Below are 70,518 nucleotides of genomic sequence, written 5' to 3' on the forward strand. Positions count from 1 at the left end.
GTGTGCTGTGAAAGTGAACACCTCTACAGCTGATAGGAATTCATCCTCTCAGTTTTATGTCCACACCTCACTGTATAAATAGAATATACGAGGTGTCCTGTTAAAGAGCTAAAGCCACAGTTCTGATTAAAAAGTAGTTGTCTGTTTTATTGCTACACAAGCACAATTCGACTTTATGTTTCTCTAAAGTTTAAAAAGTAGTTTCTTATAATTTCAGAAGTGAATATAAACTGTCCAAACCATACTTTCCTTGGGGAACATTCAATTTGAATGAGATTAGTTTTAATTTTTTAATAAAAAAAGTGTTTTAATAACATCCGTCCCATGTGTTATGGACATGCAGTGGTTGTTGAATTAAATCTTAATATTCAGTTTGTGCTTGTAGCCAAAAATTACAACTCAAATTCAATTTGGTTAAAAAAAGACGATTAAGCTTAACTTTGACACAAAAGCTACTTTCCCCCAGGCACCACTAGAAAAACTAGCCTATGAAGACTAACAAGATTATGGCAATAGTTTGTTCTAAATTGTATAAATACCTCTTCAAGCACATTACAAAGGAACATGAACATTTTGGTCTGTTAATTTGACTTTCCTTTGCCACAGCATTAAAATTTACCGGTGGCAGTTTGGAGTTGGTCCAGCTGAATAGAGTCCATAAACTAATACCACTTTTTCAAACTTGCAGCAAAAGCAAAAAATAAAAATCAAATCATTCTGTATCTCACATGTTTGCCAAGTAAACCCTCCTCCCAAACAAAACAATAAAGGATGTTTCCGTTCTGTTCAGTAAAACAACCGGTCGTAAAAGAGCTCATGCACAATATATTTATACAGCTCATCAAAACCTCATTATACATTCTCAATGTGTTTGTGTTACAATTTAACACGTCCGGATTCACAATTACATGCACAAAAGAAAATGCGATATGTAACTGCAGGCCGTGAAATTGTGAATTCCCAAAGTTTAAAATGTCACTGACCCTTATTTGACACCAGGCGCTGTTTACAGAACTGTTTACACTCAGATTTTTACTCTTCGTATGACTCCAACTGCTTTTTTATACAAGCTAGCGTTCAGTTTAACTTCAGCTTGTTTCCAGAAGCAAGCAATCTAAACTAAGTTTCTTCAAAACTGGCATTTTCTAGTTGCAGTTTCTTGTTATTTTATCCTGCATGTCCGACAAACCGCCCGTGTTTAGTGCTCGGCTCGTCTCTCTAAACTTCAGGCCCACTCGGCAGCAGACCTGCATTTAGCGTCTGAAAGGTGTTTGTGATAACCATCATTTTCTGCCATTGCCTGCGTGTTAAAACAGCCCCCGCAGTGTAGACCTGTAATATCTTCCCCCCTCAGATGTCGCAGCGTTTTCATTAGGGCCCGGTGCTCGGCTGGCTGGGGCTCATTATGGCCCGAGATAACCCTTTAAAGACACAACCCAAAAGTCTGGCCTCGGTGCTCGGGCTTACCTGAAAGGCTTGCTTTAATGCCTATGGGGAGCTTTGCTGCTCCACACCCAGTCTTCAGCAGGCAAGGACCAGGTCAACTACAAAGAGAAGCATTCCTCTCTGCTTGTTGCAAGTGGTTCAACTCAAATCCTGACATGAGCCAACAGTGGAGATGTGCTCATATTGGATGTAAAAATGTCTCAGAATTAAAAAGTGTGCCTGCCTGCCGCCTTGCACACACTCCCCTGATGAATATGTCACACTTTTCTGTTAATGACAGACCAAAGGCTTGTGGCAGCCCACCCCTCCCACCCAGACTGATTTATCTGGGTAATACGATGCTACGTGTCTGAAGATTAAACACAAGCGTGATGTACACGGCAATCTCACCATTCTTTTCCCCCTTTGTTGACTGGGCAGCTCTTTACCTGAGTTCAAAACATGCCATTAGATCCTTCCTGACGCCCTACCCTTGTTTGTTTTTCAGCAAAGCAAACACACACACACACACACACACACACCAGCGTTTTGTCTCCAAGACCGAACCCATCTTAATGACTGCATGCACGGGACTCGTATAAGTGCAGCTCTCTACCGGAGAGAACTGTAATACCACACACTTCTGTGGAGGAGCCACAGGGCGTCCGTCTGACCAGGTCACTGTCAAAGTGCAGCCCACATATCAGTCGCAGCAACGGGTCATCAGGGGGCGAGGTCGTGACCCTGGCGGGGGCTTCATTAGGCGGACTGGGAGCCAATTAGTCCCCAGCTGCCCAGCAGAGCAGCATTAGAGTGAGAGGAAGAACACTCAGTCATCCCATCGGCTGGAGCAGCAGGAGGCCGCATGACAAATTGTCGTTCGAATGTTTCTCTTGGTTCTGCTGTCATGAGATCGAATGCTGCGAGCAGATCCTGATGGTGTCTGAGGGTTTGAAGGCACTTCTCCATCCCTCAGCAGTTTGACTTTACGTTCGCCCCTTCCTGCTTCTCTACACGGGGGCATGTGGTTCCTTGTGCAGGGATTACCGGTGAGATAGTTCCCGGAGCAGGTCAGCGGATGTGAAGAATCATATACACTGATTTAGAAGTGCCTAGAGACACGCTGGAGCGGTGCGGGGTTTTTTTTGGGGGGGGGGGGTTGGGTTCAGAGTCGAGAGGACCCCCTGGAGATGCTTTCAAAAAAGTGCTCCATGCTTTATTGTGAGGGACAGGATGGGTGTCTGGACCGGGGACGGCCAGCCCCGTCTGAGAGAGGACTAACGAAAACAAATGATCTGCCGGGGGTCAAAAGGTTGAGATCAAGGCTGAAGGATTCCCCCCCGCCCCTCTCAATTTCCAACATGGGAGATTAATGAGGGCAGAGAACAGCCTTTTCTCTGTATCATTTACCCCCTGAGGCCTCTGAACCCTGTGGCGGTGGTGCACAGCCCACCTGTTGGCCTATCACGGCCCTCCTGACAGCACCGACAGGGGACATCACTCCTGTCTGAGGGCTGTGATGGCTCTTTCCTGTTCACAGCAGCATGTTGCATTCATGGATCTGCCTAAAGCCTCCAGCAGATTCCTGAAAAAAGTTACTCTTCACTCCACAAAACACAAGATAGCTGCAATCGCCATTTTACGAGTGTTCGCCATATACCCTCAATGTTAAATATGTGACTTTTCTCTCAGTAAAGATAACAGAGCAATATTACTTTTGCTTGGGGGGTGATGCATATGAATTAAAGCTGTGAAATAAACATGTGGGTAACGTTGTGATTGTGGTTTAATCTGATTGGATGGTTTGGAGCGTTGGGATTGGTTAGTCAACCCGTACATGGCCAAAATTCATGTTAATTCAGTTCAAGACATTTTGGCGTCCATGGTCCATCTCTCAATTTATGCAAAATGTCAGTGCTGAAAATAGACCTGCATAAAGTTAAATTACAAAGGACAGAGAATAATTCTAAAGCTGCAAAAGTCTATTACACTTTCACCAATTTGTTGGCCAACAATTATTTTCTTGTGCTCACTCTAACATTATTTACTACATGAGTAATGATCGCGCCTTTGATGAAGAAATTTGATGAACTAGATAGAACAGATAATGATCCAAGACAAACACAGCAAGTCATAGCAAGTTATGTGTCACGTCATCTGTGTTTGAAGACTTCCTGAACGCACTGCCCAGTCATGATGCTGCAGGCGATGCTCCACACTGTGCTGCTGCAGACTGAAGTTGTTTACACGGTAACACTGCCCCCTCCTGGACAGGCACTCTAAAAGCACCACAGAGTCTAAAGTACATTAGAGAGCACAGTCACAACTCTCAGTACTGTCACAGAAAAATAACAGATGTATTATCCTGCATATTCTCACTTATATGAAAGCACCATTATGAATTGCTGTAATCTGGATTTGTACACCTCATCTATTGTTTTTAATTAAAAGATTTGTTGTAGTCATTTGTCTTTAGTTGCATTGGCACATGCCAGACACTAGATGGTAGTATTGGCCAGGCTGACTAATGTACGTGGTACCTTATACACTGAAAGGCTTCAACCTTTAATAGGAGAGGGCAAATTAGGGTAGTTACTGGAATCGTGTAAAAACAAAAATGCCTCTTTATAATAAAATATAGGAACTTTAAGAAAATATAAAAACAATAAATAACAATTTTCCTTTACTTGTGTGTATATCTTCTCCTATATATTCTCCACGTTAACAAAATAATAATTGAACAAGATATGTGTGTTTTTAAATTAGGGGTGTATGTGTATGTGTGAATGTGTATGTGTATGTGTATGTGTATGTGTATGTGTATGTGTATGTGTATGTGTATGTGTATGTGTATGTGTATGTGTATGTGTATGTGTATGTATATGTGTGTGTATGTATGTACCTATCAAGGTATTTACGTATAAACATTTTTATAACAATGCAACTCATCAAATTTTGAAATCAATCAGTTTTCATATAAATTCTTGTAATAAGTGGTTCAAGATAATAGCAACAATATACTGTATATACTGTAATAGCAAAGTGCTGAAACCCAGACTAATTAAAAGCTTTTTAAAAACAAATGAACACAAAGACAATTGCTGTTTGATCACTTACAACAACCTTCTGTGAATAGTGAACAATTTCCACCTTATCTCAACCTGCGGGAAACACACGTCGGGGTTGAACCAGCTCAGTTTGGCTTCTTCTCCTCCGTCGAGGCTCTGCGTTGATTTACTACATTTCCCAGTTTGCAGCAGTGCGCAGGCGCGGGTGCTGCTCGTCGCTGCTGTCGCTCCCTGCCTGTGCGTGTCCGCGGCTCCAGCATCACTGCGCAGGCGATGGAGCGAATGTAGAGGAAAAATATCATCTGGAGATACAAAAAAAAAAAAAAAAAAAAAGGAAAAACTTACTAGTAATCGCGGGGACAAGTTTTTCTGCGTCGGCACTTTGCTGAGATGATGAGGGAAGGACGACGTGACGGCGTGGATTCTGCTTTGCGCCGCGGTGGAGCACGGACCGTCACACTGAGAGAAATAATGCGGAATATTTCCCCCATGTAGGTGTTAACGCAGAAAAAAGCCAAGATGAAGAAGCAGTTCAATCGGATGCGACAGCTCGCCAACCAGACGGTGGGGAGGTGAGTAGAGCCCGCGGTCCGTGCGCAATCCCGGGGCAAGGAGGGAGACACCCCCCTCATTGGCCCCAATTTGGATGGGAATCATAATGCATGTAATTATGATTTTTTTTTCTGTGATATGAAATTGGACAGAATACAGTGAATGGACAATGGTGGGTGACGAGGGACAAAAGGAAGGGGCTACCCCCGGGTTGGAAACACCTTTAGTGCTCCTATGCGTAATGACCATGGAAGAAGCAGCTACCGCATAGGCACCGTGTAGGCGCATTGCCCCATTACAACCTGCCCACGGATACACAATATACCAGAGACAATCGCAGTATCTCCCACCATCACACACACACACACACACACACACACAAACACACATACACACACGAGCACGCACACACGCACAGGACCCTCCTCTGTAGACGCCACTAATGAAGCATTAAAGAAATGCCTCAGTGAAGTTGTGCTGTGGTTAAATGCGCCTCCTGTCATCGAACCTGTCATGGGGGGGGGGGACGTGATGCAGAGAGGAGATGAAAAACCGGGAGAGGAAGAAAAAAAAAAAAAGCGCAATGTTTTCATTACGCAGTTGTGTCAGCTGTGAGGAGGGAAACACCTCTTCTAGGCGTCGGTCATCAAGTCAGTGCCCCTGAAGGTCGTGTTCCTCATCCTGCGTTTATGTTATAGACTTTTATTCTTTTTTGTAATGTCATCAGATTTGTTTTCATTTAAAATTAAAAAAATGCCTCTTTTCTTCCTGCACCTTAAATCCATTAAACTCAATAAAAACGAGACCCCGCATGTGAAACATCTTTTCCATTCCTCCTCTCCTCAGGATCTGGGTGGTTCCTGCAAATTCCCAATTCCCACCCCCCTCAGAAATAGGTGTGTTGTGACCTTTCACTCAGGTCCTCTGGGGTTATCGCTCTCCCCCCCCCCCTCACCCACACACCACCCACCCTGTTCATTCACCTCACAGGGAGGCCGAGCAGGATATTGTCAAGCAGAGAAGGTGTTCTCTGGGATTGGGTCCAGGAGGAGGTGTGGGTCTACATCGTTACAAGGCAGTGTGAGTGAGTGAGTGGCATGGGGGGTGTTTACACCTTGGGTTTCGGGCGGATTCCTTCCATCTCCAGTCTTTTTATAATCACTTCCTCGTGACTCAGTGGAGTGTGCGTGGGTGTGATCCAGTTCTCGTACGTGTGTGGGTGGGCAGGTTGAGGGCCTTCTTCTGAGCAGAAAGGACAGTTCTTAAGTGTGTGTGTGTGTGTTTAGATGCACTCCCTTCATGTAGTGCGTGCCAGTGCTTCTCACATTCTGCAGTTTTGTGCGTCTGTCTGTCTGAAGAGAAGCAGTGGTAACCTGCTGAGGTGGTCTGCCTGCACCACAGAGCTGTAATGAGCAACACTCTTCTCCCTGATCAGTGCTGTCCCCTGACTAATGGTGCCCACTGTTCACAGCCAGCACTGCCAATCTCAAACCCTCAATTCAAAGCAGAATCAGAAATCTCCAGCTAGGTGCAGAATACTTCAGGCCAATGGCAGCTTCCGCGAAAGACACTTGATTTAAGTTTTGGATCGGAGCAAGAAGTAACAGGTTTGACCCTGTGGTGACCTTGAACAGTGTCAATCATCGGCTCTGTAATTGAAGCATGAAAGGAAAAGAAAGGAATGGACAAAGCTGGGACATCTAATGTAACCTTAGCTGTGGTAAAGTAGTGAGGCAAGACTATACAACAAGTTGTACAAAAAGGGTCGAATGATCTTACCTTGAGGAAAATTTAGGGACGCGACCAGAGTAAGGATGGGACCCTCAACGCTGACATTTCAAAGTTGTTTCGAGATTCCGAAGCAATTTAGTGTACAGACTTTTCAAGACACAAGACTCTTATTATGAGAAACGTAGGACTCACGAGACGCGAGTCAAGTTCATCATCAAAGCATGGTTCGCTGGAAAGACTTCACATGAGAAGAGATGCATAAACACATGTGATACATATTTTACCATCAAGATTACAACCGATAATACTAAGTGTCACAAAATGATACAAATTATCGTACATGATGCATTAAAAATCTTGATCTCATGAATTTAAATGTGGATTCACCAGGGGACCGTTGTGACACCAGAGATATGCATGCCCTCTTCTGAGTGTAATTCTAGTTTGTTATTTTTTTTACTAGCACGATTATGCAAAATCTATTCAAACCATTACATTTCGGTGTGGATGCAGAGTAAGGGGATGGATCCAGGCCTTTTTTTCAACTTCTTTGTAACGCTCCAACATAGGGCAATTTTCAACTTTGTCTTAATCTTGATTTCACAGTGTTTAGGACTATGTTTTATGACAATTAAATAAGAGTCAGTCAGACCACTTCCTAATTTCTTCTATATTTGCATTATACGTGTATTATATATGTCTTCGCCACCTTCTCCCCCACTGAGAGTTTGAAGGAGTCAAGGAGGTGTTGTGTTGAGCCATGGGTCATGTACAGCAAACAGCTCTTCCTTATTTATGCAATGAAGGGGGGATGATGATGATAGCACCGCCCACAGCAGAGAAATGTGTGTAGAATGGCATCCCACTGATGTGTAGCTGAACACAGAGATGTGTCACCGTGCTATGTCGACTACAGTGAACATGCTTCGGGTTTAAACTGGAAATGTCTTTCCACTGATTTACCACATGAGCTGAATTAAAAGGCTCCTCGTAGCAGTACACGTGTTACCCACCATTAGCATATCTATTAGCATATGCTCCATCTTGTACTCACTTGGGCTTTGCAATTCTGCTGACTCGAGCCTCCGCCATCCACAGAGTGGATGGAGGTTACTCGTGTTGGTTTGTGCCTTTGACCTTCCTGAACCTCAGGAGTCTCCACGGAGCTGCTGATAGTGCTGACCAATCCTCAGTCACGTCCCACTCACTCAACAAATCCAGGAGAAGCAAGAGGCCATGCAGGAAACAAGAACGTTTGATGTAGGTGGACGTGTGTATTAGCAGGAGTGTTTCTTTATTTAGAGATGACGAGTGGGGGTGTTTGTAAGTGCAGACCTTTAATCTACTCCTCTGTTTCTGGGGTGTGTTCCATGTCTGAATGTACTAGTGTTACTGCTGGTCCTTGATGTGTCTTATGTGAGAGGGAGATTGAAGGTCTTCTTTCAGTGGGGGGTTGGCGATCAGGTGTGCTGTGTCAGCACTCCTCTGCCTCTCCAAGTCTGCAGCTGCTGCTGCCGCTGCCCGGGAGAGATCCCAGTCACGTGATCCTCAGCTCGACCAATAGCCTCCGTGGAGCAAGACCTCATACTGGAGGATGTGCAGCCATGCATACTCTATATGGCTTGAATATAATATGTTGTGGTACAGTGGGAGAGACAAGAGTGTCACATTTCTGTGAGGTCGGAGAATTAACGTCTGAATTTGTGTTTTGTGCTTCTATTTTCTTATGTTTTTCTTAACCTGTTGTAGTTCTGCCGCGATCGGGGCTTCAGCGGTTTTTCAAACCATTTTTCAAGGACGATAAAATGAATTAGCAAGGTTAATGAACTCCACTCGATTATTTGCATTTCTCTAGATAACACACTTGTAATCGTTGTGATGCCCTCATGCACACGGAGGAAGTCAGGAAGAGACTACTTTGGCTCAGCCGGCTCCCACCCTCCATTTGTCTTGACCTATTTCTCTATTCCCAGCTCACTACCCTATCTAGGTCTGGGGCGGTCTGGTTAAAACAATTCCCTGATAAAGTCCGTAAGAATATGTTATGCTGCAGGGAATGAATTTGTACATGAAAGACAGGGTGGGAAATAGATTTGTCCATTTTATGCATGTGAAGGAAACCCTGTCTCTACCCCTATCCTCCGATAGCCTCTCGCCTCCCACCCTCCTTCTCACTCTGCCTCGCCGACCTGTGTGATGACAGGCGATACAAGGAGTGTATGGTCAGAGCGTTATTTCTCCTCGTGCCTTCAGGGTATAGGCTTTTGCTCACCACTCCACAATGCAATTATCTTAAAATGGCAGCCACTGGTGAGCTGGTGGATTCGTTGTGGACGCTTTCTCTTTCCCACATTGTCTCACTCTTACTCTGTTTCTCCTTCTCTTCCTACCAACAGTGCGATGATGCAGTAGAAGCATGCATTCGAGCCTCAGCGCTGAAGAGAGAGTTTAAATAAGCGGGACATAAGGACACAAGGAAATGCATCTAAATGCATCTATGCATGAATCCCTGAACATGTTTGTCTTGTAAACAATTACTTGCCTGTTTTACATCCTGCACATGTGCACCTCTCGCTAACAATATGTGTGGGACTCTACAAGAGCATATGGTAGCTGACAGGTAACATGAGATGTAGGAGGAGACCCTGTTGCATGCCAATGCAGCATCTCCTCCTCCTCCTCCTCCTCCTCCTCCTCCTCCTCCTCCGCCCCCTCCACCACCTCTGATTCGCTGGCCTGGCAGATGAGACCAACGCTGTGAAGATCTCAGAGCGACTGGCCTTCATAGGAACATTTTTATTCATTGCTTTTGTGTAGCTTCTGGCCGTGTTGTTAACTCTCGTCTGAAAAGTGCACCCACTGGCAGCACATTCTTTAAGAGTTTTATTAGTCATCATGCAGTGATCAGACACCATGAGTCATTCTTGATTGGGCATCTTTATTCAAAGCCAGAGCCCTTGGAGTAATTGTGATACTCTCAGAGATCAGTGTTGATAACCCTCCCGTAACCCCATCAGTGCCTCTCGGAGACAGCATGCAGGGTAGAGTCAGCGATAAAGAGCCTTTGTCAAGGGACCTTTTTTGGCCATCAAAAGATAGATGATGTAATATCGGACAGAAAGCGCCGCTTCTCTCTTGTCCATGTCGCTGATTCCCTCCCGAGACTAACCTCTTAAAGAGCCCATGTACCAGTGGTCCAGGAAGAACTCAGCCCCAGTGTATTATAAAAGCACATAAACAGTTAAAAAACAACATGGATGACAACAGTGTTTGGGACAGCTGCTTGATCTCAACACATTAAAGTGGGTTCAATGTGTCACGGGTGTCAGGGTCGACCTGGTCCGCTGCTCGGAATCTCATCTCCAACAGGAAGTGACCCCCGGGCCGGACTGAAATGCAGCACATGACTCAGATGCAATTCATGGCGCAAGACATTCAAGAGCGAGATAAGGGTCTAAGGAAGATTTCATATTAAGAGGCAATTATTAGTAATATTAAGGCCCTCCAGTTCAAATATTTATCTCTGGCTAAATTTAATAGATAGTGGAAATTCACTCTGCTGTGTGAGTCATATCAGTGTTCTTCCTTGAGATGAACATTTGCATAAATTAAACTGTTGTGTAATGTTACTGCTATGAAAAGAGTTTGAAAGCTAATTTTCTTTCTCACTTACTGCTCGTAAGTACCGTGAGTATTTGGTGGCCGACAGCCCGAAGCCTTTCTACTACACATACAATTATCTGCTGCATAAATCTGAGTAATAAACAGCTATAAATGAGGGCAGCTGAGTGGAGTGCCGCTGCTGTTAGAAATAACCACATTGTCCCGGAGACAGGTTACTCCTTATCAACATGCCCACTTCCTTCCATTCAGGAATGCCAACGGGCTCAAAACAGGAAGCACTAATCCACTAATAACAATTTTCCTGGTTTGTTTACCCCTCATTTCCTTTTAGTTTCTCATTTTCCAATTTTCTAAAGAGTGTTTGCTCTTAATTTATAACAGATGATTCTCCACCAGCCTTGTCTATACAGTGGATGTACAATCCTACATTTGCCTTGGTTGCCTTGGAAACGCTCATTTGGTATTGGCTGCTTTTATCACATCCGTGTGGCTTTGCCGGGCCAACTGTTAAATATTCAAAAATGGCTGTGTGTGTGTGTGTGTGTGTGTGTGTGTGTGTGTGTGTGCGTGTGTCTGCACAGATGCATAGTGTAAAAGAACAGTTATTCAAAGAGCCAAGATGGAGATATTCACCACAAATAAAGTTATTAGAGATAACTCACTGTTTCCAGTGAAACGCTGCTGAATGCCACAGTGTCTCTCTCTCTTTCTCTCTCTCTCTCTCTCTCTCTCTCTCCCTGTCTCTTTCATTCACTCCATCTCTGGACACGTGTGTACTCTGTGCATGTTGTGTGTGTGTGTGTGTGTGTGCACTCCGCTCACAGTTATTCTTGCATACTTAACAGAACTGTGACCTAGTTTACTGGACAACTACAGTAAGTGTGTTTTTCTGTTTTACCAACCCGGCGTCCCATCAGCCCCTTGTCTTGTCATTCGGGAAGAAACTGAGTGCCCCCCCCCCCCCATCTAGATGCAAAGGTCTGAATAAAGAAATTTAAAAAAATCATTCATTGGAGAAATATTCAGAGAGAATATCTAGCATGAAGACCACAGTGTGTTTCTGTAGCTATGTCTGTTTGGTCGTGTGTGTGTGTGTGTGTGTGTGTGTGTGTGTGTGTGTGTGTGTGTGTGTGTGTGGTTGACTCTCATGCCAACGCTCCAGGCCGTGTGGTGCCCTGCTGAGGCCCAGGGCCACCATTCTGCTCCAGTACCCTCCCCTAGCAGCACAGACAGGACCTATAGCATCTAGCACACTCGGCCCTTCCAGGCCTGGGAGTCAGAGCAAACCAGAGCATGATCACTTTTTCCTTTTTGGTTGAATAAGACCTGAACACTTTGCATTTGACAGTTGGCGAGCGACCGAGGCAACCTGTTCAAGAATTGCGATTTTATTTTCTTCGCACTTTGATTTAGTTTCCCATTGATTATTCATGCTTTCATAAACCATGCACAGTGCTGGAGGGAAGGGGGGCGGTGCTGAACATGCGGCTCTCCAACATTAATATATCTCCAGATAGAAATATATATTACATGAGACACATTTGTATGGAATGTGCAGCTGAACTGGTCAGCTGGGTATTTGGTGCATTTATGCTATGGAATTGCAATGACTGAGGATATCTCAGATCAGATCCCTGAGGAAAACATGCACAGAAAAATGACATCTCCCTCTTTGACCGAGTGTAAATACAAACGCTCAGATGTGCTCAGCAGATTCGGGGCTTTCCTTCACATCATCACTTTGTTCATGTTACTGTCAGAGGTGCAGAGGGAGTTATTCAAACTAATTCATCTTCCTCAGGTGTCTGCTGTCGTCCATATTTTGCACAGGTTTGCATTCTCGTCAAGCAAGATTCAGGAATCATTTTGTCAGCTTGAATATGATCAATTTTCAGCGTTTTGACTTGAGCTAATCAACCTGCATATTTAAAGATGTGTGTGTTTGTGTGTGTGCATGCTTGTGTGTGTGTATGTGTGTGTGTATTGAGTCATCAGCAGCTCCAGGTAAAGGGATGCATGCGAGGTGGCAGATGGTTGGCATAAACCTGGCAGAGTCTTCTTCCTCCTCCATGAGCACGCCGCCCACGTGGCTGCCAGCGTTTACTTTCAGCCCTGCACAATTTTTGCTGATAAGATTCTCTCTTCTCATCTCCGAGATCTTCTGCTTCTTTGTAATTGAGTTTGGGCGAGTACACTTCCCTGCTGCCCTGCACAAAACCTTGATCCTCCAGAAGTGTTTTGTTAGGATAGCAACCCGATCAGAGTCACACACCCCATCTGCTCTTCTATTTCAGATTTCAGATTCTTACTGTTAATGATATCAATATATTCCCTCTGCTTTTATTTTTAAGATGCCACTAAAGGTCAAATTCTTGATCAATTCAATATTTACTCCAAACCAAATATTCCCGACAATTTTCATTTAACTTGACAATCATCAGATCTTCATCCTCCTAGAATCCTCAATAGCAGAGGTGAATTTTCAATTAGATTTAGAGGAGCTAAATCATGGAATGGCTTTTCACAGGTGGCAAAGAACTGTTCTTCTATAAAATGTTTTTAAAAAGATGCTTAAAAGACCATTTACTGTATACAATCATACCCCTCAACGCACCCTCATTTGAATGCATCTTGTCCACATCAAATACACACATCTTTTCAGTTTTTAATTGATAATCGTGTTACCTTTATTTGGGTAGAGGCTTCAAAATAAGCCCACTGGCTTTTCTGCCTCCGCTTACACTGTCTTTGTCGTTTTCTATATCATTTTTTTCTGTACAAAACAAACCATTAACCTTCATATCAGGGTGAAGCTACTCCAATAACCCTTGTGTTCCCTGTGTCCTATCGCTGTGTCCTCGCCGGCTGATGATGTGCAGTGTTGCTTTCCTAAGAGGAAATACCAGTGTCTGAAAACAAACAAGCTCAGAGAGCAAGACAGTTTGCTGCGTTTGAAGATAGTCTCCGGTCCGTTTGACGTCCGGGTCATAATCAGCTGCCGTCTCCGAGGGCACTAGATGTCTGTGTGTTAAATTCACATCCCTTCGTTTTAAACATGAGTTGTTTTTTTCTATTTTAACCGACTGTCGGGAGTGTTGTGTTCCCTCAGTCACAAGCCTGCAGAACAAAACACCCCCACACTCACACAAACACACAGTGAGAAGGTGTGAAGGCTTTGCTGTTCAGCGGAGCTCCCTGACGCAGACAGCCAGGGCACAGAGCCTCACAGGTTGTCCGTCCACCGCAGCCAAACATCACTCTCAGAGTCGCTCCTCCACGTCCTCCTTACTGCTGGACCCCCTGTCCCATCGGTCCTGTGCCGACGCTGGTCCCCTGTCAGGGTCCCTCAGCTGCCGGGGTCCGAGGCCGGAGAGGCAGTGACGAGCCTCACAGCTGCAGTGCAGGGCTCCGGGCTCCACAGCTCACACGTGTCACAGTCTTGTCTGCAAGGTCTTTTTATAGAAGTGAAGTTTTAGAGATTTTGTTAGAGGCCGTTGGGGTGTTGCGGCAAAATTGTGCCAAACTTTAGTGCTGGCTCGGGTTATTTTTGTCCCACTTTGTCATGTAATCGGCAATCTGTTACCACACTTCTCCTGCAAATCACGCCAGAAATCTCTTGCTCCTCTGTCGTTCTTTCTCTTTCTCTTTCTTATGCATGCACTACACACACACACACACACACTCACACAGACACACATTTCCTGTACTTTCCTCCTAGCCCAGTGGGCAGAGCAGTTTTCCAGGAGGCTGGCTGTGATTAGCTCCATCGGTTCCTACGTGGTTTGACCCAGTTCCCATGGCTCGACGATCACATCTTGGCAATGACAACCAGGGATGCTAACAACTGACATAACTAAAGCTCAGCTCTCTGTCGTTGGCAACAATGTATGGAATATGTGTACACGAATGCATGTCAACATTAAACAAAAGCAGATTCTCTCCAACATGGGAGCCACAGGACAACACAGAGCTGCTACGCTGTGGTCGACAGGTTTTTATTTGACGGACCTGAAAAGAGCATTTTACATGAACAAAAACATGGAAAGAGCATTTTTAGTTCTGTGCTGCTGATGTTTTTTTGTCTGACTGATGAATAATGGAGCTCAAACCAAGGTCTATTCCCCCCTTTGTCTTGGTCAATGGAGAGACACATTCAGACGCTGTTTTTGAATAAATTATACCAAAAAAAAGCTATTTGCGATTGGCATTGGCACGGCTAGGGCACAATAGCAGGAAGTGGTTGTGCAGACAGGAAGAGGAAGTGATGAGAGAGTATGTGCACCACTGGGTGGTTGTCGGGGGTCTGCAGGTCGGGATTGGACTCCCTCTCAGAGGTCAGACTGTCTGACAAAGCGGCCCCTCCCCTGTCAGACTACAGGCCCTTTTTTTCCAGACAGGAAGTACATGTTCTCCTCCGCTCTGATTAGATGCTCCTGATAGGTCCTGGATTGTTGCTTTAGATATATCTACTGTTGTGTGTCCAAATTCGTTCCTGGAAAACAAATCCAACAGGAATTCACTTGTATAAGAGCCAGTCCAAAGAGAAAATGGGCCCTTTTTGATTTATTTTATGGGATTATAGAAGGCTGTAATTTCAAACAAAGAACTAAAATCTTTAAATGTAAGCTTTCTGGACTGAGCCGACACCTTATTTTATATATATATGTATAGATATAGCTTATAGCTATCACTACCCTGCATGAGTAGTTTAATCTGCTGCATCGGCAGTGCAGCTCTGGCCTTTTTTTCAGACTTTGGCAAAGTCCCCAGTCTGGATTCACAGTGGGACGTGAGGCTCCTCGTGTGGCCTTCGCCGCTGTTCCTGCCTGTTTCACTCACGCTCATGGGTTGGACCTCTTCAGCGGGTTTACAGCATGAACTGTTTGCCAGATAATTAATATGCTGTTACTATGTATTGTCTTATAGATAATTAGCAACACGACCATTCAAACACAGGCACTCACACACTCTCATGCTCCAAAGGGATGGATGAGCATGGAGAGTGCAGCTTCTCTGGAGCACTGCTCAACATCACAGTGAATGAGACCTGTGCAAAACACCTTGGACCTTGTTTCACAACAAGAAACATTTTTTACGAAACAATATAATGAAATGTTTTGGATAAGAGATTTGCGTGCCTCAAACCAAAGTGACAAACAGCAATTAACACGTCAAGGTAAACCCAAAGGGTGTTTTATTATGTGAGATGCAACTTTTCTGTGTGATTCATTAAAAAAAAGAAAATTGTTTTTTTTATTTTGTATATTAGAGCCGAACTGACACGGACCAAAATATCAGAAGGTGTTATGATGTTGTTATCAAACCCTCATGACAAAGAAATTGAGGCTTACCGTTTAACCATAAACTTTATAATACATACATATGAATGAAGAGAAAACTCAAATGCAACCAAATATATAGAAATTGAAAACATAACATTTTCATATAAACATAAATGCACACATTTTTTGCATTGTTTTTTCTGTAATAAGGTACAACTTTTCATATCTGCAAACATAAATGCTACTTTTAATACGAAAAGCTCATATCAGCTAATTTTGAACCAATAATTTGACTAATAAATCGGTCGGGCTCTGATATGTTATGATCTGTCACATTCACACTTACTGGCTGTGTTATGTGACCTGAAAGCAGATGTATTAGAACTCACTCACTTTGACAGCTTTTGGTTTCCCTGACCTTATCAATACTCTGAGCTGCCTGAAGGTGAATATCTGACGAATCCATTGCACCAGATATTTATCAGGGATCTGCCTTGCTGCTTATTTACAGTATGAAAATGTATCCATCAGCTGAATTCTCTGTTGTCCTCTCATGTGGATCTTCTAACTGTTGCACACTGTTGTCTTTACAGGGCAGAAAAAACAGAGGTGTTGAGCGAGGACCTTCTGCAGGTAAGATTTGTTCTTTTTGTGTGTGTGAATGTGTACATGTGTTTATTAAGATGGGGACGACACCTGCAGACCAGATGCTGCTGTCATTAGTCATGCTGTGTTTCCTTCACTGGTGGGATTCATGTTATAGTAATGATGATGATGATGATGGCCGTGTTTGACCACAATAGAAATCCATGGTTACAACTTGTCTTGCACTGAGAACAGAGTGATTCTTCCCTCTCTGATTGTCTCATTCGGACAGTTTTTAGTGGAAGAGAGATGTATTCTCCAGTATTTCACAAGAAAAAGCAAATATTCTGTAAAAGTAAACAGCTTGTCTTCTGCCCTATAGACCACCCATCATCTCACGCTGTCTGTTGCCGATACTCAGTCAGTTTGGGCTGCCACCAAAAGATATTTTAATTTCATACTTTTTTATCACGTTTATCAATCGTTGCACTCAATGATACATTTCCAGGATTAGTTACTAAAACCCTGAGCAATGGTTTGAAGTTGCTCATTTCAAGTGACTATACATCCCTCCAGCTCTGGCGCAGCTTTTTATATAAGCCCTCACTTATTAGCATCCATAATGCATTACTGACCTTTTAATTCCATATTCTTATAGTTCATCTTCACAAAGTTGTTTCCTTTTGGTCGCCCTCTAACGCGTTAAAAGCAAAGTCGACTAAGCTCTCTCTGTTGCTACCCACCCACACTCTGGAATAGTTTTCCGGCCCACATTAAATCATGTCAACTTCCATCTCTGATAATTTGAAATAACACTTTCAGAAGTACACATCTTCTAGTTTTGATCTTAAGTCTTTTCTACATTTTCTATTCAGACTCGTTTTTGCTAATAAAATGTTGTAGAGTTGTAACTTTAGTGTTTATACTTATGCATGTGTGTGTGTTTGTGTGTGTTCTTGCAGGTGGAGAAGCGTCTGGATCTGGTCAAGCAGGTGACCCACAGCACTCACAAGAAGCTCACTGCCTGCCTGCAGGGTCAGCAGGGCGCCGACGTGGAGAAGAGGTCCGTCAAGTCCCCGTCTGTGAGTACCTGCATCCATCTTTCCCTCAGACTCCCTCAGAACTAATGCAACCTGATGCGATGTGTGGTGATGTGACATCTGCTTGTGGATAATGTTTAATAGTTCTTACAGAAGCTCTAATAACATCGTTGTTTTCTCTGCTAACAGAAGAAACTTCCACTGACGATCCTGGCACAGTGTTTGGTAGAGGGGGCTGCAGTGTTGGGAGATGACTCTCTCCTGGGGTAAGTCAGTGTAGTTAACAAGCCAACAACCCCCCCCCCCTTACACACACACACACATGGTCATCTTTAATTATTGATTTGGCTATTGAATTCGTTGGTGTCCTCATTACCCTCGTCTGCATTTGAATTGGATCTGATGGCGTCCGACTTTGTGTTTGTCTGTCACCAAACAGGAAGATGCTGAAGATGTGTGGGGAGACCGAGGAGAAGTTGGCCCTGGAGCTCATCCAGTTTGAGTTCCAGATAGAGAGAGACGTGGTGGAGCCTCTCTACGTGCTCGCCGAGGTGAGGGGGGGGGGGCACCGCTGCTGCTTAATGCACCAATTTAGCTACAGCACCCTCCCGATTCCGCTGAATTACCGAGCCGTGCTTTTTGCAAGCCGAGTGCGGTCGTGATTTACATAAAAGGGCTGTTGCTTTGATCTGAGCTGACTGTAATCCTACGCTTCATTTCCTTTTGTAGGTGGACATCCCCAACATCCAGAAACAGAGGAAGCACTTAGCGAAACTCGTCCTGGACATGGACTCCTCCCGGACAAGGTGAGGGCCCCTGCTCTTGTTCATTACATTTTAAGATCACGGCTTATAATAACAAGCTTTTTAAACGTGCGTGCGGGAAGTGTGTCCTATTCAATGCAGTGGCCTTTGTTTCTTTTGAATTCCCATAGATTTCACCAGTCGTCCAAGTCCTCCAGTCACCCGAGCACGCTGCAGCCGGGCGCCAAGGCCGAGTCCCTCAGAGAGGAGATGGAAGAGGCAGCCAATCGGATGGAGATTTGCAGGGTGAGTCACCAATCAGAGTCCATTGTATTATTGCTTCCTCCAGGTCCCTTTGCTCTACATTTGCGTTTTAACCCCACTGCACGTATAGACACGAATAGATCGCATAGCCAGGAGGATGTTTCCGTGCTATATGGGACTTGAAGTCATCGCTTATATGGTCTCATCTTCTCTCTGTTTCAGGATCAGCTGTCAGCAGATATGTACAATTTTGTGGCCAAAGAAATAGACTATGCAAATTATTTCCAGACAGTAAGTATAGTATATCTTATTATGTGATTAGATCATAATTATTATGGAATCAAGTAATGATCCCAGTGGATCAGATATTGGTTCTCTGTGATCTAAAAGCATAAGTTGCATTATATTGTATGACACACACTGGCCATGGATTGTTTGTTATTGTTTCCTGCTGTCTCCTTCTGCAGCTGATAGAAACACAGGCAGAATATCACAGGAAGTCATTAGAAATTCTTCACAGCATCCTGCCCCAGATTAAAGCTCACCAAGGTGAGTCATGCACGGTGTGTGTGTGGGTGTGTGTGTGTGGGTGTGTGTGTGGGTGTGTGTGTATGTGCGTGATCGCTGAGAGATCTGTTCCATTTCTGCTCTTGAAGCAATATCAAAATGAGAAGTAATGGAATTAATAGCCCTGAAGTGTCACATAACAACCCCATTAACCTTTAATTACCCACCTTCATATTTCAGTTATGGCTGCCTTACAAGCACTAAACCAAACTGAGGGCTTATTTGTTGTGTGTGTGTTTTGTGTTGCAGAGGCGTGGGTGGAGAAGCCGTCTTACGGCAAGTCTCTGGAGGATCACCTGAACATTAGTGGTAGAGAGATTGCCTTCCCCATCGAAGCCTGTGTCACCATGTTGCTGGAGTGTGGCATGGAGGAGGAGGTAGAGTGCAATACACACACACACACACACACACACACACACACACACACACACACACACACATACATGTAGAGATACACATAACTTTTACTTTAAAAGTAGGCAAATATACATAAATTGCATTGCATTGTTGCATTTTGTTGTGCATTGCCAAATACACACCTGGTTATCTTTACTACAACCAACCACACTCAGGCAGGCATAAGTGTACCAACATAATTTTACCATATAAATCGTATATATCATTAGAAGAATTGACATTGAAATAAAGCCTTAGATACTAAAGGTCCCAGAATTAAAGTTTTCCGTGTGTTTTACCTGAAGTTTCTTTGTTTATAAGATGAGATATTTGTGTTATGGGGCAAATACTGAACAGTCCTGGTGTATCTTCAAATTTATATATATATATATATATATAATTAAAAACAACTTAAGAACAACTGAAAACCAAATGAAGTGTGTACAGTATATAGTGGCTTGATCTCACTGTATCCTTGTCATACTTAAAGACCTATTCTTAAGCTTATATTGGTTCTAATGAAATTATATCGCGGAAATAGAGAAATAGTGCAAGGACTTTATAGCAACATCTTTAGAACAGGAAATAAGACTGTTTGTGGGATTAAAATTGTGAGATATTTAAGCATTACCAGTACAAAGGCTGTGGGATTGTGGTTATTTATCACCTTGACAAAGTTCCTGTTTGTTTGTGGTAATTAGACCAATCAAAATCCCCTGATAGGCGTTGCATAATGGATGACAGTGATAAAGTCTAAGTATGGCCTTCATGTTTCTCCTGCACCAACCTGTGTCATTCATCATCTGTCAAGTGCACAACGATAGAGGCTGTTACTCCGGTACATCATTTGAGCGCAGGTCACGTTAGATGTGATAATTACACACGATGATGTGTTTTCCTTGTGTGGGCGGCAGGGCCTCTTCAGAGTGGCTCCATCAAACTCCAAGCTGAAGAAGCTGAAAGCCTCGCTGGACTGTGGAGTTCTGGATGTGCAGGAGTACTCCTGTGACCCGCACGCCATCGCAGGTGAACTACACCCACACAGACGCTTTGAACAAAACCCATTCCCATAACAACAACAACCCTGATACTCTGTTACGCTAAGTCAGGAAGAAAGAATACACTCATAGATTTAAGTCAGTAAATGAGCGTATATATATATATATATATATATATATATATATATATATATATATATATTTTTTTTTTTTTTTTTTTTTTTTTTTATCAAGATCCATGAATTATTACAATAATGGAAAAAAGTCCAATCTAAAGACAATGAGAAAACATTCCTGGATCTGCCTCCTCATCCGGCTTCTCCACTTATTCTGTTCTCGATCAAAATTAAATGGGTTCTTCCCCGACCCACGACACATCTTTTTGCTATTATATTGGTATAATTACAATCATATATAAATATATATTATGTTATATTATATACTATATATACTGTACTATTTGTATATACTCTCTAATAATAACATTACCATCATATCATCAGTACTATTACCATCATCTTGCCACTGCACCTTATCTACCTATTTATCTTGTGTTTTCTGTTTTTATTCTTTCTACCTCAATATTTTTTATTTTATTCTATTGTATTGTATTTTATTGTATTCAAATGAACCGGCTGCTATGACAACTTAATTTCCCTTCGGGGATGAATAAAGTAATCTATCTATCTATCTATCTATCTATCTATCTATCTATCTATCTATCTATCTATCTATCTATCTATCTATCTATCTATCTATCTATCTATCTATCTATCTATCTATCTATCTATCTATCTATCTATCTATCTATCTATCTATCTATCTATCTATCTATCTATCTATCTATCTATCTATCTATCTATCTATCTATCTATCTATCTATCTATCTATCTATCTATCTATCTATCTATCTATCTATCTATCTATCTATCTATCTATCTATCTATCTATCTATCTATCTATCTATCTATCTATCTATCTATCTATCTATCTATCTATCTATCTATCTATCTATCTATCTATCTATCTATCTATCTATCACCGTCTTCTACCTTTTATGTTATCTATTTCCAAACAAACCGATAAACAAAAGCACAGGGGTTCAACACGACCAGTCTTCACCAGCTCTGCCCTCAGTGTTACTTTCCCGTTGCTTTCCATTTCACACATTAACATGAAATCTGTGTTTGGCAGCCAGGGGAGTGGCAATTCCTGGCCTCACCCGTGCTTTGAAGATAGAAAACATTTCTTCTCTCTCTCTATTCGCACAAAGCTGACCAGTTGTTTCCTTTACGCTCACCCGGTTATCTGCACCCACAGGGGCTCTGAAGTCTTACCTCCGTGAGCTCCCCGAGCCACTGATGACCACTGAACTTTATGATGAATGGATTCAGGCGTCCAAGTGAGTTGCAGTTTGTGTTCTTCATTAAAAGTTATACCGCTGGCCACAATGAAAAAAAACACAACTCCAAACTGACAAAATGAAAAATGGGGACATTTGTTTGAAAGTAGAGCAACTCTAGAAACTAAAATGATTTCTGTTTTTTTATTTCCCCAGCATTCAAGATATGGACAAGAGGCTCCAAGCATTAAATGCAGCGTGCGAGAAACTCCCCACAGACAACTCCAACAATTTCAGGTCAGATGCTTTCCCTGATTTCCTGTATTTGCAAATGATCCCACTGCGGTAATAAAAAGGACAGACACACAATGTAGTTTCAGTCCAAACTGTACCACCTGCAGGTAAGAGAAGTAACAGCAGCCGCAGGTCAGACATGCAGATATTCACCTGTCACCAGCAGAAGGCAGTAGAACTGGTTTCTTGCAATATCAATGAATGTAAATAATTACCCGTGTTATTCATTGTCTGCATGTATTAAATCTGACATCAAGATACCTGCAGGATTAAACCACTGCTGCACATGTCTATCCCAAACAGTAGGTTGCAGTTTGGGAGGTGTCGCAAAATGATGATCTAATTGAGCAGTTGAGGAAAATGACTTGTAGTCCAGGCAAAGTAGCCCATTTTGGAGCCAAAAATAGAAGTAATTGTAAAAGAATTTTTTTCAGCATAGATTATTTCTATGAGGTGTCCAGAACAACATACTAAAAGTCCTAAGAAATCGTAGTTGAGGAAATATGTTTAATTCTCATCAATGTGTGCCAATAAGGCAACAATACACCCCAAAAAGACAATTTTTTTCCTTTACTCCTATCAAAATGAAACTTTACACAATGAAAGTAGCCATGAAACGTAAAATTTTTTGTATTACAAGTTTCTTTTGAAATGAATTTGACAAGCACATGAGCTCCACACTTATTGAATATGTCCTAATTTGCATAGGCAAACACCATTCATATGTATTACAAATACATACATAAATTCATTTTCAAAGAAACTTGTAATACAAAAAATGTTACGTTTCATGGCTACTTTCATTGTGTAAAGTTTCATTTTGATAGGAGTAAATGAAAAAAATAGCCCATTTGGGGTGTATTGTTGCCGGGCCTTATTGGCACATTGATGAGAATTAAACATTTTTCCTCAACTACGATTTCTTAGGACTTTTAGTATGTTGTTCTGGACACCTCATAGAAATGATCTATGCTGAAAAAAATTCTTTTACAATTAGTCGGTCGTAAAACGCTACTTTGCCTGGAGTATTGAGCAGGATTTTGAGATGCAACAATTCATTTGAATCCTACAGATATCTAGTGAAATTCTTATCCAAGCTGAGTGAGTATCAAGACTCGAACAAGATGACTCCCGGTAACATGGCGATCGTCCTCGGTCCTAACCTGCTGTGGACACACACCGAACCGTATGTTTTCTTTTTGTAGTTCTACCTGAACTTGTTGGATGATGTTCGTACTGTAGCTGAGTTCTTTCTCTTCTCCACCAGGAACATCACGGAGATGATGACCACCGTGTCCCTGCAGATTGTTAGCATCATCGAGCCCATTATCCAGCATGCTGACTGGTTCTTCCCTGGAGGTGGGGATTACATAATATGTATGTAATATTGTAGCCGGGCTGGGCCACATATAAATTAGCATTATTTATCTAAAATCACAGACGTTTAATTATTGAATTTAAAAATTAATATTTTTGAGATTATGACCTACTTTATCTCAAATTAACACATCAAGCAATTTAGACTTCATCAACAATATTTATTGAAGAGAGAATGCCCATTGAAAATCACTTTAAATATTAATGTTAATGATTTGTTATAATATGAATTTACTTGTTTGATATCAAAACTAGAAGAAAGCGTATTATTATTGTGTCATCTACATGATGACCTAAACTAAAACACACAACAAAGACACACATGATGAGACAGTAAAACACAGAAGTTGATACATTAGAATCTTGTCAAAAATAACTAAGTCCTTAATCTTTTGGCACATCAACGACACATTGATTGTGTTAGAAACTGTGTCTATTGTGAAGACTGATCCAGTGGCCGTGGGTAGTGGTTGACTTCTGTTGTTGGTTACATGTGAGTGATATTCAAAGGGATGCATAGTTTCTGAAGAAAAATGAGAATGGGAGCTAATACAATTTTGGATCCAGACAGAGTGTCTTTTTTTTATCATTGATATTTAACACTTTTGATATCATTGAATTACGACTTTATTTAATTAACATTATTCTACAAGAAATCTAGTAATCTCAAGAATTGTTTTTCTTCACTACGGCCCTAATAATATATTTTATATATTTTAGGAACCATACAATATTCTTTAACTTGGTAAATTAGATTATTCCAGAGTTGCATACACACTCATAAACACTGCTGAAGCTACATCTTCGTCTGCTTCTCCCTCAGAGATCGAGTTCAACCTGACCGGCTGCTACGGCAGCCCCATCCACACCAACCACAACTCCAACTACAGCTCCATGCCCTCCCCGGACATGGAGCAGTCTGAGCGCAAGCAGCAGCACGACCAGAGCCGACGCCCACTCAGCGTCGCCACTGACAACATGATGCTGGAATTTTACAAGAAGGATGGGTATGATGCCAAGCGCATCCTGCTGCTGCCCACCTCTCACTCTCTCCCTCACTCGCCGCCCACGCCTCCTCTCACGCATCTGATACTGAATTCTTATATTTGATGAGAGCGATGCCTGCACATTAAGAATCCGTTACCGTGGCAAAGTATTTACACATCCTGTAATCTAAAGTTTTTCCGCTCCAGTGAATCAGAAGCCTCTGGAGGCCGCAGAGAGCTGTGGGGTGTCACCGGTCAATAACTCCAGCAGATACAACTACATTCCCTGTTGTAAAGATTTATCAGGATGAAAGCTGCTCGAATACATGGGGGTGAATTGCCTTGAGTGGCGTTGTTTCCATGGCAACGAGAGGAAGAGCTGCTGGTTACCTCCGTTTTTTTTTTCTCGGGAAATATTTCTCCAGTGTTATCTTACCATCCTCCTACACCCAGCTCCTCCTTTGCAGTCTGGCTAGCACGTCACCTGGCCTGAGTCATTCATCCAGCCGGTGGAAAATCACCAGGAGAAGTAGAACCAATACCTTCAAAATGCCCCCATCGAATCAGGAAAAGGGATGAAGTTTTCCACTGTAGGCATCAATTTAAATCTGCATCCCAGCAGCTGTCAATATGAGCTGATAGAACCAAGGTTTTGATCTGTTTAGAGTAATAAGCAGGGGGCGTGGAGTCTTAACAAATAGGTTTGATTAGAAAAAGAAGCTTTTCACTGTGTTGTGAACCATCTCTGCATCACCTCTGACCTCATCTCCTTTTTGCCTCTCTTCTCCCCGACTAACGCAGCATTAGGAAGATACAAAGGTATCGTATCATGACGTTATACCTCTCCTTTCCTTACTTTACCCCACTCCCCTTGTCGTGCTGTTCTGTTTACCATATTCGTGAATCGGGTTGCAAAATTCCGGGAATATTCAAAGATGGAAACTTTCCATGGGAATTAACGGGAATTAACGGGAATAAACTGGAAATGTTGTGGGTAATTTATACTAACTGTATTGACCTTGTCATATACAGACATAAATATAAACATTTTGTTGTGTCATAGGCTGATTTGAGCCCTGAGGAAACTTTGGGCACTTGACTATATGCTTCTGCATCGTTGAGTCATTCTTAACATAGGTCTTTGCACAGTATTTGCAAATGTACACAGCCTTTCCTTCTACATTGGATGTGGTGAAATGTCTCCACACATGAGATAGTGCACGTGGCATTGTTCTGTAGAATAAGATGAGAAAAAAGTTTGTAAAAAAACACTAATGCAATGCCAGAGATATAAATAGTTAGCCAAACAATTGGAATCGTCTGTAAACATATTTTACAATTGATGGATAAATGAATGGAAATAGTCTAGATGAACAGATGAACAATCCTCAATCAGCATGCTAATATATTTTCCCCAGTAATATCATGGAAACTTACCTGACTAGTCCTGCACTCTACAGCAGGCCTCAGTAGCCCTGCTGTAGAGTGAAGGATGCTGGGAGTTATCTGTGCATGTGATGGAAGAATGCACAGTGGAGGGTTGAAACTCAACGTTCCATACATCTTTAAAATAGAGTTTTGAATGATGTTTTTATTGCTCAGCGTTTAAATTGCGTAGTTTTTTGTTTTTTTTTCAAAATTCCCCAAATTCCTGAGCTTAACTTCCCATAGAAAATTTCCGGAAAGCTTCAGGAAATTGACCCTTCGTATGTGTGTGTCACCAGTATGGGCGTCCGGGTCATGGATACCTCCTGGGTGTCTCGTAAGGGTTCATCCACGCTGACGCGCAAGACCTCCTCCACGCCTCCGGGCTTGCAAGGGCCCGGCTCCCCCGCCGACACGCTCATCCCCGAGCAGCCGGGCGAGCTCAGCACCTCGCCGTCCGCCACACCGCCCCCTGCAGAAAGGTTCTGGTAAGTCACCGTGGAGACGCCGTCCCCCTCTCTTCCTCATCCGTCGGCTCCTTTTAATGTTCATCATCATCACCATCATCGGCTTCCACACTCCTGTGTGATGCAGATCCTTGGCTGTGCTAATCAAACGTTCACTTTTTTATGGCATTTCTGTCGTCTCCACCTTCACCTTCGAGTCCTGTCGTCGTTCTTATGATTTCTCACTCTCTGCATTTCCTCAGTTTCTCCTGTTTGTCGGGGAGATTTCACTGTGGGTTACATTTTCAATAAGATAATGACATTTTCCGACTCTACCTCTGAAGGCTTTTAGTCAAAACATTGTGTAGAAGTTTCTGTACTCGGGCACCAAGCTTTAATCTGCAAGTCCTTGCAAGCATGCAGTTTCCAGTATCCCATTGTCGTGGCTTTGCTTTCTCAGCTTTGGTCCTGAATCTTTTTCCTTTTCTGTTGACACTCTGACTGATTTCCTCGTTTGTTTTTGTAATGATTATCGTAGTTGAACACGTGAATAATCACCTCGTGGTCGCCGGCTCTGCCCGTGTGGCGGACGAGAGATAACATGGCTTCTAGTTTGGCCGGCTTTCCCCTCCTCTCCTGTGGCTCTTTCAGCCAATGAAAGGGTTTTGTGTCTGTCCCACACTGCCCTGGGCCGACTGCAGGACCTGCAGTGCAAACCAGTCGTGTAGGATTAAGGCCGACAGGGTTTCCACATGCAGCAGTTGAGAGGACGTTCAGTCACCGGGCCAGTCGTATATCACTTTGGCTTCAGAGACAGATCCTCCCAGCTCCATGCAGTGTGCAGACACAAGGTGCTCACAGAGGGAGGCGTTCACACCGTATTCTTTTCCTTTGGCAATATATATTTTTCCTTTGCTCTTTCTTTGTGCTTGTCTTTGTATTTGCACCAAGCTGACTGTGTGCTAAGCTCAGTGCCCACCACCCACCCTCAATGCAACTTTTTTTTTTTCCTCTTCTGTTTTTTGGCTCCGGACCACCTAACCCCTAACACCCCACCCATCCCAGCAGCTTCTCCTCTGTCACTCCAATGCGTCTCCCTGTTCAATCACTAGAGCTGTCTTTTTTTTTGTGCTGTCTATTCTCTTAATATCTACAGCTCAGACAACGTGTCGCCCAATCGGCCGGACACCTCTCATGCCCACCCGCCCCCAGGGGAGGACCGGCCGCCCCCCCCTTACCCCATCTCCTCGTGCCACTCCCTCCCCCACCACTTCTACCCCAAGCCCCCGCCCTGCGCCCGCCCCGTGGCGCCGGGTCCAGAGTCCCAGCCCCCCGCCTCCCCCCCGCCCCCGATGCGCTGGTCTGGCTTCACGCCCCCCGCCCCGCCCCCCTCCTCCTCCTCCTCCTCCTCCTCCTCGTCACTCGACATCAATTCGAACCCCAAACCCAGCTGCCTGCACTTCCCCAAGCACAGTCCGCCCGGCGACATGTCGCATGCCCCCCCGCCAGATGCTAATGCCTCACCACTCTACATCAAAACCCCCTTGGCACTAACTCGCCACGACCAGTCCTTTGGCAACCCCCCTAGCCTCCCTTCGTCCGCACCCCCGCCCCCGCCGTGGGCTGCCTGTCCATGTGTGCGAGAGAGAGGACCCCCCAGGCTGACTAGGTAAATACAACACACCCATGGCCACTGTGGATGCACCACAGGGTGCCAGCTGTATCTCTCCTCTCCTCCAGCTCGCTGGCTCATGTTTTCTTTTTGCTTTTTTTTTCCTCCCCCTTCAAATTACATATCTCAGATTCTGTAACATTCAGGTTGTCGGGGGTTGCCTCTCATGGGGTTGCCTAGCAACTAAGGATGTTACTGGCTTATATAAGGCTGGATATGAGGCTGGTATGGAGTAGATGATAAATACATGCACAACGCTGCGTATGTCTATCAAATAGCATATGGATGTATTTATTCTACAGTCTGCACCATTTGTTTGACTAACCAACAGAAGAAGCAGCTTTGTAAGGAACTGAAGGTTTACAAGGTTAGTGATATAGTGTCTGTTCCGTGATAGAAGAATATCTTCATACAAGATCAGCATCGCACAGCTGAAACCGAAGGAGCTGAGTTTGTATTGAGTGATTCAGACAGTTTCCTTACTCATAAGTCTTCAGTGTTACCATCACACAATACAGCGTGAGTCATTACTGCAAATCTTTGTCAGCAGTCAGAATAAGCTCGCCTGATATTGCTCCTTCTCATGATCCGCTAAGGCCATGATTTCCCATTCAGATGATTTATTTGTTGGAGCTCAAAGGGGCTGCAGGAGATCCCAGTTAATTAGACGTCACATAATCCTAAATGTGACGACTCGCTGCAGAGTGGAGGCTCTATGTGGGTGAGACTTCATGGGCTTAGTCTTGTATTTGTAGCAGCTCTGCAGTAGATCTTATTACTGCAAGCATATCCTTGCTGCAGACATTAATTACAGATATAATTATATTAGTGAGAAGAGAACACGGCAATTAAAATTCAAGAGCAGAGGAAAGAATTACAATATATTAAAGCACACATTTAACATCACTGAAGGTTTCTTAGACACATAGAAAGTTAATGCCAAGCTTGGTAAATCTAGATGGATTTTGAGGTTACAATCAATAAAGATATTGATAATCTTGGTAGAAAAGTTTATCTATGATCCATTCAGTTTATTTACAAAGGTACGCTGAGTTATCAAGGATTGTGAGAGTGAGAGTAAAGAGGTTTTTCTTTTTTTTGTCATACGCTGTATCTCTGCTCTATTTTCTACACAACTTCCCTTCTCTTTGTATCGTGTGGATACAAACCTAATGCATAGGAAGGTTGATTTATGAGAATTGATTAATGCTACGTCTGCTTCAAAAATGTGCACTCTCTATTCTCTAACGCTGGAATGAATTCCTCGAGCTCGGGGGATTTCTTTTGCACAGATTGAGATCTTGTAAGTTCAGTTCAGATCCCGGCTGAGCTCTGGTTCAGTCGCTCAAAATCAAATTGCTTTGGTTCACATCACTGAGCTTCGGTGTCTGCTGAGAGGAAAGGGCTCAAACTTTTTCTTTGTAACTGACAAATTTTTTTTGCTCTTTTCTTATTCAACTGTTACAGAAATGTGTGATTTTTTTTATGAGTAATAATAATGGTGGTGAAAAGTTTACTGTCTCTATTCTCATTATTCGAGTAACAAAAGTTGATATGTTTGCTCAGTGATATTTGATTTACTGTGGTTTGAACAAGCCGAGAGATTTACAACTTCAGGGATTCACCTGCTTGATGCTTGATTCATTTGTTTTCACAAGGGTTAAACAAAAGGTGTTTGATAAAGATGTGCTGCGGTTTGTTCTGTAAACACCGGCTTGCTTCCCCTGACCTTGTGTTGATGGGTTCTTAAACATTGTGATACAGTCATTAATGATGATACTGATGATGGTGGTGGTGGTGGTGGTGGTGGTGGTGGTGGTGGTGGTGGTGGTGGTGGTGCCAGCACTGAGGCAATGTGCATGAGGACAGTTCAGAATGTAAATGTGCTTTTAAAATGATTAAAGTTAAATTGTCTGATATCGGAACACTGATGTCTTTCTGTCTTTTTCAGTTCATTGAAGAGTAAAGAGCTCTCCCCTGTAACTGGACACAAAGGCATCCAGGTGGCAGGTCCAACAGTCCCCCCCCCCAGCAGCAGCAGCAGCCCGCAGAGCAGCAGCCAGTCCCCCCACTCCACGGAGCACAGTCCCCACACCCTGCACAAAGGTCAGCACCTCACGGGTACTGAGGTTAGGGTTGCAAAATCCCAGGAATATTCAAAGTTGGAAACTTTCCATGGGAATTAACGGGAATTAACTGGAATTAATGGGAATATATGGGAATTAACAGGAATATACGGGAATAAACTGGAAATGTTGTGGGTAATTTATACTACCTGTATTTACCTTGTCATATACAGACATAAATATAAACATTTTGTTGTGTCATAGGCTGATTTGAGCCCTGAGGAAACTTTGGGCACTTGACTATATGCTTCTGCATCGTTGTGTCATTCTTAACATAGGTCTTTGCACAGTATTTGCAAATGTACACAGCCTTTCCTTCTACATTGGATGGGGTGAAATGTCTCCACACATGAGAGAGTGCACGTGGCATTGTTCTGTAGAATAAGATGAGAAAAAAGTTTGTAAAAAAACACTAATGCAATGCCAGAGATATAAATAGTTAGCCAAACAATTGGAATCGTCTGTGAACATATTTTACAATTGATGGATAAATGAATGGAAATAGTCTAGATGAACAGATGAACAATCCTCAATCAGCATGCTAATATATTTTCCCCAGTAACGTCATGGAAACTTACCTGACTAGTCCTGCACTCTACAGCAGGCCTCAGTAGCCCTGCTGTAGAGTGAAGGATGCTGGGAGTTATCTGTGCATGTGATGGAAGAATGCACAGTGGAGGGTTGAAACTCAACGTTCCATACATCTTTCAAATAGAGTTTTGAATGATGTTTTTATTGCTTAGAGATTAATTTGCGTATTTTTTTTTTTCCAAAATTCCCATTTCCCATGGAAAGATTCTGGAAATTTACCGGAAACTTTCCGCCCCTTTGCAACCCTAACTGAGGTATTAAGTATTTACATTTTGAACAGGAATACTTGTTGTGTAACACGACTGTGTTGTGTGTTTCCAGGTTCCAAGAAGCTGGCCCCTGTCCCTCCCAAGGTCCCTTACGGCCAGTCAGGCGGGATGTCCGACCAGTCCACAGGTCAGCCGTCACCGGTCAGCCTGTCTCCCACACCACCTAGCACCCCTTCCCCTTATGGACTGGCCTGCCCTCCTGGGCTAGTGCCCCCACCCTCACCTGGGCAGACCCCATTTGGGGCGCCCCACTCCCTCTCCTCCCCTCCCTCCCTGACCGGAACGCTCACCAAGTCTCGGCCCACCCCTAAGCCCAGGCAGAGACCTAGCCTGCCCCCTCCTCAGCCGCCCACAGTCCCTCCTGGGCTCCCTGGCCTGGCCATGGCCCCAGTTCCCCAGCCCCTGGAGCAGGGCCTCCTGGATGGACTGTCTCCTGGGGAGAGCATGTCTACAGGTAATCCTCAGCCCTTGGTAACCACACCCCCGCCACCCCCACAGGTTGGGCTGCAGCGGCCCTCTCTCAGACTCGCTGTGGCTCTGTCCAACGGAGACGCTGGACGAGTGTAGGACTCTGTAGGACTCGTCCCAGTAGATCTCAAACAGAGCTCGTCCCCTTTTACTGACTGTCCCCACTCCAATGTCTGAATGATTAAAAGTTGCCTTTTAGACACAGATGCCTGACATGATGCAATGTGAAGAGCATTTTCTGAGCAGAGCTCCTGACCGATGTGTTCATTGCTTGTGTTATGTGATGATGTTTCTTGGTAACGTGTGGAAACATCAGAGAAGCATAGCTGGTCCTGCTTGTTTGGAAGTTGCCATTAGATTCATCATGTGCTCTCTGTTTATCTGTGTTACCCAGACCCTCGCTCGGCAGAGGTAGGTCCGAGGCTTACACGGTTCACACTAGTCTCTCCATCCCACTGCGTAGCAGGCGTGGAAACCTAGCCAGACAAACCCCACATTATATCTCCAGTATGATGTTCTGATGATGAGGTGTTCTGTCAATATCTACCAATCCTTCTGTCGCTTTGTTATATTTATCATTCTCTTGTTCCCCCTGCTACTGTTGTGCACCTTGCAGCTGTGTGAGGCCAGGGATTCAGTGTGGGCTAAGTGTGAGGGGGACTTTTAGGGTAAGCCAGACCGCCCCCCCCCCCCCACCCACCCCCCCGCCCCATGCAATCCATCTCACTGCCTGGCCTGGTGCTGTGGCTGCCTCTGGGGTCTCCTGCAGCCGGCCTCCAACCTGCTCACGTACCAGTAGCTCGCAGTCACCACGTCCACATTGTTAACTCTCTGCATGGTATTGTGGTACGACCAATAATGCATGGCCTAAGGACTTCCCAGAGTGCACCACACTGCGCTCACATTGCAGACGCCGTCGCTTATAGACGTCCATCGACAGCCCGCCCCTCCCTCCTTTTGTTCCCCATTCCCAGCCTTACGCCAGCCAGACATCCCCCTCTAACGCCCCTGCCACCGGTATGGGGGGGTCGGGGGCCACAGGTAACCCCCAATCCTCCTCTGGCAGGTTCATCGCTTCTTATAACCTCTGCTCCTCCTTACTACACTGCCACGCTCCATCTCATTCCTACACAGGAGTAGTGTTCAGCCTCAGCTTGGAGCCGCTGCTCCCAGTAAACGCAGCAGCGCTTTGGAACAGATCTTTATTCAGAGCAAGAGATCGAGTCCTCATGAGAGTCCCATCGCTATGGTGTCTCGGTGCCATTTTTTCCACAGAGTTCCACACACATCTTGTCGCCTCAGTGTTGGTTTTCCTCTGGCCGTTGTTGTAAACGTGTACAGTAATGTGTCATCGTGCAGTCATTTTGACCTGTTCCAGTATTTTATCTGACAAAGTATTTGTTGTTGTCGTCTCAAAAGACACAAAAAGCTGTGACATGCCACACTCGTCGCCACCAAGTTGGTTCAGGTGTGACTAGTAGTAAGACACTGAATTCATCCCTGTGTAGAATGTGAAGCACATGTAATCTACTGACTCTTTCTTTTCAATCAGGGCTGACCTCATATTGCCACTTAACCATGAGTCCTGAATCCAAACGATTAATATTATTTCTGCTCTCTTCCGTTTTTTGACACCTCATTATCATCATCATACGCCCTCTTCTCCTCCTCCTCCTCCTCCTCCTCCTCTTCTTTGCTCCTCATCCCCATTCCCACCACTCTGCTCATCATACTCACCTCTCCCACCCTGCTCACCATTAGATATCTTCAGTTATGAAATCCCCTCCATCAATGTCAATCTGGACAGCCTCATCGATGAGTTCAGCGGTGCCCCCTGCAGGAGGTTCCGGGCAGTGACAGACTCTCCAGAGGGAGACGCTGTGCCTGAGGAGGAGCCCCAGAGCACCACTCTATGACCTATGACCCCAAGGCATCGCAGCTTACCAGCACCCCTGTGGCTGTACATACTCTTAGCTGACGCCGCCGAGGCCTGATGGAAACACCACTTGGCCTCACCAATGCCCACCCGACACCAGAACTCAGACCCTCCCTCACATCTGCTACAGGCTGCAAAGAACCTCATCTCTCACAACTGCTCGCTAGAACATAAATGTGACAACAACAAAAAAACACCAAAATGCCATAGTGGAGGAACAGTTGCCTTTAGGAGGAAAGACTGGAATATAAATGAGTATTACACTGAAAGATGCTTTTCAGTTTCTATTTTTTTTTTTTTTTCTGCCTTGCTTTGTTGGTCTTGTTTGATGCAGTGGTCTGCATATTCTGTGCACTTGTTCAATTTCTTGATTTTTTTTTTGCCTTAGAACATGCAATCAAATTGCAATATGATATTCACAAGTTGTGCAACTCTTCGGTTAGGGAAACTCAGAGCCTGACGTGGTTAGGAGCAATGCCCATCCTCAGGGTGAAACAGAGAGACGGAGAGAGAGAGACAGAGAGAGAGAGAGAGAGAGAGAGAAAGTAATCTGCTTTTATTGCTGACAGGGTATTCAAGCTTTGTGCACATTGAGGAACATGCTGAGCCCGGCAGGTTTCGCATGAAAGATGAAACATTTGATTCTTATTGTCGCACCAGGTTTTGATCCCCCCTCCCCCCCCCCCCTCCTCTATCACTTTCATTCACTTTAAAACCAGCACAGTATGAGAAGAATGTGATTGTAAATTCAAGTTTCATCTTTTATTCAGTTAAGAAATAAGGGGAAAAAAAAGCACCAATATGTGTTTTGCATGAAAAGCCGATACGATCAAACAGTTTTCGGCGTCGAGAGCCTCGGAACGGCAGTGTTTTTATTTTTGCGCGAGTGTGTTTGCTGTTGTCGTCCTTGGAGATGTTCCTTTAGATCAATCATGTGCTGTATCAGTTTGATGGTTATGGATGGATGGACTACACTGCCTTTAGGTTCACATGATTCTCTCTCTTAACCTTGTTTCAAGTGCTTCAGGTTCAGTGACCTTTGACCCCTTGTGTAAATACAAAGACTGTACATAAAGTGATGTACATAGATCTGAGAGGAAAAGTATATGTAAAATGCATATCTTGAATATATATATAATGATAATATATGTGCTGATATTTATCTGGTGTAGAAAATGTAATGATTAAAAAAAATGTGATGTTATTTTTGTCCCTGCACACGATGAACAGGTCTATTGTAGATTTAGAATCTTTCACTTTGACACCAGGTAACTACGATGCTGCAGCAGAAACGCAGAGAGTTATTTCTGCTAGGAATCAAATCTTTCTATTTCTGCCTCCTGCGCTTTGACTTCAGACATGCTGGAGTGCTAATCAGTTACACACCAATGCGCTATCTTTTCCTCTTTTTTAATCCGCTACGATAGATTCCTCTGTAAATAATAAGATCACTTTGAGCCCGCTTGGACCTTTTAATTCATCCGTAATGAGGCAAAACATTTCTAAGCCTGTATTGTAGGACTGACTAGAAACTGATTAGAAATCGAATTTGGCTCATCGGCTGTATCTCTCCGTCTAAATTTCAAAAATGTTTCGCCGCAGACAAGTAATTTGAGACGTCTGAAAACAGATGCTGCAGTGTCACTTTTTTAATTTCACACAGAATGTCCTAGGACAATAATTTTGTCGATTTAAGTGCAATTACAGTGTTTACTGATCCACCTCAGTCCAAAAAAAGTGGTCAAAGTCACCCTAACCCCCAAACCTTCAGAAAAAAGCCATTCATTTTATTACAAAGAGGTTGTTTTTCTTCACTTTGTTTTTCCGTGTGAGTTTTCTGCTTTACGAAATGAATTCTGGATTAACCTCTCTCCTAAAGTGATCCATGGTATGCCTCAGTGTGTATATGTTTATGAAGATATTGGTGGCGTTGATGATTCTGTTGATAGCTGTGGTGATTATATGACAAACAATTGCAAGTGCCCTCACACTGGTTGTTATTTTGGAACTATAGGCATAATCGATGTGCGCGATAGAGGTTTTTATCGTCTGTGCTGGATCCATAGATTTATACGAGGAGGCTGGGGTACCTCTGAATGTGACCCGCTCAGATTTCAAACGGTAGGGTACCTGCTTTTGTAAACGCTAACAGGACAAATGAGAGCTAGTTTTTTGGGGATGAAAGTTAATTAGGGCCTGTTGGCATGTGTTGTGATCAGTGCAGGGCTGTATTACTGTAATGCTTTTGTGCATCATAACTGGAACCTACAGCCACCTAAAAGCATGCATTCATATTCATTATAGGTGTGATTATTACGCTGCTGAAGAGAGAAAAAAAACGTCTGTATATCCTCCCCCAAAACACAAGTCATAATCACATCTTATCTTGTTTCAGCCAGTAAACAGATTTTACTGTCATGTCTGAGAGTGTTATTCATAGGAGCCACATTTTGCACCAAAGTAGTGCACTGTTCCGTAGTTTTATTGAGCATTTGAAATGCTGTATAGGCCTATATTTACTATCTCACCTCACCACCAAGTGTGTTGGTCTAAAATGAAGCTCAAATTGTTTACATTTTGTGGGTGGGGGGGGGGGGGGATTTTAAAGAAGTTACAACAAAAAAAAAGAGAAGAAAAGGAAAAATCCGACAAAAAGTGTCATGCATGCGCCTAGATAGTCTTTTGATAATCCATGTTTTGTGTCAATCACTGTCTTTTTAGGGATTGTACGAGGGGGAATGAACAAAAATGTGTGGTTGATGGACTCTGGAGAATGTGGATCAGGATGAATGGTCCTGAGTGTGGGGGTTTTTGAGCAATACGGTAGAGGAGTGGACGTTGCCTGTGGATGTACTGCCTCCTTCTGCTTTCACGACTAGTGTGCAAACAGAACCTGCCGCTCGTCAAGCCCACCACGCCAACCCCCCTATGCCCCGCCCCCCCTCCTCCTCCTCCTCTGCTTAGCATATCGAGTGGAACACAGTGTGTACTGTGAAGCCTACCTGCAATCCTTATCAGAATGTCAGAAATAAATATATATATTAAACTCTACATTTTTAATAATCTCACCTGGTTCGTGTGGGTTTCATTTCTGCGATTTCTTTGAGATCAAAATGTTGCTGAAATCAATTTGTTTTTTTAAAGACTTTGTTATTGTTTGCAGGTTCCACATTCAGACCATATACTTCCTCCCATTATATGCAAGTGAAGCTAAAACACAACAGATGTTAACACAGATATTTTTGCGCATTTGGAGGCGGAGTCAGTAACTATCGGGGGACTGGTGCCACTAAAGCGAAGTCCCATTAATACACAATACTCATTTCATTAGTATCAAATATCAAATTTGCAGCACTCAAATATATAAATGGCAGTGGAATCACTATCAAAAAATTACAAAAACTATAAACATATTTATGATGTGTACTTTGGCTTTTTTATTGAAGCCATGTCCCGGCCACCGACATGGATGACGTGGGGTCAGTGACCTATACTGCTGCCAGACACCAGGAGGCAATGGAGATGCTTTAGCTTCACATTTGGGAAGAAGTCATGTCTCCCATTTTTATACACACTTTATGATTTAGACATTGTTACATTTTCACTCAATGCATGAAGAATAACTCCAGTTGTTCATGAAAAAAGGGGAAAAAATCCTTTTGTGGGGGTTATTTCCTGATTTCTTGATTGATGGGTGTGATCTTGTTCTGGCATCGAATGAAGCTGACGATGTAACTCCGGACAACTTGTTCCTTTATGCAACTCATACAATGAAGATTGAACAAGGAAATGCAGATGAAACCAGAGACCGCTCGTCTTCAGTTTTGGGTCGTTAGCGATGTTGGCTGCAGCGCTCAAGTTAGGAGAGCAACACTAAATAAATAAACGAATCAACATTAACAGCATTTTGGGCTTTCCCACACACATCAACATTCATTCACATCTGTACTTGAAACACACTGTTACTGGTTATTTTCCTGCAGAGTACTTCTTAAAACAGTGCTTTAAGTTTAGGAATAGGTTTAATCACATATTGCATAATTCATATTTTTGTAATTCCTGGCTAATCTCTTTCCACCCATCGCCTCCTCTGGCTTTTTGGGGTAAATCTGAGTCCTGAAAGTCCAAAACAGGGCTGTGGTGAAAAAGTCTGACTCAACAAATTGATTAAGCAGAAACCTGGCAGGGCTGAAACAGCAGAGGGCTTTTCGAAGGTGTAACCTGTGGGACTGGCCCGGCAGGATGACTGGGGGAGGAGGAAACTAGGAGTGTCCAGGTTTGACAGGGTGGAGGAGACACTCCTGACAATGAGTCCCTCGTTTGTTTGGATCCTCCGCCCCATACACGGTTACTCTGTCACGTATATGTTGAAATAATGGCGAACCACTTATGAACGCTTAGATTAAGACCAACTGACAGATTGATTTCCTTGAAAAACACATCATCTCGTCATTCGTGCCTAAATTAAACTCTCTACTGTCTATACATATATGTTTTTAGGTGTAATCTAATGCTACAGTCTAGCAGCGTGTCTCATTACAGCAATCAACCAGGCTCAGCTCATCTTTACCAGCCTCCTTCAGACTGGGGACATCAATTATTTCTAACTTGGGAGTTTTAAAGGCGACTTTGTTAACAGCGTCTTTGAACACACCACATGGGAAGCCTCTCACATGCTGTAAGAGATGAAGGTCCTGATACCACCACTAACTCCAGCCAGTTATTAGACACTGTTTCCATTTGATTTGCATGTTTAAGATTACCGCATGAAATGGAAACGATGAGATGATGTTTCATTTAATTTCGGACAACCTGTCCGTTGTGATGTAAGAGGGAGAGAGGATAACCTGAATGTTTTAACATGGTCTTTAGCACACTTTGCTCCCTTGTCAGATCCAGCTCATGTCTAATCGCTTGTGCAAACACACAAAGCTGTTGAAAGTGTTGTGTGGTGGTATAGTGCATTTTTTTTCCTTCCCACAGTGTCATGGCTTGCTGCTTGGAATCATCAATAACGTCAAATCGACTTGTTCCATTTTTGGTTGTTTGTGTCAGACGTCAAGAATGTCCTGTGCTGTTCTCTGACGTTGTTACCCTGCATGTTGGCTCCTTATGAAACAGGCCTAACTTGTCACAGACAGGAATGCAAAACAAAAGGCGTAGTTGTCAAGGCTTCCCTAACCTTCCCTTTACTTTAGACTGCTGCCTGGTGATTCACATAAAACAGGTGGCACGCCAATAAACTTCCTAAACTTTCCTTAAGTGGAAAGAGGGAAGATTACAGCGCCTGGTGATATTTTACAATCCAGAAGGATCCCCTGATTTGTACATTTTCTGATTATTTTCTCCAGTAAGACAAATTAAACTCATGTTACACACTCCATTGTATAGCTGATGGATAGTAAGACAAAGTAAAAATGTGGAATATGGCCAAAATGGCCACTAAATGCTAGATAGCAGGCTTCCTGTTGTGTTTTTCCAATTGCACCTAGAGACGTTTTTGTTTGTCTGGTCATGATACACCTGTATATCGATTTTTGTGAAGACCGGTCAATGTGAACACGTTCCAGGGGTCTCTGGGGGGGCACCGTTGAGCCATTTTGCGACGCCCATTGAAAATTCCTTCAGAATACGTACATTTTTACCACTTTCTGCAAATTTTGGTAAGAAGTTGAGCATGATAAAGCCCTCAAAAAGCCAATTCATTTGCCTGAATAATAATAATAATCATTACAATTCAATAGGGTCTCACCAGACACCTTTGATGTCTGTGCTCGGGCCCTAATAAACTCATGTCACACACTTGCATAGCCTATAGCTGATGAACAATGTTAAATTCGTGGATTCCACTAAGAGTCTTTTTAAATATCAGTTCATCACTCCTTATGGGCACTTCCTAATCCAGTCATTAAACGCTGAGCTATGCCAATAAAATCCAGGGTAAAGTAGCAGCCACCAGTGCGAGGAGCGTGAAGGCGGACAGCAGGACGACCAGGCATCGAGCGGTGGTGCACAGTCTGCGCCTGCGCCTGCGCTGCTGCGGCCGCACCGCAGTCATCACCGCGCTGAGCGCATCCTCCTCAGCCATGGGTCGCCCCTCGCCGCTGATGATGAAGATCTGAGACGCGTTGTAGCCGGGGCTGATCAGCCTCTGTCGCCGGGCTCGCTCCATGATCCCCCTGAAGCAGCGGGCGACCCGGTCCACCCCCCTCGGCAAAGGGGTCCCGGGGGTCCGCCGTGCGCCCGGGAGCTGGCCCGGCGGCACAGGCACCTCCAGGGTCTGCGCCTCATCCGGGGGGGTCTTGTCCGGCGCCGCGGGGGGCACCAGCGCTTCCTTCTGCTTCCTGATGAACGTCAGGTGTCGACACACGGGGCAGATGATCGTGTCCCTGATGTTGCCATCCCTGTTGATGCTGACCAGCGTCTTGACCAGGCAGTCGTGGCAGAAGACGTGTCCGCAGCTCAGGGTCCTCTCGGTGCCGGACAGACACTCATAGCACACCGGACACTCCTGGGCGTCCTCCTGGCTGTCCTCGCTGGAGAATGCCATTGAGGGGGAAATGATCACTGAATGTTATCCAGTTTAAAATCGGAGCCTTTGGTATAGATGTCCTGTGAAGTTCAGCTCCAAGTTGCGTGTTCCTCAGCGCACGGTGCTCTTCTCTTCGGGCTGTGGGTGGAGGCAGCACCTTGTAAAACAGGGTCTGTCCCCTGGGGCTGCACCGACGTGACTGATCGAGTCCCCAAGAGACATCACTGGCACTTCAAGTGGCCAAGCTGGTTCATATTTCATGTTCTTCAGACAAGGCAGTTTATCCTGAAATTCTTCTCTGTCATCTCTGAGTCAAGTGTATTAATTGGGGGAAATATTCGTTTTCTTATTTATGAATTCTGCATTTATCTACTAGGAACAGTTGAGGCCATATTCTATTATGTTCTATTCTATTCGTACATCATTTGATTATTTGATGCTACACCTGACAACTGTTTCCCCCTGTGTGAGGTTCATTACCTGACATCATACGCCACCTTGCGTCCACTGTAGTGCAGGTTAGTCATAGCAAATCCAAAACAAGGTGCGGCTGAAGCCCAGAATATTTAGAAAAAACTAAATCGATGTCACCACACTCCTTGGAATTTGCTGTTGTGGATTCAGAGTTAAGTCCTTGAAGGAAAAAGTCATTTATAAAAGAGATAGAGAATGACGTGACATAAATAGCCCAAGATAAAACGAAGGAAGACTGAACTGGAAGTGTTTACAAGACTTTGCCTGGCTACAGAAGTTGTGTTTGAAATTATATAGTTGAAATAACAGAAAAAATACTGGCGATAGTTATTTTACTATTATAATAATGGTAAACATAATACAAATAAATGTAAGATTTTTTAAATACATTCATTCAGAATCAGGTGTGTGGTCTGAAATATTAATAGCTGGGTCCGAACTCATGGGTAAGTTTGGCAGGACTTCAACCACCTATTCATTGCACAATATCTAATAATATGTACATTTAAAAACAAAAATGAACCATAACCGTTTCAAATTAAATATAAAAAAATAAAAATTAAATTAAACTAAATAAGAAAATTTAATTTAATTAAATTTTTAAGAAAATTGTTTAAAAAACTGTGCGCGCACATCCTGCGCAGAAACCTACTGCGCAGGAATTGTGCGTGCAGGTTTTTAAAAAAAAAATGTATTCATTTAATTTAATTTAATTTCTCTTTTTTTATATTTAATTAATTTAATTTTACATAATGTAAATATATTTTGCAATTAATAGGTGATTGAAATCCTGCCAATTTTAAAAGTTCAGTATATTGCCGGCACGAAGATAAGAAAGATTGGAGATCGAAGCCGCGATTTTCGTGTTGAAGAACGACCACTTTGCCCAATAGGCCAGACCGCCTGCTGACTCCCACAAGGAACTAAGCAGCATAAGAAGATGGACAATGTATCGCGTGTGTGTTCGTACACGCTGTATATCTACTTCTGTGTCAGCACTGTGTCCTATCTGGTATATCATTGTACACCAGTCCAGTATTATCATCCAGTACACATACTTTTATACCGGCCCTGTGTCCTATCTAGTATCTTCATCTATACCAGCCCTGTGTCCTTTCTTTTAAATATATACTTTATACCGGCACTGTGTTCTATCTTGTATATACATCTATACCAGCACTGTGTCCTTTTGTTACATTAACACATATTATATTATATTGCATTACATTGCATATTACAAATTTACATTGCTGTTTTGCATTTTGCATTTCACTTTTTACTTTACTTTTTATATCTTTTATCTTTTATATATTTTTATTTTATAGATATTTTTTTTTTCTTATGTCTGTTGTATTTATTGTGTTTTTAAGTTTTATGTTCATTGTATGCACCAACAACCAGAGCAAATTCCAGGTAGGTGTAAACCTACTTGGTAATAAACACACTCTGATTCTGATTCTGATCTTAGTATCTCCATCTATACCGGCCTTGTGTCCTATCTAGTATCTTCATCTATACCAGCCCTGTGTCCTTTCTTTTAAATATATACTTTATACCGGCACTGTGTTCTATCTTGTATATACATCTATACCAGCCCTGTGTCCTTTCGTTACATTAACACATATTATATTATATTGCATTACATTGCATATTACAAATTTACATTGCTTTCTCCTGTTTTGCATTTTGCTCTCCTGTTTTGCACTTTGAATTTCACTTTTTACTTTACTTTTCATATCTTTTATCTTTTATACATTTTTATTTTATATATATTATTTTTTCTTATGTGTGTTGTATTTATTGTGTTTTTAAGTTTTATGTTCATCGTATGCACCAACAACCAGAGCAAATTCCAGGTAGGTTTAAACCTATTTGGCTACTTTACCGGCCTTGTGTCCTATCTAGTATCTCCATCTATACCGGACTTGTGTTCTATCTCTCAAATCTACTTCTACACCGGCCCTACCCATTTCCTGACGTCAACGTGAGCTACGTCAGCGCGTACGTATGTCCGGGCCATGACGTCTCTTCCGGGAGACGCGTTGGCAGTTTCCTAAACACGGAGCAGCTCAGTCAGTGCGAGCGGACTGAGGACAGGACACAGGGCGGAAGTGTGTGTGTCTGTTGTGTGTTGGATGTAAAGACACCGAACCTGAGGACAGACCCACTCCGCTTGGACATGAGCAGGTGAGTCCATCTGTCCTTTGCTGATGACGACGCGTGGGGGGGGGGGTCACGGTGTCGTGTTATATCCACAGTCTGTGTTTATCGCGACGCTCGGGTTTCGAACTCGGTTCTTGCGTCATATTCTCACGTTTTACGCGTTAATTTGTCTTATTTCCACGCTGTGAATCCTCAGGGTTGTTATCGTTAGGCCAGACAACCGCGTTCTACGTGTTAGCTGTCGACAGGATGACAGCAGCGGTTTGATGAACCTTCACGACAACCTGCTAGTTTATCTGAATCTGACCTGACGGGTATTACTGTTATTTATTTGCAGCTTCATTTTCCTTTACTCAATATGTTTATTATGGCCCTACATTTAAAACAAACTGTTATTTATGGCGAATGATATTTACAGAATAACCTCAGTTTAATATTTATATTTTTAGTTTCTTTGATTATATAACACACAAACAAAATGGGACCAGGTCTGGGGAATAACGGATATAAGAACTGTTAGAATTTGATTTAAAATGACAAACTGTAGCTCTTATTATTGTTCACATTAGATCAAAACAAGAAGACAATGTGAATAAGCATTTGTGTGAAGGCAGGGCAATAAAACAAGAGCAATGATTATCCCAATATAATTTTCAGCAATAGCAATGTAGTTCAATTGTAGTGCTTATTCATTGTAGGACAGTAAAGAGCTCAAATACTTAACTCATCTTCCTCTGATTTGTGAAATGTTCTGCTGTTTACAGACGAGTTTAAAACCACAACTAGCAAACATGAGTCTTTAAACTTAAAAGAAATAATGTGGAATTTATCGAGAGTTACCATATTGTTCTCATATGGCCCTAATTTGTGTTATCATAAGATCCGATCATTGATGGATCACTTTCATCACATAAGCTTCATACCAAGTAATACTGTAAATATACAGTGAAACCCAATTGATAAAGGAGAAGCAGAATGACTTGACAGAAAGTGTTTTCAAAAATGTAGCCATAGATAAATTCTCAATATATTAAGACAGTTTAGTCACAATATGTCCTGAAAACTAACACCCAAACAAAATGCGTCCATAGTTACAACTGGAAGAATAAATGAGTCACAGTCCAGCTCACCGCTCTCTTGGGCCTAGAATAAGGAGAAGTGACTCCATCAGAGCTTTAAATTCTTAGTAAACACCACGTGAGTCATCTGCATCAGAGAAAAAGAGGATGTAGAGACAAGGATGTGGGGAAAGGAAGCATGTCTCTTTTCACTACTACCTTCCCTTGTCTGTAGTTCCCAAAAGGTCTCCACACACAGATGGTGAAATGTCCCCTGCACCATGTCTGCTGGCTGTGGGCCCTGGACCTGGCAGCAGACAAATAGATCGGAGGGTCAAACTCACACCACTCCAAAAGGATGCTGAAATGAGAGACAGAGAGAGAGAGCGAGAGAGAGAGCAGGAGCCGTCATGTCCTCTGTCCTCAGAGTCCCAGCGTCGTTACGTGTTATAGCTTACCAGCTAGGGATGGGGGGAAAAATCGATTCAGTTACAAATCGCGATTCTTGTGAATGGCGGTTTTAAATCGCCATGCTGCCTCCATAATCGATTTTTTAAAAAAAACAAAAAAAAAAAAACATATTTATTGGTTTATACGGGGGGGGGGGTTATATGGGGGAGCAGCATCACCCCAGAGCATGTTGACCAGCTCTTGTTTTTGCACAAGAATCTAAACATACCCAAGCACTAGCTTTGTTTACTTTCAAAGTTTATATTTTAAGTAAACTTTTTTTCATTCTATTTAATTCACCTTTTATTTATTGTTTAAAAGTAGCCTAAGTGGCATACATTTCTTAATCTGTCAGTTTGTGTGCAGTTGACAGGGGCTATACAATAATAGGGCACATTTTTATTTCTTTTCTCTATTGGCTGCCCGGCAGTCATTAAGTTAATGTTAATATTTGAAATAAAACTTGTAAAGTTCTAAGTGAATTTGACTGTGTTGTATTTGAAGGAATGATTCAACATTTTTCCATGGTCCAGTATTTAAAAAAAAAATAAAAATAAACAAAAGAAATCCCAGGAAATCGTAATATCCAATCGCAATACTTACAGAATCGCAATACATATCGTATCGCCACCTAAGTATCGTGATAGTATCGGGAGGTGACTGCTGATTCCCGTCCCTATTACCAGCACAGTGGCGGTCAGTCATCATATGTACTGCATGTGTGAAGTAGCTCTGGCAGGAGTAGACCTCCGTCACATGATTTAATGAGCCCGTCGGTGAGCTAGTAAGCAGCCATATTTTTCTCAGTGGGTGTTTAGGCTTTAGATCTGAATCACCATGGAAACAGTCTCCTGTCGCTCAGAGACCTACTCCCACAAAACACCGGATCACCTTTTCGGTCATAATAACTACATATCGGTTACGTTTTGCTAGACTAGCTGGAATTTCTCGTGTCTGCTTATCATCAGAAGAAGATATGGTTCAGGTTATTCCCCTGGAGAGAGTTCACGACTCTGCTTAAGTAACATGTTACGTCAACTTTGGGAACATTTCGCCGTCCCCTCCCTTCTGTTGTTCTGGTCTCCAGTTTCCTCTGAGATTTCCACAGCGGTGTACAGACACGTGAGGGGTCTGCAGCCAGGGAATTGTTGATGACGCCAACTCAGAGGAATGTGAGAAGGGGGACGAGGGTCTGCCTCTGAGTCTGCATCTCAGTCCGCTTCTTGGAAAGAGAAATAACCACGTGTCCTTGTCTAAGCCCAACCCAGGCTAGTGTGGCCAATACGTAATAATGATAATAATAATGTCTTCATTAACACATGTCACTTCTTTTTCTTATTTATTCAACCAGCTTTTGTGCAGACAGTTGCAACAACAATCAAACTACGTTCCCCAAGATTTATAAATAACCTGTCTGCAGGAAATCCTAGTGAGCTCAGGTGGGATTATAAATACTCCTGGAGCTCCATACTGTGGGCAGCAGTAACACACACACAGAACACAGACACACACACACACACACACACAAATGCCTCGTTCTCAGCTGTGTGTTAAATATTTTGAATTCTACCAGACTGCCACATAGAAGAGGCCGAGTTGAGTTCCTTCCAGTAAAGAGAAGAAAGGAAAGATGAAAAACTTTTCCAATCTTCAGAACCAGGCCACAACAGACAGCTCTGAGTGGCTCCGATAAGTGATGTTGACTTCACAGACAGGGTTGAGCTGCTGTGAGGTTTGATGTAATGTAATGATTCAGTCAGGAATTGTACTGGGACCAGTCACAGAGGCTGGTAACAGAAAGGTTTGTCATGTCGGCCAATCAGTCAGGTTATTTCAGTCAGTAAGTATTTCCATTGGAGACTGATTCATGAGGAACTATGGATAACTCCTGCCTCAGCTTTATTTTCTCTCCCTTCACAAAGAAGGCTATGTTGTCATCTGGTTAAATTTTGTGCAGAATCAGCAGATCCAGATACAAATTTGGATCTAGGCAATTTGAATGTAGTTTCACGAGGACACTGTCATTCTAGTGTTGTTATGTTATGTTCTCCTGTTGAGAATGAGAGACATCTCTAATCGTGATTTATCTGGAAGCTCGACCCTGAGATTAGAAAGGAACGCACAGACCTGACTGCATGCCAGAGGATGTAAATAGTGTTGTGCCATGTGTGCGTCCCCTGATGGTCTTTCCTTATTTAGATTACTTGGCCTTCTTTAACCTCATTAGCATGGACTGTGTATTGTTTTCATAGAAACTCTTAAGTAATGTAAATCACTAATTAATATGTGAATTCAATCCTCAGGTTGCCCTGACATGGACACAGAGATGATTCCCAAATTTTCGTCAAAAGATGAGGAAGTGGATTACTGGAAGTCACAAGCCCTCAAATATAAGAAAAGGTAAGCGACTCCAATGAATTCTCCTGCGAAAAAATATCTTTATTGAATTTCTTTGCCTTTGTGAGTTGACATGAATCATTCATTCATTCACTGTATGCGGTAATTCATGAATATAGACGATATTTTCCGTTCTCAGCCTTTTCTACATAAAGAAAATGTTGTTTACTCAGCTCAGTCTCAAAATTTGGGTTTTGTAACAATGTGTCATCGCTTTATTTTATTGTCTGTGTTGCAAGAAAAATTAAAATTTTAGACGGAAGCAAAACATTTCAACTCCCGACCATCAAAAAAAAGTTGTTGCCACCCGCTCTTACGTAATACATAGGCTGATGCTAATTTGCTGAATACGTAGTTTTGTGTGTTGTAATGAAAGATGTTGTTACACAATAATTTTCAAACTTTACTGACCAAATGTTTTCAAATATTCAGTTTAAAAGTTTGATCACAAAAAGACTGTATTTAGGCACATAAGGGAATTGAGCAGACATGTTTTTTTAAAGGTCTGTGCCCACAAACAGCTGTGGCCTACGCAGGAGGAAATGACTACATCTTTGATTTCTTAAACAGAGACCACAGTATATGCTAGGTATAAGCAGCAGGGGCCCTTATGAGTGCTGGGTAAGATCTTTGTCGAACTCGGTCTGTCTGTATTTTCTATTTGTGGAATTTGGGGGCCCATCGCTCTTTGGAGGAAGCATAAAACTGCACAGAGAGGGTTTAAATCCTGGAAACTCCTGCTGTGGGTACAGGGTATGGGGATGAAGCATCAGCCAATGGAAAAATCACTTTTACAGCAAACCATCACGTTGCCAGCATGCTGAGTTCATTAGTTACCTTCTAAGAAGTTAGCTCCTTGAAGTAATTTCCTGATTTATGCTGCTCTGTGTCACACATGTTGTTCTGATCTGCTGGTAAACCGGTGCGAGGGCGGACAACTCTACGTGTGGTTAAACTGGGAAGTTATAGAGCCCAGCGTGCTGATGAAGCAGCCTCTGTGGCAATGGTATGTGTGGGCCGGCACAACAACTGATTCATGGATTCCACTGCGGTGTAGAGCCACTGAGAGGCCATTATACCAGCGGAGGTCAGCTGATCTGGGAGCAGTGAGAACCACGTTTTCACACCACAGGCGGACAAATCAGGGTCGGTTTAGATTATTTAAATACTTATATAATAACATTATACATAATATATAAGACAATAACTCCTCTTCATTTTCCCTCCATCTCTGCATGGACGTATTTACTTTAAAAGATAGAAACCAGGTGATAAATTGTGTATTATTCCCAAAAGGTTTCTGAATTGTCAGCGCAGACACACATCCTGTTTCCTTGCCCCCCCTCATTCTCTCTTTAGCCCTGACCCTTAACCCCCCCCTTCCACAGACCCATGACAGCAGGCCTGTTTTTCTGCGTTACTTCCCGACCACCTTCTGTTACAGTTCAGCTGTCTCGTCAGAGCTGTATATTTAGAATTCCTAGCTCGACATTGCTGAGCCGCTGCCGCTGCCCCACTGTTTCCTGTTTGGCAGAGGCAGAATTGCAGGTTAAAAATCTGCAAATATCTCCCTGGCTTTTTCGTGCAGGTTTATTTCTGGCCAGTGGAGGTAAAGCTACCAGAACATGCCGGGCTCATCTTACAGGACAAAAGGAAGCCTCTCTCTTCCAGAGCCCATTCAGCCAGTCAGCTCTACACAATTGAATGGCGGACGATGAACAGGGTAGCTGGTTACTGACAGTAATTGTTTGTCTGTGTGTGTGTGTGTGTGTGTGTGCACCATCCAGCTGCCATGATGCACAGGAAGAGCTGCAGGAGTTCCAGGAGGGGAGCCGAGAACTGGAGGCCGAGTTGGAGGCGCAGCTCAGCCAGGCCGAGCACCGCCTTCGAGACCTGCAGACGGAGAACGAGAGACTGAAGAACGAGGTGGCCAACCTCAAGGTAACTGTGCCTGGGGACCTGCTGCGAGGCTTCGCTTGGGATTGGTTTGCTTGTACGATCTGCGGGTCAGGACGCTGATAAAGGAATTAGCTACATCGGAGGTCATCTGCTCTGCTGGAGCCAAAGGTCCAACGTCTGATTCGTGTAGTAGCTGTTAATAGGGAATGCTGTTACATAATCCTCCCGCACTTCTTAATTGGATGTCAGGATAAGGAGAAGTTATATCAGAGCCGACTTCACCACCTGCCAGAATGTCCACTGTGCTCCTCAAATCATTGTTGTCGTTACTGTAGCTATTGTGATTAGCTCGCAGAAGCTAATACTAAAGACGAACAGTGTAAAGGAGCCAGGGAGACGGTGAATCATGGTTTCCAGGCATGAAGCTCTGCCACTGACGGCACTGTGGAGGACACCAGAGCAAAGGAGCCACTGGGCCTGTCCAGGGAACAAAGAGACCCTTTGACAGTCAAATAATGTAGAAGAACATCTTTACTAGCTGTCTCATGACCCTCCTAATTCACCAGGTTTCCCCTTTAACGACTGTTGTACTATCAACCGTCTCCAACTTGTTCAAAATACTGCCGTTCTTACAAATAACACAAAAGTATGAACACATCCCCCACGTTCTCGCTTCATAAAATTGTACTGCTTGTTGTTAAATCTCTTAGCCCTTCTAATCCCGTACATACCTGTTTGTGATCTCAGATCTGCAGATCAACTGTTGCTTTTGGTTCCCAGGGTAAAGTGTAAAAACTGAGGCTCCATGACTACGGAATAACCGACCTACCTTGTTGCCCTCTTTTAAATCTCATTAAAGCCTCATTTTAATAAAAGGCTTTTAACTAGATTTCTTATCTGTGTATGTAATCTTTCTGTTTCTACGTTAGTGAAGCACTTTGTAAACTTGTTTTTGAAAAGTGATATATAAAAAAAGTGTCAACATTATTGTACAATTATTGTAAAATTGCAAATGGATCTTACATGCTGCAAATGGATCTTCATTTTCTTGTGTCTCCCATACACTCACTCCCTGTTCTCCACTGTTTCCATCTCTATCAGGAGAAGCTGGAGCAGCATTACGCCCAGAGCTACAAGCAGATATCGATGCTGGAGGATGACCTGGGCCAGACGCGCAGCATCAAGGAGCAGCTCCACAAATACGTCCGAGAGCTCGAGCAGGCGAACGACGACCTGGAGAGAGCCAAAAGGTCAGAGGGGAAACTGAATGTTTAGGTTGTGATGTATATGATGTAGTAGCACATTGAAATTAAGGGCTTAACATTTTTTCTTCTGCCAATTTAATATGAGACAAAGGCTTAGGGTTGATATTTAGGTTTGTTTGATTTGTATATAGTTGGAGCTACAGTATTGACCATAAACGATATTAACAGTTCCTCTCATTTGTACGTGCAGGGCCACAATAGTGTCTCTGGAGGACTTCGAGGGCCGTTTGAACCAGGCTATCGAGAGAAACGCCTTCCTGGAGAGCGAGCTGGACGAGAAGGAGTCGCTTCTCGAGTCTGTGCAGCGGCTGAAAGACGAAGCACGAGGTAAAGACAACGCACACAAGGAACCACCCTGCCCCTTTCTTCGCAGGCAGTATGTCACCTGTGCAAGGAGTAGCAGGAGTAGCATTTCACGAGTGTGACTCTTGTCCCCTGCAGACCTGAGACAGGAGCTGGCGGTGCGGGAGCGGACGACAGATCGGATGTCAGCACCCAGCTCCCCCACCTCAGACATCGACAAGATGGATTCTGCAGTGCAGGCCTCTTTGTCCCTCCCGGCCACACCTGTAGGAAAGAGCATAGAGCATCCCTTCATCAGCCCGAAAGGTGGAGGACTTGTCTCACGCTTATACTTCAACGCAGTAGATGGAAATTGAACTGCTGAGTGTAATGATATCTGCTTGTTATTCCTCCCTCTAGCTTTGACTAATGGCTGCGGCAGCTCCTCCCTCACTCCCTCCGCAAGACTTTCAGCTCTTAACATCGTCGGTGATCTCCTGAGAAAAGTCGGGGTAGGTCTTAATCCTTTTTTTTTTTTATAATTATTATTATTATTATCTTGTTTTGGTTGCTTAGAAACACTGTCTCATCAGCCACAGAACAAACAGAAATATATTTATATCGAGATTTCTGTTTCCTATTCTTCCTCTAGGCCTTGGAGTCCAAGCTCGCAGCCTGTAGGAACTTTGCCAAAGATCAGGCCGCGAGGAAAAACTACACCTCCGACAGCAGCACACTCATCAACAGCAACGCCACCAAATTCTCTCACTCTCTACATACCTCTTACTTCGATAAAACGTGAGTCCTCGGCTACACAAAAGCGCACGACACAAACTGGATGTGCAGAGAGTAGCCGGCGTATTACACCTGGTGTTGTGTTGTTTTTGTTGGCGTCTGCTAATGTTATGCGTGTACTTGGCAACTGTAGGACTGTTAATGGATTGGACCCAAGCTCCTTGACCTCCATGGCGCCATCCAGGGCTGTGTCTCCACCAGGCCTGCTGCCTCTGAGTGTGTGAGCGGTCCCCGTTGCCCCGCAGACCTCCACTGAAACTCTTATCCACCCATCACAGTGTGGGAACAGAGGACACTTGAAAGACCATTACATTGTGTGTGCACGTGCGTGTGTTTGTGTATGTGAGAGTGAGAGTGACAGCGATGTGTTTGCCTGTGTTGGGATTGTGCATTTTTGAACCTGATGTGTGGAAGAGAGGCTCGACTATACAATGAACCTGCCTCCGGTTTGCAGCTGTAAATGCATCAGTGTGTAGGCGCACAGTGTTGTGTGCTCACGTTCCTACCACTTGCATGTGCCTAAAGCTGCACTGTACTGTGCTTGTATGAATGTCATTGCAACGTGTCGCTCTCTAGATGTCCACTCTGAACTGGTTGTGTCTCTAGTTCCACTGTTCATTTGAAAAATCCCCCCCCCCCCCTCCCCCTTCGACAAAAGGTCTGCAACAGACTTCAGCTTCCTCAATTTTTTTTCTTTCTTTCCTGTATTTTCACTTAAATTGCACAGTTGAACTCGTTTTTAATTTAGAATGTATTATATTTAAAAAAGGGATGTGTTAATATTAACTAATTTATCTCACAGTATGCTTTAAAATGCAACATTTTTCTACTTGCAATTTTTCCTGCATGAGTGCATATTTAAAGTGGGGGGTTGGAGAGGCGTGGTCCGGGGCCCCTGTATTAACGACTGAAGTGAATGTTGATCGTTCAAAGCCATGTAGCTGCAGCGCCGTCTGTCCTCCTGTTACCGGCTACTTGCTGTCATTGATTTGGAAGTAGTCTCCGCGCCGGTTCTGTCCTCTGGGTCAAAGCCGCACTTAAACAAACGGCTCCTTTTGCCGCAGAACGAGTGTTTCCTCCGCGGACAAGCGTTGGCAATTTGAGGAAACAGATTTGCCTTTTTTTTTTTTTTTTCTTTTTTATGTTTGATGTATAGATTTTTTTGAAGTTTTGTGACCACGTTCCGATGGCACGGTGCACTCGCAACATGAGTGGTTGAATTTAACTTTATAAAACTCAAACATGAATACTTAGAAACAAATGGAGGATCCTCTTCGAGACTGTCCGGTAACTTTGGCTGGTTTGTGTTGGTAGCGTTCAGCCGCTGTGTCATGCAGCCCGTTTTGCAGAGCATCCGATCCTTTGACTTGACTCTTGGATTTTTCGAGGGCTGGATATTAGACGTTCATTTTCCAACACATTGCTTTGTTGACGCATTTCTTTCTCTCCGACCTTTGTGTCACCATTTTGACATCTTGTTTCATATTGGAAGGCCTCAGTTTCGAGATGTCACTCTGAGCCTGTTACTAACGTGTGTTCTACCATCAGTGTACAGAGCTTGCAGGGATGGTGATTTTGCCGAGCTCCACATTGTACATACGGACATTAGGCATTAAAGTCCTATTTATTTCAGATTCTGTATGGCATGTGTTCATATAACGAGTTTTACTATTGAACAGTGGTGATGGTCACTGTGTTATGATATCATATTGTTTGTCAAAATTGTTTAAGTAAATAAAGACTGAGATGATAAATAAACTGTGGACTTGTGTCATACTCTCTGGGTAAAGATGATGAAATTCTAAGAACAAGGTCCAATTACTGGACATTTCCTGGAGAATTTAGGTCCAAATTTGGAGCCGTGATGAAGTATGACTAAGATCATTAATAATGAACTGTTGAGATTTCAGGTTTTAATTTTTTAAAACATAAAACTTAAAAAGATGGTAAAAACCAAGAAACAAATCAGTGTTATAGGTCCAATTCAGTTCTTGGTACAAAATGCATGACTCAGCAGGTTCCTGCAATGTCCATCAGTCCACAAATCAAAGGCCCAGGTTCTTCTCCATATCCTGCTTTAATATGTTCTTCTTGATCTAAAAAGAAAAATAAGGAAGCAGCCATCTCAGTTGAATCTTGTTAAATCAAAAATAATCATGTTGATGGTTTAGACGTTTTACTCTTGGAGCAGAAGTTACCTTTCCAGAGACAGTCAGGGGGTAGCTGTCCACAAAGATCACATAATGAGGGATTTTGAAGTGAGAAATCTAGAAAGAACAGAAAACACACATCAGACCCCAGAGTGTTCAACTGTGTCCAGACACATGTTGAGTGTTGTTTATCACCTGTCCTCTGCAGAACGCTCTAATCTCCTCTGTGCTGCAGGTCTGACCTTCCTTCAGCCTGATGCAGGCGCACACCTGCTCCCCCAGCCGCTCGTCTTTCACTCCAACCACCTCAGAGACACAGAACACAGCCGATTAATGTGACTTCTCCGTGGATTAAATCTCAACTGTTTACAGATACGTTGCTGCCCTCCACTGGTCGTGACTCTCACCTGCACTTCAAGCACTTTTGGATGTTTATAGAGAAGCTCTTCTATCTCAGCAGGGTAGATGTTCTCCCCTCCACGGATGATCAGGTCCTTAATACGTCCCTCAATTCGGCAGTATCCCAGATTCGTCAGGCTAGCTGTGTCACTGCAGGGGGGGCGGAACAAGTGTGCTAATAACTTTTCAGGTATCTATACATGAATGCATTTTCTTCTGTTAAGTTGAATGAAGTATTTCATTCAACATTAATCTCACCCGGTCCTGAACCAGCGATCTTGGGCGATAGCCTCTCTGGTTTTATCAGGCTCGTCCCAGTAGCCATGCATGACACAGCTGCCTCGGATCAGCAGCTCTCCCGGCGCCCCCAGAGGGACGAGCTCCCCTGTGTTGGGGTCCACCACTTTTGCCTGTGGTTACACGTTTCCTGTTAGTAGCTTATATCACGGCTGAACCTTGCGGACAGGAGCTGAGAGGGGACGTACCTCAGTGTGGTTCATGATACATCCAACAGTATTCATCTTGAGCTCGTCGCTGTCTCCTGGATATCCCAGAAACGTGATGGGGCTGTTCTCAGTAGTCCCATAACCTATCTGTCAAAAACATGACGGACACGTGCTCTTTCATGGGCGGAGGGATAACTGCAGGTCGTTTGCTTTGTTTGAAAAAGGACAGGACAGGTGGACGCTCACCGTGATCTCGTTCATGTTCATGTCTGTTTTTAGTCTTCTCACAACCTCGGGGGGGCACGGAGAACCCGCCATTAAACCTGACGCATGAGAAAACGGACAAGGATGCTTCAAATGACGGTTCGGCATCGAACCCAATTCATTGTGGCATAGTTTTAACCATCACACTTCTCACCAGCTTCAACCGATGACAAATCATACTCGAGTAAATTCGGTTGGCCGAGCAGGTCGATGAACATTGTGGGAGTGCCGTAGACGAAATTGCACCTTGAGTAACAATAAAGAGTCAGTGAAACGTGGATGGTGGAATGAATTTGAAACTCTTCTGGACGACGAACTTTGGGTCGTACCTTTCACTCTGAATGGCCTTCAGGTTGGCCTGGGCGTTGTAGGCCGACCCAGGGAAGACGAGCGTGACGCCGTGCACGGCCATGTTCATGCCTCCGAGCACCGAGCCGAAGCAGTGGAACAAGGGCACAGGGACGCACACTCGCACCTGAGGCTTATGCAAACACGCAACACAAAGATTACTCACATTTCACTGTTTGTGTTTCCCCTTGAAAACAAAGAGGCAAATATGGACTTACTCTTGATGCGTAACCCAATCGCAGACCCGCGAAGTAGGCATTGTTTACAATATTGTGATGGGAGAGAGCAGCACCTTTCGGACTTCCAGTGGTGCCCTAAGAGAAAAAAAACATGCCTCCTGATTCATCGTTAAATCACCTTCATACCAATCAATAATCATCTGAATGCTACGGCCGATCGGAGACTTGTTATCGTTTTTTTTTTCATTTTAGTTGAGTTTCCAGTAGTGTTTCCACTGTCTCCTGTCGTAAAACCCTCAGTCTGGTCAGGGGTTTTTTTGGGGAAAGGGTGGAAAAAAAGACAGATGGCTGTTTGCAGGATGCATAGTGAAGAGGTTATGTATCTTTTAGTTTCTGTATGATTGATAACTTTAATATGACAACATTATAATTTTGTTTTCGTACCATTCATACTCTAACCCTAACCCTGTATAGATTGTTTCATCTGACCGCCCCTGGTCGATTAGACATTGAGATATAGTTTATAGAAAAAGCATATTTTCTCCCTTGTCTGATTTGCTTTCGTAGGCAGCAAAGAGAGGCAGCAACATTAAAAAGAGACAATTTCATAACCGGTTAAAGTTAAAACCATTGTTAAGTGGTTAATTCCAGCATGACAGTTTACTCTGTCACATAGCAGAAGTTCACAGATCTTCAACGGCCAAAGTCTACAGATCTGAATCCAGCAGAACACTTTTACAATGTGATCAAATAAAGGTGAAGCTAAAGCAGAAAATATGCGATATGATCACGTCAACACGAACTGGAATCTCACAGGAATGCTTCCGGCGTTGTGTGGAATCAAAGCCACAAAGGGCTCAGGCGGAGATGCTTACTGAGGTGAACTGGATGTTGATGGGGTCATCGAAGGACAGCTTGCTCTGTAGCTCCGTCAGCTCTCGGTGGTGCCGACTCTCTCCCGCTTGAATCACATCGTCTACGTGGAGCATCCCCGGCTGTCTGCTGTCGGTCAGAATCACCATTCGCAAGTCTGGTAACCTGGGAGAGCCAAGACAGGATCTTTATATTATCCAGAAAAACATCAACTGTACACCAAGTCAATAAGTGTGGAATTTATTGGAATCTATTAGCTCTGCCGAGGAGGTTATGTTTACCAAAAGCGTTTGTTAGTCAGCAGAATAACTTTTTACGTTTTACCCTTTTTTTAACATTGGGAGATAGGGTGTTTATCAAAATGTTTGTGAACTTTCGAAAAATAATTCTCGGAGCTTAATGGACAAAAAATGTGGTTCCATAAGTTGGGCCTTGGTGAAGGTATGCGTTCTACTGAGTGCTATTCTAGTTCCAAAAAATGGAATGTGTGTCTTAAGAAGATCTTGAAAGATCTTTCATACCTGGAGCTTTTGATTAAACCGGCTGATGTCAGGTCAGCCTCTGGGCAGATCTCCCTCAGCATCTCACAGAACTTCTGGGTTTTAAAGTGAGTCGGGCAGACCACCGCCTTACACTGGACCTGGACGACACATATTCATTCTGTTACTTTTATATTCTCAAAGGAATTTGTTCACATGAAAGTAGAACATTTACCAACTTTTTTTCATTTTAGTGTTGCTGAGTAATATATTAGGTAGGCTATGTGGTTGTGTAATTAATCTTTACCTTCTTTAGAGTAAACTCCACTTCCTTCACCTGATAGGCTGGGTTCAGTGACACCTGCGAGGACAACAGTTTAAAGTCAGCTCCTCAGCACACAGTTCTCAAAGGCCTTAACATAGCACACACACAATATTGTATCATGTTGAGTTTACATGTTCGTACTGGGAAACCTATTCAGTGACTTCAGTGTCCTGCTCACTCTGCAGATGGAAATACAAAACTGACCATTATGATTCCAGCCTTGGCCGTAGCGAACTGGAAAAGGATCCATTCATATGTGTTGGGTCCCCAGACTCCCAGTCGGTCGCCTCGCTTCAGGCCCAGAGCGAGGAGACCTGCAGCCGCCTTGTCAACCTGCACCAACGACAGGTAAACTAATTAATAACAAATCTGAATCAGTGCCACAATCAGAGCTGCTACGTGGAATGTAATTAATATGTTACTGAGCCTGATGATTTTTTTTTCTTCCAAAAAAGATCCAAAATCTGCTAAAGGAAACTAAATTTGCTTAATTCAAAGTTGTTGATTAACCAGATTAAAAGTTTTTAAGGAAATAGGCACAATCTGAATCTCAGGACTACTACTAGTTATGTGTAAATGTTGATGGGTATGTTGGCTCCTGAAAGACAAAGTTGAAGGCTCGAGACGCACATCCTGCTGAAACTGTGCAAAGGTTTTCCGGACGCCGTCCTGCAGCAAAACCACAGCTTCACGGTCAGGCCAGCGTTCCACCGTGGCGTCCAGGCTCTGGCTGACAGTCTGGGAGCGCAGAGAGACGGAGGAGGCGCCATGGACATAACTGCTGGTAACAGAGGGTTTGAGAGGAGGACTGTCCACGTGGAGCGACCTGGCACTGCAGGGGGAAAGAACACAGGAGTCAAATACTGAGCATGGGCAGTGATTGGGAATTAACAATTAACTGCATCTTTTTGGAAAGAATACCCACTCTACACTATAGATTATATTGAGAGGAAGACATGTTATAAAGACGAACAGTCTTATACACAACAATGTCCAATACTTATATGTGCATCACATTTAATCTATATTTAGTCTCTGCATTTGTAGAATATCACTAAGTTAGTAAATATTCCCATCTTGAAGTAAGGAGCTGTTCTGTCTATTATAGACATGTTGATATCACACTTGAAATCACTAAATAGCCTGATGTCCCACGTTTTTCACATGCACATAAACGCAGCATTCATTTCTCCATATTTGTGCAGCTGGACGTCTTGAAAAAAGTCCCGAGAATCCCAAACATGCATCTGATCCGTGTGCACACACTCAACAACATGCACACACATACAAAATCATACGAATATTGGTTGTATGGCTGCACGGAAACTTTTTATCTGAGAAGTGAAAGTAAAACAATTGAACATAAAGTTACACTGGCCGATAAAGTGGTTTTAAATGTGTTAAAATGACTTGTGTGTGGATGTGAACAAGCGATTTTACGCATGTCTCGTTGCGCAAATTTGTAACATTATGTAACACAAATATGCGACCCCACCTCAGACGCGATTTGACATTTAGCATCAATAAAACATGTCTCAAAAGCAAATATATTCGGTAAAGGTGTCAGTGATTCGATCGGAAACACTGGAGAGAATGAAACTTACCATCGGAGCAAGGTCGTGCTGCAGGATTTCAGTGTCCGGCCGCGTTTCAGTGCATCCACGGATCTGAGAGAGTGAGCAGACCTCAGCACCGAGGAACAGATCAAAGCTGACATCGCTTCTATGACACAGATATTTTGGGGTCAGCGGGAACTGGATACACTCAGATATATGAAGACATCTGAGGAGGAGCTGCTGCTTCTTCCTGCCTGTCTGGTTTTCCGTGCTCAACTTAAACTTTAACCTCCCCTGAGCCTCCCTGGCTAATGACTGACGACGTTTTAACACACTTTGAGGAAAGGCCCCACAGCTGTTTGTCCCTGTGTGGTGGAAACACACATGTTTGCTGGGTAAACTCTCTCCATACATGTGGCTACACCTAAAAACTGAACTTTGAAGTTTCACTCAACTTTTTCGTCATGTCTCTAAAGATAGATACAATTCAAACAATCTGAAAATGAATTTAACATTTATTAGACATGCACAACTTCAGATCTACACTGGATTCAAACTCAGATTCCTTCAAACTCTGTGACCATGAGTTTCCATACAGGGCTGTGGGATGTCTGGTTATGCCTGTATCAATAATGACATATGATCTTTTTGTTAGTGTCTCAGCCACACGTACAACCATTGAAGCTTTTCTGTTTGTTAAGGTTGTTGTTTATTTAAGGTTTTATAATACTGCCACCGCCCTTTAAACCTGGTCTGGTATCAGAGGAAAGAGAATAATCACCAGTAGGGGGAATAAAATAGAAAAAAAAACAAAAAAGTTGTGCAATACAAATTCATTAAAACTACAAACACCAAAAATCAGGAAACTCAAGGGTTGAACTTCTGAAAAGTACAGGCTCCTTCCCCAATCCGCTAAAACACACAACAAGGCAAGCGGGTTCAAATATTACACAATCAACGGGTCGAACACAAGACTGCAAGCACAGCAAATAATTGCACTGCACATAATACATAATACTGCACGGCAATCAATATGTACCACTAAGTGTAAGCAGGTCAGACCCAAATGCTACCAGTAGGGGGAAGCAGAGGGCCACACTGACAACATATTTAAGATTCCTCACAGACAAATACAAAACCCTTTGACAAAACATCACACACTAAACGTTAAAGTGTATTTATTTTTTTTGCTTATCTCGCCCTGGCCAAGAAACAAGACTTCTCCTTCGCTGTTGCCGTAACCAAAACAGTGACAATAGCATAATTCCCTTTTACTTTGAAATTCTACATGATATTGTATAGAGTGAGAAAAGACTTATAATAATTGATTATTCCAGCCTCGGCTGAAGCGAAATGGGAAATTCAGTATAATTGAGATTTAAAATAGAAGAGCTATGGTGTCCTTATTGTGTTTAGATGCTGATGGATATGATGGCTCTTAATATCTAATGGCAAAAATGTGCCACTCACATCCTGCGGAAACTGTGCAAAGGATTTAACCTACTGTTACCATTACCACCACGCAAGAGTTTATTATTATTATGAATAGATTACATTATGAAATAGCTTTTGTTAAACTGCATGTCATAAATATTTGACCACTGAATTGTGAAATATTTTCTAAATTATTATCTAATCTTAGTTTTTAAAGTCAGATATTTTAAAATATAGTTTTTTAAAACAGATTTTCGATACGTACATATAGTTGTGCCGGCAACAGAAAAGAGACGCAACTGAAACGTATTGAATCAATGTGTATTCAAGTAAAGATGAGGTAACAATACAGTGTATGTGGCAGAAAACTGTAACCATGTTAATAATGTACAATTATGATCAAAGATAAAGAACCACTATCAAAATCTAAATTTTCTTAATAATTACATACAAATTGGAAAAGTACAAGATTGGTAAGACTTCTTTCTTTCTCAGCAGGTTCCTTCAGTGTCCACCAGTCCACAAATCAAAGGCCCAGGTTCTTCTCCATATCCTGCTTTAATATGTTCTTCTTGATCTAAAAAGAAAAATAAGGAAGCAGCCATCTTAGCTTAATCTTGTTAAATCCAAAATAATCATGTTGATGGTTTAGACGTTTTACTCTTGGAGCAGAAGTTACCTTTCCAGAGACAGTCAGGGGGTAGCTGTCCACAAAGATCACATAATGTGGGATTTTGAAGTGAGAAATCTATTAAAAAAACCCAGAAAACACACATCAGACCCCAGAGTGTTCAACTGTGTCCAGACACATGTTGAGTGTTGTTTATCACCTGTCCTTTACAGAACGCTCTAATCTCCTCTGTGCTGCAGGTCTGACCTTCCTTCAGCCTGATGCAGGCGCACACCTGCTCCCCCAGCCGCTCGTCTTTCACTCCAACCACCTCAGAGACACAGAACACATGTTGAATTTCCACCACAGCCGATTAATGTGACTTCTCAGTGGATCAAATGTCAACTGTTTACAGGTACTTTGCTGCCCTCCGCTGGTCGTGACTCTCACCTGCACTTCCAGCACTTGTGGATGTGTATGGAGTAGCTGCTCTATCTCAGCAGGGTAGATGTTCTCCCCTCCACGGATGATCATGTCCTTAATACGTCCCTCAATTCGGCAGTATCCCAGATTCGTCAGGCTAACTGTGTCACTGCGGGCGGGGGAGAAATAACTAAAGTGTGCTCATAACTTTTCATGTATCTACTGTATACATAAATGCATTTTCTTCTGTTGAGTTGAGTAAAGTCGTCAGTCAACATTCATCTCACCCGGTCCTGTACCAGCGATCTTGGGCGATAGCCTCTCTGGTTTTTTCCGGCTCGTCCCAGTAGCCCTGCATGACACAGCTGCCTCGGATCAGCAGCTCTCCTGATGCCCCCAGAGGGACGAGCTCCCCTGTACTGGGATCCACCACCTTTGCCTGTATAGTTACAGGCTCATTCTAAGTCATCATGGAGATGTGTTGATAAAGGTTGCAGAAACAGAGAGGGGGCTTACCTCAGTGTGGTGCATGATACAGCCGGATGTATTTTCCTGCAGCTCTTCGCTGTCTTGTGGAAAACACATAAATGTGACGGGGCTGTTCTCAGTGGTTCCGTAGCCCAACTGGCAAAACACGACAGATGCATGTTTTTTTTACAATGGACAAGTAAATGTTTGATTTATTTGGTAATATATTCGTATGCTCACAATCATGTTTTTCATGTTCATGTCTTTTTTCAGTTTTCTCACAATCTCCGGGGGGCACGGAGAACCTCCCATGAACCCTGGAGCACAACAGACGGACAAGGCAGCTCAGAGGACGGCTGAACATCGCACCAAATTCAAAATGACGTAATTTTAACTTTGAAACTTCTCACCAGTTTCAAGCGATGACAAGTCATACTTGTGCAAATCTGGTTGGCTGAGCAAGTCGATGAACATTGTGGGAGTGGCATAGATGTAATTGCACCTTGAGAAACAATAAATAGGTGCAGGCAGTGAATGTGCATGTTATACGTTTTAATTAAACTGTGGTGATGAACTTCATGTCGTACCTTTCACTCTGAATGGCCTCTAAATTGGCCTGGGCGTTGTAGGCCGACCCAGGGAAGACAAGTGTGACGCCGTGCACTGCCATGCACATCCCTCCGAGCACAGAGCCGAAGCAGTGGTACAAGGGCACAGGCACACAAATTCGCACCCCAGGCTGGTTAAAGTACGGCAAACAGAATTACTCACATTTCACTGATTTCACGCATTTTCAAACCAGATACAAAAAAGGACTTACTCTTGTTGCGTAGCCCATTCGAAGACCCATGAAGTAGGCATTGTTTACAATATTGTGATGGGAAAGAACAGCTCCCTTTGGACTTCCGGTAGTGCCCTGGAACAAAAGCATGACTCCATTTAAATCGTGGTTATGAGATACTCTCGAAAACCTTTAGGATGTGTTGCTGGGAGAGGGTCAGCATGAATGTGAAGCTGCAGAAACTGTCACATGTGATCTTCACAACATGAACATGAATCTCAAAGGAATCTTTCTAGCATCATGTGGGATCAACGCCTCAAAGAGCTAAAGATGAGATGCTAGTATGCTACCAATAATGTTCCTAACAATGTGCTGGGTCGGTGAAAGTTGCATCATAGTGTCAGTCCAGGTAATGTATTGCATGTGGTGCATTAATGCAGGTTACTGAAGTGAACTGGATGTTGATGGGGTCATCGAAGGACAGCTTGCTCTGTAGCTCCGTCAGCTCTCGGTGGTGCCGACTCTCTCCCGCTTGAATCACATCGTCTACGTGGAGCATCCCCGGCTGTCTGCTGTCGGTCAGAATCACCATTCGCAAGTCTGGTAACCTGGGAGAGCCCAGACAGGATCTTTATATTACATCCAGAAAAACATCAACTGTACACCGAGTCAATTGTGAGGAATTTAAGGAAATCTATTAACTCTGCCGAGGAGGTTATGTTTGCCAAAAGCGTTTGTTAGTCAGCAGGGTAACTTGGGTATTTTGGTGCGAATCCAGTTTTTTTTTTACCCTTTCTTTAACATTGGGAGATAGGGTGATTATCAAAATGTTTGTGAACTTTCGAAATCCTCACAAGAAGGTCATTTCGGCCTTGGTGAAGGTATGCGTTCTACTGAGTGCTATTCTTGTTCCAAAAAATGAAATGTGTGTCTTAAGAAGATCTTTCATACCTGGAGTTTTTGATTAAACCGGCTGATGTCAGGTCAGTCTCTGGGCAGATCTCCCTCAGCATCTCACAGAACTTCTGGGTTTTAAAGTGAGTCGGGCAGACCACCGCCTTACACTGGACCTGGACGACACATATTCATTCTGTTACTTTTATATTCTCCCTCTATCGTCTTTGAATGATACTAGTCAGATGTCAGATGTCAGATGTGTCACAAGCCTTTACCTTCTTTAGAGTAAACTCCACTTCCTTCAGCTGATAGGCTGGGTTCAGTGACACCTGCAAGGACAACAACACAGGGCAGGGGCTCAGGTTATCCTCTAACCGAGTGAATGACTATGACTATAACCACACAGCTATACAGTGCTGTAAAAGTACATAAAGCCTCCCTATCTGACCAGTATGATTCCAGCCTTGGCTGACGCGAACTGGAAAAGGATCCATTCATATGAGTTGGGTCCCCAGACTCCCAATCTGTCGCCTCGCTTCAGGCCCAGAGCGAGGAGACCTGCAGCCGCCTTGTCAACCTGCAGGTCAAAAGGTCAAACTAGTATCAACTCATAAAGTGAGTGCAATGATTAACTCTCAAAATAGAAGACGTATGGTGTCATTGTTAGTTTTATTGTGTTTAAGGGTGATGGTTATAATGGCTCGCACATCCTGCTGAAACTCTGCAAAGGTTTTCCGGACGCCGTCCTGCAGGAAAACCACAGCTTCACGGTCAGGCCAGCGATGAACCGTGGCGTCCAGGCTCTGGCTCACAGTGTGGGACAGCAGAGAGACGGAGGAGGTGCCATGGACATAGCTGCTGGTCAGAGTGGGAGTGCGAGGAGGACTGTCCACGTGGAGCGACCTGGCACTGAGAGCAGCATTCGTTTTAAAGGAAAGCACAGGCATTGATTAGAGCTTCACAAAGTTTGTCAAGACATGTCCCACTGGTGACTTGTCCTCTACATGACAGTGCTCACAGACTCTAATGGGAGCTGGAGGTCATGAAAAAACGGCACACGGAAATGGAGGTGTTCAAATTAGACAATCACACATCTTAAAGAATCTGTAAAATAAAGAATCTCACAAATATCTATTTAATATACTTTATAGGAATATGTTTCTGCACTTAAAGATTTCAGAAAGTAAAAATGGATACACGTGGAGTGAGATTTAAAAACATGTATGTTAAATAATGTGTATTCAGGTTTTGCACAAATTGTACACATTTGTTAAAATGTCTCTCCCCAATCAAGCAGTAAGACAGAGGCTGTCTCAGTAAAACAAGTAACTTTAAATCAACTATGATCAATTTAAATGCCTGTGATGATGGAAGGCACCTCCAGTCTAAATCAAAAGGTTATTCAGTAATAACAGAACATCTCACAAACCCAAAGGTCTCTAATAAATATAGTTGTGACTATTTTAACATGAGCATAAACTTACCACTGGAGCAAACTCCTGCTGCATGAGTCCTGAGTTCTGCTGCACGTGATGAATGCTCGCTGAGCGCAGCACCTCAGCACCGAGGAAGAGATCCACGCTGACATTGGTTTGATGTGGCTATCGCTCAGTCAATATTCAGCCTGAGTAGAAGACAGTATGTCAGCCTACCTGATCCTGGATCTGGCCACTTGTTAATCTTTGATGCAAACTCGTCTTCACTGTTCAATGGTTAACATTGACTATCCTACAAAACTCAAACGTGTTTGAGTTGGGGGAGCAGGGGAGAGGCAGGTGAGGTGACTGACGGTGCCTTGGGGCGGGGGGGGGGGTGGTAGGTAGCAAAGCAGTTGATGATGAATAGCCTGGATGGAATGGAATGTCCTGGGTTCAAGAAAACGAGAACACGAGGACAAGAGACACGGGTGGAGGAGTTCCCAACCTAGGATGATGAGTAGGTAGTAGGTATACACACACACACACACACAAACACACACACACACACACACAGTTCTGAATGACTCAGCTCATTTCATCCAGTGCATTTCCAGTCACCCGGCCTATTACCATCTGTTTCTGCTGTGCTGTGTGCTGCATATGATTCCTTCACACACACGTTACACTACAATCTGGCCAAATATGGAACCCAACACACACACTCCCTCACCGCAGAACCACTTTGAGATGATGGAGAGCGTGCTCCAACACATGAGACCCTCATTACAACTGTCACATTACAAATGTCGTCTAGCGCAGCTGTATCATTAGATAATGTTTCTCTAAGGTGTTTAGGGCCAAGTATTATAACCTCCGTTTTATCTGAGTTTAATAAGAGAAAATTGCGGGTCATCCAGGTTTTTATGTCCTTGAGACATGCTCGAAGTTTAGTTAATTGTGTTAACTAAAGTGTGTCCTGATAATGTTTCCTAGTGGAAGCATATATAATGAGAATAAAATCGGGCCGAGCACAGAGCCCTGTGGAACACCATGGTTAACTTTGGTGCGCACAGACGACTCATCATTAATTTGTACGAATTGGGAGCGATCAGAAAAATAAGATTTAAACCAGTTTAGGGCCGTTCCTTTAATGTTAATTAACTGTTTTAGTCTTTGTAATAAAATTTGATGGTCAATTGTGTGGAATGCTGCACTGAGATCTAACAGAACAAGGACAGACACAAGTCCCTGATCTGAAGCTATTAGAAGGTCATTAGTGACTTTTGCCAGGGCTGTCTCTGTGCTGTGATTGGTTCTAAACCCAGACTGAAAGTCTTCATATATATTATTTTCCTGGAGAAACTCACACAGCTGATTGGCTACAACTTTTTCTAAGATTTTAGACAGGAAGGGGAGATTAGATATTGGCCTGTAATTTGCTAAAACCTCTGGGTCTAGGGTGGGTTTTTTGAGTAGGGGTTTGATTACAGCTATTTTAAAAGACTGTGGTACATAACCTGATGATAATGACAGATTGATTGTGTTAAGTAACAAACTATCTATTAGGGGCAGAATTTCTTTAAGTAATTTTGTAGGAATCGGATCTAAGATACAGGTTGTTGGTGTAGAACCTGAGAGTATTTTAGTAAACTGATCACGGGTGATCAGAGAGAAGCTGTCTAAGTAATGGGAAGGATTCTCAGCCGTTTCTGAGATCTCTGTTGTTGGGAGGGTATTAGTGCCAATTGAGGACAGGAGATGGTTGATTTTATTTCTAATAGTTACAATTTTATCATTAAAAAAGGTCATAAAGATATTGCTATTTAGGGATCGAGGAATACTGGGTTCGGTGGAGGTGTGACTCTCTGTCAGCCTGGCTACAGTGCTGAAGAGAAACCTGGGGTTGTTTTTATTCTATTCTATTAGTTTTGAATAATAGGCAGCTCTTGCTTTGTGGAGAGCCTTTTTATATTCTTTAACACTACTCTTCCAGTCTAGGAGATTTTCACCACTGTTGCTGGAGCGCCACTTCCTTTCTAGTTCTCTTGATATTTGTTTCAACTCATGTGTCTTGGAATTATACCACGGAGCTAATTGACTATGTTTTACACATTTCTTTTATTGAGGCGCTATTGAGTTTAGTGTTAATCGCAATGAGTCTGCAGAGCTTTCTACGAGGTGGTCAATCTCAATAGCTCTGGTTTTTAAAGAATTTGTTGTTTATGTCGACGGATTATACGGGTTTAAATGTAATCAGAATTATTTCCTTAAAGTTAGCTTCAGCACTATCAGGTAGACATCTAGAAAATTAGTTTTTTATTAGGGGCATATATTCAGATGATGAAAAATCGAAGGTTATTAAATTATGGTCTGATAGTATTGGATGCCGGGAAGTACTGTTAAATGTACAATTCCGACACCGTATGAGAATACAAGGTCAAGTGTGTGGTTACAACAATGAGTAGGTTGATGTACACACTGACTGAAACCAATTGAGTCTAGTATCGAAATAAATGATACGCTAAGGCTATCTTTATTATTGTCAACATGACATGACATGACATGCAGACATGTGGTCATAAACTTTTCTATTGAGAGTAGTCAGCAAGAGTAAAGGTCACATCCAGAAAATCCCTCTGCATCCCTCTTAATTTCTTCCTTAGTTACATAAAAACTAGCCGGCAGCCCGAATGAAAGGCAAGTCAAATAAAGACTGATAAGGCTTCTTCAGAGGATTTCAGTGCCCCCTTCCTCACCACAGCACTGACTGACACATTTTTAAATAAGATTACAGAAATGTGAATCACTGCACGCAGCCTTTACAGGTGTGGCTTATATATCCTTCAAACCTTTCTATTGAAACTTTCGTTCTGAAGCAGAAAGTAATATGTCTCTGCTGCCTCTGCAGTGTGTGAGCTATAATGCTCAGGAAATCAATATTCTATGACCAAGAAAACCATTGGAAAATCATGGAATTAGGGAAATACTAAACATTTTAGAACATGAAAGAAATGTTATTTTTGTTATTAAAATATCAAACCTTAAAAACAGTCACCTGATTGTGAACACAATATTAAGTTGGTCTCTACCTTTAAGTAAGAGTTCCAGGTGTAGTTCCAAAAGGTGTAGAAAAAAATCACTGCTGAAGCTTTAGTCTATCATCATCTCTCTTCACGTCATATAAACACTATATGAACATGTTCTTGCTGCAGTTAGTTACTTTCAGTAAGACACAAAATGAGCTCAAACACTTGTTTCCAGGCGCTAGCACCTGAAATATAAACACCAGAAGATTGTTTCCTCATACATGCGCTGAACAAGACAAATTTCCTTCAGCTTTTCCTTCAGATCAATCTCTACATATATGTATAGGGGTTAGGTTTCAAATATAACTGGAGGGTAGATGTGTGTAATAAGAAACCACACAAACTGAGCTAATAAGTCACCAAAAAATTACCCATTATCCCATTTTGGAGGCGGGGAACCTCTGCACAACTCTTTTTCTGCTGCACAAACAAAAATGCAAGTTAATCTTTGCCTAAAATGAGAGTGTATTAAGACACAAAAGACACAAGCATTGTCTTGTCCTTTCCTGCCCTTTTTAAACCTGACCATTTCCAGCCTTGCTAACATCTCAACGCTAACTTAGATGTGAGTGTGTTTTCCTGGAGACACCTGTTGTGGCAGTAACAACCAATGACGCAGATTTTAGGATTTTGGCTGGCGTATGTGTTAGAGCTTCACAACCTTGAAAGGTTATCATCACGAATCTTTACAAGCGTCAAGCAGAGATCAAAATGAAGGCTGAATTTGATCATGAGTGGTTTCTGACTCATGAGTACTGAGTAGAAACAGTATTGTTTACTAACTCCTCATGGGTCAGAACATCCGATTGTAAGGTCTCTAGTTAAGGCTGTGCTTATCATGTTTATATATTCATTTAATAAAATTAAAATGTACTGATTACTGTTGTTATTGTGTGTTTTATTTTATTGACATGAGCTGATTTTAATTTTTCAACTTAATAAGATACCTTGAGTCTGTCTTTGCTGGTTGCCCTTTAACTTTTGAGATACGCTTTACTCTTCCCATGGAGACAGAGTGAGGGAAACCTTTCAGAGGGACCCTGGGGAGGTAAGAACAACCCTGCTCGATGTTTGTTTATAAAAAATTGATTATTTTATACGATGTTTTTAAGGAACAAAGAACTTTATTAGTTTGTAACTCTTGTGCACTCCTTGACTCTTGAACATCAAAGCGACAGGGTAATGGGTTTTGGCGTGAGAAATTTATGATGCAAACTTTTTTTATTGTTTCCACACTTGGCATGTGCTACATGTTGACATAAAGTGCCTACAAAAAATATGAGCAACCATTTTTATCAGCGCGTTGAATAATGGTGCATTTCATAAAGACTATTTAAACTTGAAAACCAAAAATGTCCCAATGTAACTTCTGACTACTGAAGAGAGTTAAACACTGTTCACCCTCTTCAGTATAGATGTGTGGCTGTGTAGATGGGCCTGGCCTTTATCGAGGTTGTACATTTAGATACTGCGGCTCTGCCATGTTAACTCAAAACTAAACTGAGCTAGTTAAAGCTAACTTGACCAGGAATTCTGGACTGAATTAAAGAGTTCACCCACTGAAGGATTTTAACATATTTTTTCAGAAAGACAAAATGTACATATAATATGTATTTCATTGAAATAAAAATGAATTAATCTCTGTAATTCGGTGACTACTCTCTGACACAAATACAGTGTTTCCATATTTAAATCACTATCTTGATTAAACTTTCTTTCTTCTGATGACTATCCAGTGAAAGTTTTCCTGTATCCTTCCCAAAAGTGATCATTTTCTATAGGTTTATAACTTAACTAAGGTCAATTATAATTATTTGGTTTTTCCTAGTTCTACTTTTCTCAATAGTCAAGCACAAGTCATTTTGTTCTTTCTGGAAGTTTAATTCTACATCTGCAGATGGGCATCACCGTACAAAACCATGGCAAAGATTTCATACAATGAGCAATGACATACAGGAAACACAGCACTTGTATACATTTCCAAGCTCCTCCTGGAGAGGAACACATGTTATCGATTAACCTCTTTGATCATTAGAAATAGGTGATCAGTATCCTGTCTTCTGCTCTGTCTCAGGCCCCTTGAGTGAAACATCTGTATTCAAAGATCTCTTATCAATGTTTTGCAACCCACTTACATCCCCTGTCATGTGACTTCATTGTTAGGTGACCCTGTGAGTGAGGAAGTCATATAACATCTGTTACTTGAGCAACACCCTGATATGTAAGGGAATCCATTTGCTCATCTTTCTATACGTCAAAGCCCAAATGGTAAAATTGCCACCACAACATCAGAGACTTTTTATTGGTATGTATAAGAAACATCATCCACGTATTATATCCATTGTGTTATTTAATGTTTAAATGATAAAAAGACCAAAGGGTATAATTTTTACAAGCACTCTGTGAAGAATACCCTGAGCACACAGGGTGTGTCCTGCCTTTAAGAAATACAGGCATCTTCCATCCTCACTGACATTGTAGGATGATGATGCTGTATAGTATAGTTGTCCAATAAAGTTGCCAAAGGGCAATAAAAGTTGGTGCAATGGTGCTTTCACACTTCATGTACATGTGATTCTCGTTCTATGTGCATGTGTTTCTGAACATTGACCCCATAAACCCTCAAGTATTGATTCATTTGTTATCCTGTTTCTCCTGATTTCCGCCTCTGAAGTGATATGGCTGAGGCATAAAGAGCAGAGAGCAGAACCGTTGCAACATTTGCTGTGGTCTCATTGGATATTGGACAAGGACAAACTGAGCAGTCTCCTGGAATCTCAGACGTACAAGAGGAACCTTACTTCCAGTCTCCTCTATAATTTGGAGCCACCGATCCTCAACGTTTTTTTCCGTTACACTGTCCACGATGAACATGCTCAAGGCAGTAACTTTGCCTCCTGCCTGCGACTCCTTTGCAACTGCCTTGTACCTGCCAGTAACTTCAATGAAGTGCTGGGCCTGGTGTTGAGCGTAGTGCTCACCATAATGCAGGGTGTGGTCTTGTTCTCCATGGGCTGCAATGTGGATTCCAACAAGTTGTTAGGCCACATCAAGAGGCCCCGGGGCATTATAATCGGCTTCCTCTGCCAGTTTGGCATCATGCCTTTCACAGCCTTCGCCTTGTCACTGGCCTTCAACGTTCTACCTTTGCAAGCTACCGTTATCATCATCATGGGCTGCTGTCCTGGAGGCACCGGCTCCAACATCATCTGCTACTGGTTGGAGGGAGACATGGACCTCAGGTAAAGAAGACCAGCTGGACTGCAGCAGTGGATATTATCATGTCATTCAATGATGTGCCGTTTGAAAACACACCTGACAAACTACATGGATTTCTTGCTAATTAACTCAGGCATGCCAGAATAATTGATTCATGATCTTAATGTAGAAATAATCTGTCTAGGTTTAAGCATATCACAGTTAAGTAGCACATAACCATGTTTTCTATGAGTATATAGAACAGTGCAGACAAACAATGTTTCCTTGATCGCAAATTTTGTGAACTCATTCATATTTGTATTTATCTTTATGCACTCGGAAGCTGCTGTCGAAAATGATTTAGTGAGAGGATAGCATTTTGTTTCCATTTGGCCAATCAAGCTGATATATTGTATTGACTGTACTGTATTTTGATATTTATTCATTTTGGAAAATACATTTTAAAATCCAGTGAATCTGAATGACATTTTGTGTTGCGTAAACATAATACTCATAAAAAAGATTGTAATACTATGAAACGATGCATCTTCAGGTATCACTCTTGTGGCCCTCCTTGTCCCATGTTCCCTGGGAATGTATTTAAAAAGCAAGAAGCCCGAATTGGCAAAAAAGATCTTCAAGGTAGGAAAACGCTTAATTTA

At 42.9% G+C, this 70,518-nt stretch overlaps 5 protein-coding genes, 1 long non-coding RNA gene and 1 pseudogene across 6 annotated transcripts; 4 read left to right on the plus strand and 3 right to left on the minus strand.

Annotated features, from left to right (window-relative positions):
* The first annotated feature begins 5,012 nt into the window (after positions 1 to 5,012).
* Positions 5,013 to 33,453, plus strand: arhgap44a (Rho GTPase activating protein 44a). The gene is made up of 22 exons (XM_061090649.1): positions 5,013 to 5,065; positions 16,276 to 16,315; positions 17,230 to 17,365; positions 17,495 to 17,573; positions 17,747 to 17,858; positions 18,037 to 18,113; positions 18,242 to 18,356; positions 18,537 to 18,605; positions 18,782 to 18,863; positions 19,131 to 19,258; positions 20,192 to 20,303; positions 21,596 to 21,677; positions 21,834 to 21,914; positions 22,984 to 23,097; positions 23,179 to 23,270; positions 24,112 to 24,295; positions 25,076 to 25,093; positions 25,999 to 26,187; positions 27,302 to 27,814; positions 29,769 to 29,923; positions 30,856 to 31,257; positions 33,033 to 33,453. Exons 1-22 carry the CDS (start codon positions 5,013 to 5,015, stop codon positions 33,185 to 33,187), a joined length of 2,988 nt encoding a protein of 995 aa, XP_060946632.1. The 3' UTR covers positions 33,188 to 33,453.
* A 5,674-nt stretch (positions 33,454 to 39,127) lies between these two features.
* On the minus strand, positions 39,128 to 39,757 carry LOC133023586 (RING finger protein 222). The gene has a single exon (XM_061090653.1). The coding sequence runs from the start codon at positions 39,755 to 39,757 to the stop codon at positions 39,128 to 39,130; it is 630 nt and encodes a 209-aa protein (XP_060946636.1).
* Positions 39,758 to 42,241: 2,484 nt separating this feature from the next.
* ndel1b (nudE neurodevelopment protein 1-like 1b) lies at positions 42,242 to 52,280 on the plus strand. Its single transcript, XM_061090652.1, has 9 exons — positions 42,242 to 42,400; positions 46,188 to 46,284; positions 48,069 to 48,222; positions 49,282 to 49,430; positions 49,636 to 49,772; positions 49,887 to 50,054; positions 50,148 to 50,239; positions 50,380 to 50,525; positions 50,656 to 52,280. Exons 2-9 carry the CDS (start codon positions 46,199 to 46,201, stop codon positions 50,744 to 50,746), a joined length of 1,023 nt encoding a protein of 340 aa, XP_060946635.1. The 5' UTR covers positions 42,242 to 42,400; positions 46,188 to 46,198; the 3' UTR covers positions 50,747 to 52,280.
* Positions 52,281 to 52,406: 126 nt separating this feature from the next.
* LOC133023583 (medium-chain acyl-CoA ligase ACSF2, mitochondrial-like) lies at positions 52,407 to 57,897 on the minus strand. Its single transcript, XM_061090650.1, has 16 exons — positions 57,590 to 57,897; positions 56,616 to 56,817; positions 56,190 to 56,318; positions 55,968 to 56,021; positions 55,703 to 55,821; positions 55,184 to 55,346; positions 54,348 to 54,443; positions 54,111 to 54,262; positions 53,936 to 54,027; positions 53,764 to 53,840; positions 53,557 to 53,664; positions 53,330 to 53,481; positions 53,080 to 53,221; positions 52,868 to 52,978; positions 52,721 to 52,789; positions 52,407 to 52,618 (listed from the first exon to the last, which is right to left on the minus strand). Exons 1-16 carry the CDS (start codon positions 57,700 to 57,702, stop codon positions 52,568 to 52,570), a joined length of 1,830 nt encoding a protein of 609 aa, XP_060946633.1. The 5' UTR covers positions 57,703 to 57,897; the 3' UTR covers positions 52,407 to 52,567.
* Positions 57,587 to 61,050, plus strand: LOC133023588 (uncharacterized). Its single transcript, XR_009683069.1, has 3 exons — positions 57,587 to 57,936; positions 59,846 to 60,000; positions 60,750 to 61,050. It is a non-coding gene; the product is annotated as an uncharacterized LOC133023588 (long non-coding RNA).
* On the minus strand, positions 59,472 to 63,742 carry LOC133023584 (medium-chain acyl-CoA ligase ACSF2, mitochondrial-like). The gene is made up of 16 exons (XM_061090651.1): positions 63,639 to 63,742; positions 62,862 to 63,063; positions 62,603 to 62,731; positions 62,430 to 62,483; positions 62,209 to 62,327; positions 61,703 to 61,865; positions 61,297 to 61,392; positions 61,064 to 61,215; positions 60,887 to 60,978; positions 60,717 to 60,793; positions 60,525 to 60,632; positions 60,296 to 60,447; positions 60,036 to 60,177; positions 59,806 to 59,916; positions 59,655 to 59,723; positions 59,472 to 59,552 (listed from the first exon to the last, which is right to left on the minus strand). Exons 1-16 carry the CDS (start codon positions 63,740 to 63,742, stop codon positions 59,502 to 59,504), a joined length of 1,821 nt encoding a protein of 606 aa, XP_060946634.1. The 3' UTR covers positions 59,472 to 59,501.
* A 5,782-nt stretch (positions 63,743 to 69,524) lies between these two features.
* The window catches only part of LOC133023725 (ileal sodium/bile acid cotransporter-like), a 3,510-nt pseudogene continuing 2,516 nt past the window's right edge, over positions 69,525 to 70,518 (plus strand).

Source organism: Limanda limanda, chromosome 17 (genome assembly GCF_963576545.1).
Source record: "Limanda limanda chromosome 17, fLimLim1.1, whole genome shotgun sequence".
In the NCBI taxonomy this organism is placed as follows: domain Eukaryota; kingdom Metazoa; phylum Chordata; class Actinopteri; order Pleuronectiformes; family Pleuronectidae; genus Limanda; species Limanda limanda.

Excerpts from the sequence above, each read along its gene's own strand:
- LOC133023583 (XM_061090650.1), bottom strand. The coding sequence starts at position 57,702 with ATGTCAGCTTTGATCTGTTCCTCGGTGCTGAGGTCTGCTCACTCTCTC. Across the intron at positions 52,979-53,079 it reads CAAAAGTGCTTGAAGTGCAG|GTGGTTGGAGTGAAAGACGA; the intron begins GTGAGAGTCACG and ends TGTGTCTCTGAG. Across the intron at positions 52,619-52,720 it reads CCCTGACTGTCTCTGGAAAG|ATCAAGAAGAACATATTAAA; the intron begins GTAACTTCTGCT and ends TTTTCTTTTTAG.
- ndel1b (XM_061090652.1), top strand. The coding sequence starts at position 46,199 with ATGGACACAGAGATGATTCCCAAATTTTCGTCAAAAGATGAGGAAGTG. Across the intron at positions 46,285-48,068 it reads GCCCTCAAATATAAGAAAAG|CTGCCATGATGCACAGGAAG; the intron begins GTAAGCGACTCC and ends TGCACCATCCAG. Across the intron at positions 49,773-49,886 it reads GCTGAAAGACGAAGCACGAG|ACCTGAGACAGGAGCTGGCG; the intron begins GTAAAGACAACG and ends TGTCCCCTGCAG.
- arhgap44a (XM_061090649.1), top strand. The coding sequence starts at position 5,013 with ATGAAGAAGCAGTTCAATCGGATGCGACAGCTCGCCAACCAGACGGTG. Across the intron at positions 26,188-27,301 it reads CCCCCTGCAGAAAGGTTCTG|CTCAGACAACGTGTCGCCCA; the intron begins GTAAGTCACCGT and ends TAATATCTACAG. Across the intron at positions 29,924-30,855 it reads TCCCCACACCCTGCACAAAG|GTTCCAAGAAGCTGGCCCCT; the intron begins GTCAGCACCTCA and ends GTGTGTTTCCAG.
- LOC133023584 (XM_061090651.1), bottom strand. The coding sequence starts at position 63,742 with ATGTCAGCGTGGATCTCTTCCTCGGTGCTGAGGTGCTGCGCTCAGCGA. Across the intron at positions 61,393-61,702 it reads TCAACATCCAGTTCACTTCA|GGCACTACCGGAAGTCCAAA; the intron begins GTAACCTGCATT and ends CTTTTGTTCCAG. Across the intron at positions 59,917-60,035 it reads CACAAGTGCTGGAAGTGCAG|GTGGTTGGAGTGAAAGACGA; the intron begins GTGAGAGTCACG and ends TGTGTCTCTGAG.
- LOC133023586 (XM_061090653.1), bottom strand. The coding sequence starts at position 39,757 with ATGGCATTCTCCAGCGAGGACAGCCAGGAGGACGCCCAGGAGTGTCCG.